The sequence below is a fragment of the Xenopus laevis genome, chromosome 1L (assembly GCF_017654675.1).
Source record: "Xenopus laevis strain J_2021 chromosome 1L, Xenopus_laevis_v10.1, whole genome shotgun sequence".
NCBI lineage: Eukaryota > Metazoa > Chordata > Amphibia > Anura > Pipidae > Xenopus > Xenopus laevis.
In genome coordinates this window covers 112,298,575-112,370,663 of record NC_054371.1, presented here as the reverse complement: position 1 = coordinate 112,370,663, position 72,089 = coordinate 112,298,575, and the positions used below count along the sequence as shown (strand labels likewise).

The 72,089-nt window shown below is 39.0% G+C and overlaps 3 protein-coding genes across 7 annotated transcripts; 2 read left to right on the top strand and 1 right to left on the bottom strand.

Annotated features, from left to right (window-relative positions):
- Positions 1-13,028: 13,028 nt before the first annotated feature.
- Positions 13,029-14,030, top strand: LOC108719971 (olfactory receptor 11A1). Its single transcript, XM_018269315.2, has one exon. It carries the CDS (start codon positions 13,029-13,031, stop codon positions 14,028-14,030), a length of 1,002 nt encoding a protein of 333 aa, XP_018124804.1.
- A 25,189-nt stretch (positions 14,031-39,219) lies between these two features.
- On the top strand, positions 39,220-55,454 carry csnk1g2.L (casein kinase 1 gamma 2 L homeolog). 2 transcript variants are annotated; one of them, XM_018245457.1, is made up of 13 exons: positions 39,220-39,465; positions 42,575-42,717; positions 44,145-44,626; positions 46,245-46,285; positions 47,306-47,375; positions 47,606-47,754; positions 47,865-48,099; positions 49,450-49,535; positions 50,374-50,458; positions 51,101-51,249; positions 52,626-52,703; positions 52,788-52,894; positions 53,921-55,454. In XM_018245457.1, the coding sequence occupies exons 3-13, from the start codon at positions 44,440-44,442 to the stop codon at positions 53,970-53,972; spliced, it is 1,239 nt and encodes a 412-aa protein (XP_018100946.1). In that variant the 5' UTR covers positions 39,220-39,465; positions 42,575-42,717; positions 44,145-44,439; the 3' UTR covers positions 53,973-55,454.
- Positions 55,455-57,963: 2,509 nt separating this feature from the next.
- On the bottom strand, positions 57,964-70,103 carry btbd2.L (BTB domain containing 2 L homeolog). Of its 4 annotated transcripts, XM_018248989.2 has the most exons (9): positions 69,415-70,093; positions 65,605-65,724; positions 65,141-65,297; positions 64,294-64,399; positions 63,625-63,822; positions 62,530-62,722; positions 61,217-61,304; positions 60,740-60,886; positions 57,964-59,291 (listed from the first exon to the last, which is right to left on the bottom strand). In XM_018248989.2, exons 1-9 carry the CDS (start codon positions 69,873-69,875, stop codon positions 59,130-59,132), a joined length of 1,632 nt encoding a protein of 543 aa, XP_018104478.1. In that variant the 5' UTR covers positions 69,876-70,093; the 3' UTR covers positions 57,964-59,129. The 4 variants fall into 4 exon arrangements, with proteins under 4 accessions (XP_018104478.1, XP_018104486.1, NP_001088788.1 ...); XM_018248997.2 differs by lacking the exon at positions 61,217-61,304 and having other exon boundaries at positions 62,526-62,722; positions 69,415-70,097; NM_001095319.1 differs by lacking the exon at positions 61,217-61,304 and having other exon boundaries at positions 58,844-59,291; positions 69,415-69,986.
- Between the last annotated feature and the right edge of the window lie 1,986 nt (positions 70,104-72,089).

The following is a 72,089-nucleotide window of genomic DNA, read 5'->3' as shown; positions in this document are numbered from 1 at the left end:
CAGAAAGCATAGTCTAAGATGTAGGATCTGCTGCTACTTCTGCAAGGATTAATACCTGTATATAAGTATGAGTATTCATAATACAGTGCATGAAGTTAATGGTTAACAACAGAAAAGGGGAGGTTATTTAATCATATTGTTTATCGTATACTTTCACTTTTGCAAGTCTGCTTGTCATTATTGTCTCTGTCTCTTCTTCCAAATAAATTGTGAGCTCTTAAGGCTATTCCACACGGGGAGATAGCGACGCGTTTGCGGTCGCGGCGACAAAGCGCCGCGACAGTCGCCGCGACCGGCGCAGGCGACAGTTTTGTATGGGCGCCTATGTAAAAACGCCTGTGCTAACCACATGAGGCGATGCGCTTTTCAACAGTCGCCTGAAAATGCCTCGCCAGGCTTTTTCAGGCGACTGTTGAAAAGCGCATCGCCTCGTGTGGTTAGCACAGGCGTTTTTACATAGGCGCCCATACAAAACTGTCGCCTGCGCCGGTCGCGGCGACTGTCGCGGCGCTTTGTCGCCGCGACCGCAAACGCGTCGCTATCTCCCCGTGTGGACTAGCCCTAAAGAAACACTTTTCAACTACTTCTTGGATTTCTCAGGAGATATGTATTTAATTCTATTCATTTGTACTTACCTGTTTAGACATGTTTATTTTAAAAGCAGGAGTCTGTATGGTAATAGGAAACCTCCGGTTTGACCAAAAAAATTAAACATGGCCCCATATTCTATCAAAAATAAATGAAGTAAGTGTAAAAACAACAAGTTTTTAAAATGAAGAAAAGATGGCAGGATTAAGAAGGAGAACTTCTAAGAAGAACTCACGATAAAGTGAGTCAATTATAAGGAGATGCACAAGGCAGAGCTTCCAAAATTATGAACACAAAATGATAAATAATATTTGAAACTGTTAATCATGTTCCAGTTTAACCAGCTTTGATACCTCATTTTGACAGAGAGAATGTAAATAACTAATGTAAAGTAGTGCTTTATAATTATACTATTCAGAATATTATTATTATTAATATTATAATAACATAACATTTTAGAGGTGTTTTACATTATCCTCTCTGTTTCAATAAAGGTACCCCTCTTATTGCCTGACCTTCTAATTACAATATTTTTATTATGCCTTTAATACCTAAAACCTAAAATTTTGAAGACTGATTGTATTTTGAGCCACAGTATGGAAAATCATTCTCTTGAGCTTTTAGCCTTGAGAAAGGCAAACACCCTTTTAATTAAATGCTTCCTAAACAGCATATTGCAGGGTAATGAATTTGAATCATGTAACTTATATAGTGTGTGTGTTTGACTAATCTGATACAAAATAACTCATGTATTAATGGTGCACTGTTCTGGATAAATAATAATATTATTATTAACTTAGTAGTAGACTGATCATATCTAGTTGCTAAGAAAAACATCACTTTTCCAGTTTATCACCTAATATACGGGGGAGTACAATATAATGGGGGAATTTAGACACCAGTCCCCAGTCACTATTTAAACAATTTTGAATGAATACCCTTAAAAGTTAAAAATCGAATAAGCAATAATTTGATATTTTTGTATCTGTATGCAACATTTATTGAAAAAACATAGTGCTAGTAACCAGACTGTTATGTTATTAACTATTTATGCTACACATGAACATTTTATGCGTGTTACGAGGTTTCATGGTTAACATTTACACACTTTGTGAATAATCCCAGATAATAAAAATGATTTAAAGCTTTTCTCAACTGTTAAAAGGCAAAAGGTCTTTAAAACAGGAGACCAGTAAATGCTACCTGCTGGTTTGTTGCTATAAGTGGTTAGATCTTTAGTAACTTTGTACACTTTATTAAGGTTTTATAGCTATGTATCTGACTGGCCAACATACAGATAAGTGGATGGCCATATCAGTGATATGCTCATTGGTCTCAAAGAAAGAGGTATAGAGGTGGGAAGCCTTTCACTTTCATCCCCTCCATGCACTTGTTGAAGGCAAAAGCAATTGGACATTGACTTGACCACCTCAGGGGCCCAAATCGACCTGGGGTGTATGGTTCTGTTCAGGCCCGGACTGGCAATCTGTGAGTTCTGGCAAATGCCAGAGGGGCTGCTGTAAAATCCCATAGACCCCCCCCTCTTGTGTGGCCCCCACCTACCTGCTGTGTTTGCTTACCATGTGTAAAATTTAAATGGTATCACTACAGAGATTAACTGGCCCCTGCATTGTTTAAACCTCAAATTCAAACTAATCCCCTGCAATGTTCACACTTGTGACACCCCTAAAGCCCTGTACTGTTCACACCTGAGACCCAGACTGAAACTGTCCACAGTATTCACCTGTTCACACTTTATACAAAATGCTAAGGAGCACCAGCACTGTGTCACTGTATGTAGTACATCTTGGAATGATCCTGATAGGTTTCCCTGTCTCTTGCTCTGTTCTGCCTTCCATATGCTCCCTGTGTGTGCCCTGCTCTGCCTGTGTGTGACATACTCTGCCTGTGTGTGCCCTGCTCTGCCTGCATGTGCCCTGCGGCCCTCGGTACCACAGAAGTTGGACAGCACTGCCATAGACAGTCACTGTGGAGTGGGTTGGTGGGAGACTGGTTGGGCCTCTGTGTACTTGAAATGTCAGGGCCTATTTTGAGTCCCAGTCCAGAACTGATTCTGTTGTTGTGAAGTGGGTAACCACAAAAAATGCTATGAATACTCATAATATTGTCACCTGTAACTGAAAAGTTAACTTGGGAAGTTTATTATTGTTATTAACATTTGTTTATCTTAGTTGTTAACAATATTGTAAGCTTTTTATATTAATATTTAGCTAATTATTTATTTTCCATTTATAAGTCACTAGGGGAGGATCTCCCTTTAGAATTCATTATCTTCTTGTTTATGATATTTATTTAACAACCTTAATAAACTAAGTTAATGACTTAAGCAATAATTAAACTAAAGAATGGCTAGGGAAGAGGTGCAATTAGGCTCACCGTGTCTGTTCTCCTGTGACAAAATGTTTATGATACTTTTTTTTTTTTAAAAGGTTTTTATTTTGCATTTTAAACATACAACAATAAACAATACAATACGATTGTCATGGTTACTTCCTTAATCATTTCAATTTCATGTGTATCTAGTCGGTCTCCCATCCATTGAAATATTGACCTCTTTTTGGTCATACTCTCGGGCCCTCACCTAGTTCTCCCTGCTAGGGAAAAATAAATAAACAATTAAATAAAAAGGGAGCACTCTCTCTATATTTAGGTATTATTGGCTTAGCATGTCCTGAGGTAATAACTGCTCTGTGGCATTCAACCAGCCCCGCCACACCACTTCATATTTTTGGGGGCACCCTCTTGCCGCATAGGTAAGTTGTATTAGCGGGAGCGTTATCTTTATTAGGTTAAGCCAGCCTTGGAGTGTCGGGGGCTGGGGGGACATCCAATTCAGGAGAACACATTTCCTTGCATAGAACAGTAGAGTGCGGTATGTAATTCTCATTGCTGCCCTTGGTGTGACCTCATCTATTACACCTAGAAGACATACCTTAGGAGTCAGTATTTTGGGGAGTGTTGTTTTCCCCTGAATATAAGTTAGGACTTGTGACCAGAATGCTTGAATTATAGGGCATGACCAAATGAGATGCAAATAATTTGCTTCTGCCATGCTGCACTTGGGGCATTGGGAAGAGTCACGTCTCTTCATACGGAACAGTAGGGTTGGGGTTAGGTGAAGTCTGTGTAGAATTTTGAATTGGATTAACTTGTCTTTGGTAGAGACCAGGTAAACATAGGCCCTATCCGTTGCCTCTTCCCAATCATCCTCCTCCAGATCTGGGATGTCCCTAGTCCAGGTGGCCCCTGCTGTATTGAACGGAGATTTGATAGTAGATTGGAGACATGCATAGAGCATGGTGACTAGTTTCTTAGTTGAGGGAGCCCTTAGGGTTGATTCTATTTTTGTAATTGTAAGGGGAATATCGTTTCCCTGTAGTTGTGTTTGCAGAGCTTGTCTCAGTTGAAAGTAGGAGAACCAGGGGAGGACCTGATGGGTTTGAGTATGTTTTATCTCGTTCCTGGGGAGAATTTTCCCACCCTCAAGCAAATTCCCCAGTGTTCGTATGCCCCAGTGCGGCCAGATTTTGTATTCCGCTATATTCTGCAGGTGCGGGAGAAAGGACTTTCCCCATAGTGGTAGGTTTGGTGAGAGAAGGGGAGACTTTAACTTAAAGATTTTGAGTACTGTCATCCATGCTTTGAAGGGTGTAAGTATGATTGGGTGGTCTGTGTGGATGTCGCAGAGCTTGCGGAATGGGATGCAGGCAAGTGACTCTATGGAGCTTGCCAGAGTGGCCTGGAGGGGGAAGTTCGGATTGTTTGGGTCTGGGTTAAACCACCAGTGTATATAATAGATCTGAGCAGCCAGGGAGTAAAAATACCAGTGTGGGAGACCCAGTCCCCCCCCCTGACCGAAGCTCGTAGTTTGGCTCTAGCAAATCTGGGGGGTTTGTTTGCCCAGAGAAAGGCTGTTTGCGTTTTATCTATAGATGTGCAGAACGTACGAGGGATAAGAACAGGGGAATTATGGAAGATATAGAGGAACTTAGGGAGAAAAACCATTTTTAGGAGGTTGATCCTACCCCAAAGTGATATGGGGAGGTTTGCCCACACCTTCAGTTTCTCTTTCATGTTAAGCAGAATTGGCTCTAGGTTTGAGGGTATGAAGGCATCAAGGCTTCTGTGTATATTGATACCCAGATATTTGAATGTGTCCACCCAGACTAGAGGGGTGAGGGGGAATGAGTCAGGGTCAGTGTCCTTGTCAATAGGGAAAATACTGGATTTCCCCCAGTTGATCCTGATGCCTGAGAAATGACCAAACCGGTCTACTATTTGCAGGACCGCCTGCAGGGAGTCACCCGGGTTGTCCAGGTATAGTAGTATGTCATCAGCGTATAGGGATATGCGTTCCTCCAGTCTCCCCAGAAGGAGCCCTGTGATATTTTTGGCCTGACGGATCAAAATTGCCAGGGGCTCTATCGCTATGGCAAAGAGAAGCGGTGATAGGGGGCACCCTTGGCGAGTGCCTCTGTACAGGTTGAAAGTTGATGATAAGTAGCCATTGGATCTTACTCTTGCTGTTGGTTGCTGATATAGTAGCCTTACCCATTGGATAAATTGGTCCCCCAGACCAAATTTTTTCAATATTCCCCAAAGGTATACCCATTCCACAGAATCAAAGGCCTTAGCTGCATCTAGGGATACTATGATATGTGATCCTTGATTAATATGTTTTGCATGTATGTTTGTGAATAGTCTGCGAATATTGAGATTGGTAGATCTACTTGGCATGAATCCAGTTTGGTCTGGTTCTATAATTTCTTCTATCACCTGTTTAAGCCTAGTGGCCAGTACTTTTGCAAACACCTTGGCATCCGTATTGAGAAGGGAGATAGGCCTATAGGATCCGCAATTAAAGGGATCCTTCCCTTCTTTCGGGATCACCACAATCAGTGCCTCGTTAAAGGAGGGGGGGAGCTGGTTCTCCTCTGTGGCATCCGTTAGGGTTTTATGTAACCAGGGGGAGAGGAGTTCTCTGGAAATTTTATACCAGTCTGAAGGGAGGCCATCTGGGCCGGGTGTCTTGTTGGGGTGAAGGGAGGGTGAAGGGAGGCAATTGCGTCTTGCACCTCCACTAGGGTAAGGAGGTGACCGAGTGGGGCGTCAGCTGGGGGAAGGGTATAGCATCAAGATAGGCCATTAATTGATCTGCTGTGTAATCGACTTTAGAGGCATATAAGTCTTGGTAGTACTCGGCAAAGGAGTTAGCTATTTGGGAGGGGTTCGTGACCGTGACACCTGAGGGGGAGACAATTTTGGGGATAGTATTGGTTGGGGACCTGGTAAGATAAGCTAGGATTTTCCCATTCTTTTCCCCCTTGTCGAAAGTTTTCTGGGTAGCATATAACAGCCTCTTTTGGGTCGTTTTGATTCTAGCTTCTTCTACGGCAGTTTGTGCCGCTCTGAGGGCACCGAGAGTGTCAGGCCCCACTTTTCCTATGTAGTTGTTTATGATACTTTTGACTGTAATTAATTTAACATATATAACATTTAAGTAAAGCTAAAATTTCAATTGGAGCATTAGGGCTTATTGCTGATTTCTAACCACACATATAATGGCGATCACATGTTAAATATACTAATTCCCCAGAAATGTGAATCCACATTTAACACTTCTGTTAACAATCTGTGGCAATTGGACAATAGCACGCCACTTTCTGTGGCACATACTTCTTGGCATTGCACAAACCGTATGCAGATTGTGAGTGTCCCTATACTTAAAGGACAAGGAAAGTTAAACAAAAAGTAGGCCACAAATGTTGTACATTATGTTTTAGGCTTCTGTACCAGCCCCAGGCAACCAAAGCTCTTTAGCAGTAAACATCTGTGCCTTCAAAGATGCCCCAGTAGCTCCCCATATTCTTTGAAGTTTGAAGTCCTGGATCATTGCTGCTATTGAGAAGCTGAAACTTTAGGCTGGTGCAATAAGTTCAGTATATAAAACATGGCATTTTTAGCCCTATTCATTTTTAAGGGGCTTCTCCAGGCAAAACCTTGTCATTCAGTTTGTTCTTTAATTCTGCCAAATAAATACAATATGGTTATATGTTAGGTAAACACTTGTGAGAAATGTCTTTTGATATACAGAGAGATTAATGATTTATATGAGGACTGCTATCTCACAAATATTATTGTTCATCGAAAAGATCTGTCAGACAGGCAATGCAAAGAAAACAGGGGTGTGCGATTTTGGTTTAGGATCCATCATCTGGAAAGACTGTACTGTTGTTTTTGCAAGATTAGCTTTAGACATACATATATACTGTCACATGAAATAAAAGAAACAACTGAAATGTTCATATGTGTCTAAATGCAATAAATATCTATGGCTCTATATTAGCTGACCAGTTGCTTGCCCAACACATGAACAGAGTATTGTATTTTAGGAACTTCATATCAGAAGACAATAGAGCTCATTTACAAGAACATCCTTTAGTGCTTATTTAACAGAACTTGCAATATAAGACAGATTGTGGCTATTTTTTGAACTTTGCACACTGTGTGGGGCATTGTATATTACCTCTAATATCTGTACATGGATGGCCAACTTTGGTATTTCGGCATGGAGGTGATACTAGCCACTTTGAGCATTTCTACATTTAACACACCATGCATACAATTGGGTCATTGTAAAAGCAGGTATCTCTGTGTAACTTCCAACCTTTTGTCATCTTTCCTGACATTTCTGCACAAGTCATTTTTGTACCATAGAACTCCAAAATCAATTCTCAAGCAGTACATTTTAGCTCTGGCCCACTTCAGGGTCTGTCGTCTATACTTAATATTGTAATGTCTTCCTAATATTCTCTGACAGTCTCACCCCTCCCTACTGTCCCATTTTTTTCAGGACAGTCCTGATTTTGACAGCTCAGCCCACAGTTCTGGTTTCTTACTGATATTCACCTTCATTAGCAAAACTGTAATAACACATTTAATATGGCCCAAAACTCCTAGAAATGTGTTCAAAATTTCCATAACCTGACAAATTTTGTAAAACGGACATGGTATTTAGGGGTCAAAAAAACTCGCCACATGCAGCGCTGCAGAACTTTTACTTTAAACTCTTTCTCAACTCTTCCAGGATGCCACCTAGGACACTTACTAGAGAATAATGTAGGATGATTACTGGGGATACGCTCAGCCACAGCACTGCGAAATATGCTGGCGCTATATAAATAAATGTATTAATAAAAAATAAATAATAAAATATGTCAGGGGTGCCCAAAAGGTAGATTGGGATCTACTAGTAGACCTTTAGCTGGTGATCAGTAGATCTCAAGACACTGTCAACAAACAGCTTGTCTAAATCACCCTCATATTTCATGATTTTCATTCAGATATTTATTAGGTTAAGGTTACATAAGAAATAGTTGTTTGTTAAATATAGCAATAACATTTTCTTATAAGTAAATTTTGAAGTAATATTCTCCATGGAACAGAATGCCAACAATGCTTTGCTGGATGTAGATCATAATGGGACAACATCACGTAAAGTTGACCTTGCATTAGTAAAGTATGGGCACTTCTGCAATATGTGCACTAAACGCTGGACCTACGGATAAATTCAGATGACTGTTTACAGAACCTGATTACTTTGTAGTACAACCAATCCCTCAAAACCCCTTGCATAAACGTAATAATAATTACAATAACGCATCAGCTACCTGAAAGTCAATTATCTTACGTCTAAAACATTAACTAATTGATTAGTGTACTTCCTGAGTCTAAACAAACACGATCTGCTATAATAATTTATTATCATATTGATTTATTGCCATGTAATTTAGAAGCACTGATGTGATCATTTGAATCCATCTTTGCTAGAAGTGGAACTCAAGTCTTAATGAAAAGCATCAGCATGGTGGCCCTAATGGCTGCATCACAACATCTATGTATTATGCTTTCTCTCAATACATGTAAAAAGAACATCATTACCTACAAACCATCCTTTAGGTTAATTCCTTGTCAAATAACAGTGGGAGATTACCAACACAAATTGGTCCTTCAACTGTATGGCTGAAAGAGAACTGACTTGCCCAGCTATTGAGGAATGCAGACTGATGGCAGCAGAACCATATATGGTTGTATCAGAAGCAGCTAATACTGATAAGCATAAACTGATCTCCTATTTTTCTCAGACTCTGTCCAAAAGTCAAAGCTGTATATATCCACCCTATGTATTCTTGTACATAATAATGATTTTTCTACAAAATGATTCACATTCCTTTTCATGTTTACTCTTCTCTTAAAATATATAGAAACTGTCTATATTCTACTAATGCCCTGTGGGTTTTCCTCCACACCACTGAAATAACAATATTTTAAAATGAGCATCAGTGGCATAACTACATCTCACCATACCCACCACAAAGAAAATCTTTTTAGGGGCCCCGGCAACCACATCAACCCTTATGTGTCCAGCCTCCCTTCTACGTGTCAAACATTTTTGGGTAGGTGAGCAGCTGTGGAAGGGGTTATTTCTATACAGCAGATCCCACAGTTCGGGCCCCCCCCCACTGTGTCGATGGGGTCTGCTGCCTCTATAGTTATGTCACTGCTGCTGAGCATGTATAGATGGAGAGGATGACTTCCTAGAATGGTCCAATTTGCCTGCACTTAGACCTTTATGGTTTATAGCAACCAACAAGCTTCAGAGAAGCACTGTTTTGTAACTAGAGATGTCGCGAACTGTTCGCCGGCGAACTTGTTCGCGCTCGCCGGAAGTTCGCGAACGTCGCGCGACGTTCGCCATTTTGGGTTCGCCATTGTTGGCGCTTTTTTTTGCCCTCTCACCCCAGACCAGCAGGTACATGGCAGCCAATCAGGAAGCTCTCCCCTGGACCACTCCCCTTCCCTATAAAAACCGAAGCCCTGCAGCGTTTTTTCACTCTGCCTGTGTGTGCTGAAGAGATAGTGTAGGGAGAGAGCTGCTGCCTGTTAGTGATTTCAGGGACAGTTGAAAGTTTGCTGGCTAGTAATCGTTTTGATACTGCTCTGTTATTGGAGGGACAGAAGTCTGCAGGGGTTTGAGGGACATTTAAGCTTAGGTAGCTTTGCTGGCTAGTAATCTACCTTCTACTGCAGTGCTCTGTATGTAGCTGCAGTGGGCAGCTGTCCTGCTTCTGATCTCATCTGCTGACTGCTGCAATAACAGTAGTCCTTGTAAGGACTGCTTTATTTATTTTTTTGTTGTTTTACTACTACTACTACTACTACTATAAGAGCCCAGTGCTATTAGTCTAGCAGTGTTGGGGAGTGGGACTGGTGTGCTAATCTGCTGCTCCTAGTAGTTCAGCAGCACCAACTTTAATTTTTTTTTTTTAATATTCATTTTTTTTTATTTTACTTTTTTTTATTTTACTACCGCTGTAGTAGTGTATAAGTTGACCTTTTAGGCATTATTTGCCCTGTAGGCATTATTTGCACACTGTTTTCTTCAACCCGCCATCTAGCTGTGTGACCTTGTTCACATTCTGTCTAAATATCCATAATATTACCGTCTCCAGAAAAAACACCGGAGTGACTTTTTTCAAGCAGCATTCATATATTTTACGTAATCTGTATCCACCGCTGTAGTAGTGTATACGTTGACCTTGTAGGCATTATTTGCACAGTGTTTTCTTCAACCCGCCATCTAGCTGTGTGAGCTTGTTCACATTTTGTCTAAATATTGATAATATTATCGTCTCTAGAAAAACCACTTGAGTTACTTTTTTTCAAGCAGCATTCATATATTTTACGTAATCCGTATCCACCGCTGTAGTAGTGTATACGTTGACCTTGTAGGCATTATTTGCACACTGTTTTCTTCAACCCGCCATCTAGCTGTGTGACCTTGTTCACATTCTGTCTAAATATCCATAATATTACCGTCTCCAGAAAAAACACCGGAGTGACTTTTTTCAAGCAGCCATAATATATTTTACGTAATCCGTATCCACCGCTGTAGTAGTGTATACGTTGACCTTGTAGGCATTGTTTGCCCAGTTTTTTTGGCCGCAGCCACTGAAGCACAGAGGCCAGAAAAAATATGCCATATAAATGCTGAAAATAGTCATTTTTGCCATACGTTGACTCAACGTATATGGCAAAAATTACTATTTTCAGCATTTATATGGCATATTTTTTCTGGCAACTGTGCTTCAGTGGCTGCGACCAAAAAAACTGGGCAAACAATGCCTACAAGGTCAACGTATGGCAAAAAATGACTATTTTCAGCATTTATATGGCATATTTTTTCTGGCAACTGTGCTTCAGTGGCTGCAACCAAAAAAACTGGGCAAACAATGTCTACAAGGTCAACGTATGGCGAAAAATTACTATTTTCAGCATTTATATGGCATATTTTTTATGGCAACTGTGCTTCAGTGGCTGCGTCCAAAAAAACTGGGCAAACAATGCCTACAAGGTCAACGTATGGCAGTTGTTTAAAGAGAACAGTAGATTACTAGCCAGCAAAGCTACCTAAGCTAAAATGTCCCTCAAATCCCTGCAGACTTCTGTCCCTCCAATACAGAGCAGTATCAAGCAGATTACTAGCCAGCAAACTTACTATCATCTGTCCCTGAAATCACTAACAGCTCTCCCCCTACACTATCTCTTCCAAGCACACACAGACAGATTTTTCAGATACATTTTTGCCCTTGATCCCCCTCTGGCATGCCACTGTCCAGGTCGTTGCACCCTTTAAACAACTTTAAAATCATTTTTCTGGCCAGAAATGTCTTTTCTAGATGTTAAAGTTCGCCTTCCCATTGAAGTCTATGGGGTTCGCGAACCGTTCGCGAACCGCTCGCATTTTTGCGCAAGTTCGCGAATATGTTCGCGAACTTTTTTTCCGACGTTCGCTACATCCCTATTTGTAACTAACGTCTTCAAACGAAGAAATATTGAGACATTCATGCTGAAATTCAATTTGGATAAAATCTTTTTTTTTTTTTTTTCCGTTTTTAATCTATTCTGCCATGAAAACACAGGCTGTGTTCATGTTTAGAGTATTTTCAATGCCAACAGAAACCTCTAGAGTGTTCTTCACAACTGGGAATTTGCTACTGACAGATAAAAATCCCACAGACCAAATTCATTTCAAATAAATAAGTTGAATTCATGTGCTGAGTTGATGAAAGTGTTTAATTATCCTTTAGTCATAGTAAAGACCCTGTCCGCTGTGAAAAAGAGATGTAAAAAGACAATCAACAGATGTAACAGATTGAACAATAAATGTAATTAACACGGAGGTAGGTGAGCATTTTTAAAAGAGAAAATTTTTTTTTCCAAGCCATGTAAAACACCAGCTAGCACTTTCTAACACATCTTGTATGTTCAGGCTAAATATTTTATGCATACAAGGTTTTGACAGTGGCGCTTCTGGCCCAGTTCCACTCCCTTGAACAACCAACCAAGTTAAGGAGAATGTATGCAGCACATTGTGACAAGGCGCGTGCGTGGGTGGTGGATGTCGGGAGGAGGACCTTGGTGCCCCAATGCCCCAGTCCTACGCTGAGCAGGACCAGCAGTGCCCTTCTATTCATTTTAAAAAGGTAAAAGTGTTACTTTTTGTCAGTCACTACACTCAATTTATTAGTCTCTCTTTTACTTCTACTTGTCTATGCAGCTGTCACTTAATAAGGCTCATTTACATCTGCAGATACAGTGTTCTAAATCAGGGGCTGCAGTTCTCCACTTTGCAATTTGAGCAATCTTGTTGCTAGGGTCCAAACTACCCTAGCAACCATGCATTGGCTTGAATAGAAGACTGGAATATGAATAGGAGAGGGTACCTGTTGGGCAAAAAAATTATCCCCACCCAAAGGTGCGGGCCAATAGAGCCTGCACTCTAGTTGGTATAAAATTGCCCCCTGCCAGCTATAGGACATCTCGCACTGGCAGGTTGTACATAGCGCATGTGCATAATGTGCTTCTGATGTCACGCAAGTCACTGTATTTGCTCATTATGGGCATGCGTGTGCCCCAACATTCACGCTCGTACTGGGAGCTCCCTCTCGGTGCAGGTTGTCTAGCTCTGGCGTGGGGCAAAAAAAAAAAACTACTCTTACCGCCAACCTGATCTATTCCCCCCCCTTTGGTTGGGGATAATATTTTGCCCACACAGGTGCCCTTTAAAGGTAAACCACCCCTCTCTGTTCCTCTCTGTTGTTGCAATTATGCTGGAATCATGGGGAAAATATTGAAATTGCATAAGAAAATGTATACTTTGCACACTGCGGTAAGGAGGTAAATAAACACTGTAGTAGACTTTTTCATTGGCACTGACAACTGTACTTGTGCACTATAGCATCTATGTTTATATACAGTATATCCCGAGAGATATTTGATATTGACATACCATGATCTTTATCATGCTTTATCTCAACCTCAATCTAAACTTACAACATAGGTAATAAAGTGGCATAATGTTACTACAGATACTGACATCTAGAAGGTTTACATCCATACACCAAATAATGCTAAAAGAAAACCACACTGAAGATAAAGATGTCTTTTTTCTGGGATTTCATCATATTCGCAAGCACAAGGTTCTGCTGTTTATAGTTTTCTTTCTTCTATATACTATGATTCTAGCTGGAAACCTCCTCATCATAGTGCTAGTATCAACAAGTCGTTGCTTGAAAATACCAATGTACTTCTTCCTCATCCATTTATCCCTCTCAGATATTTTTCTCACCACTGACACAGTGCCCAGCATGTTACATTTTCTACTGAAGGAAGGAGGAAACATTTCTATAGCAGGCTGTATCACCCAGTTTTATTTTCTTGGCTGCTCAGGAATCACAGAATGTCTTCTGCTTGCCGCAATGTCCTACGATCGATATCTGGCTGTATGTTTTCCATTACACTATATGTCAATTATGGACCTGCGCTGCTGCAGTCATTTAGTTATATGCTGTTGGACATTGGGCATTGGGCTGATGATGATCACAACATTGTTGGTAAGCAAGTTGCAATTTTGTGGTCCAATGACCACTGACTATTTCTTCTGCGACTTTGCTCCACTTATTGAACTTTCTTGCTCTGACACTTCCATTGTGAAGACTGTAAATTTCCTGTTAGCCATTCTTGTAACCATACTTCCTTTTGGGTTTATTGTAACAACATATATCTGTATCCTTTTAACCGTCCTCGAGATCTCATCAAACACAGAGAGAAAAAAAACCTTTAGCACATGTAGTTCTCACATCAGTACTGTGTGCATGTATTATGGAACCTTAGTAGCAATATATGCAAATCCTTTCCCGGGAAATTCACTTAATATGAAGAAAAATATATCTTTGCTTTATGCAGTGGTTACTCCATTTTTTAACCCAATAATATATAGCCTAAAGAACCAAGAAATCAGAACAATATTAAATGTGTACATAAGGAAATTATCAAAAAGAAATGATCTTTGTATATAAATCCTGACTGATAGGACTGTACTTACACATACATACAGGTAAAAGATCTATTATCTGGAATGCTGGGGACATGGGATTTTCCAGATAAAGGATATTTTTGTAAATTGGAAATTCATTTAAACATTAAATAAACTCAATATGATTGTTTTGCCACAAGTATGAATTTATGCATCTTAGTTACCATCAAGATACTGTTTTGTTATTACAGAAAAAAAGGATACCATTGCTCAAGTAATCATTATTTGCTTAAAATTGACCCTCTGTGAGATGTCATTCTGTAAGTTGGAGCTTTCTAAACAATGGGTTTAATTAATTAAACCCATTAATTTTAAAATACATCAAAAGGCTCCTCTTTATAACTGAGAAATGTCTGTACATTGTTTAAGTATAGGTATGTGACTTGTTGTGCAGAATACTCAAGACCTGGGGTATTCTGGATAAGGAGTCTTGTCGAAATTTGGATCTCTATACCTTAAGCCTGCTAAAAAATTATTTAAACATCAAATAAACCCAGTAGGATTGTTTTGCCCTCAACAAGGATTAATTATATCTTAGTTGGAATCAAGTAGAAGGTACTGTTTTATTATTACAGAGAAAAAGGAAATAACTTTTAAAAATTTGGTTTATTTGCTTATAATGGAGTCTAATGGAGTAATATTTCTGGATAATGGGTTTCCGGATAACGGATCCCATATCTGTACTGTAAAAAAAAAAAACTGTGTTGGTGTACCAGTTTCAAATGTTTTGTGTATTAGATACCCCATTTAACTGTTTCTCTTCCCCTTGTGAAAAAGCATGGGCTGATTTTTTACAGAATCCAATAGAATTAAGTTTAAAACAACTGGGTGGCACGGGAAAGAAGAAGGACAGAAAGGAATTCTGCTATTGGGAGCCAACGACTTCTAAATATGTAATTGATACTGAATATCATTTAAACCAAAATGGGAAATTAATGTACAGACACTGCCCAATACTAAGCTATAAATGATATAATTTAATTTGGTCAGTTGTAAAGATTGCCCTAAAAAGTAACTGAGAGTAACATTTCACTGCAACAAACTTCTTAGGTTATGGAAATCAAAATCAACATTTTAATGTTCAGAATTGTCTTATAGAAATGAAAAGAAGCAAAACCCCTCTCTATTCAATTGACCACCAATTAAAGAAAATTCAAATATTAGTGCAGCAGTGTCAGAGTTTATTAACAGTTTCGTTAACGGTTACTAACCCAGTGTTGCTTCAATTATTGGGCAGCCATTGCTGGGTTACCCAATAAAGTGCTACGTGCTAGGTGCTAATAATTCATTAGCAATTAAAAATCATGTAACAGGATTAATTAATATTGTGCTATAAAGTGCTAGTGCTTCAAATGAAATTAAGAAGTTAACTTAAATAACCAGGATTAAATTGACCCAGGTGAGATTAAAGTTAATTCATTATTATATATTACACATTAAAATCCATTCATTATAGAAGATTGTAGATAACTGATTAACTGTTAAAAAGTAAACTTTACTAAATTCATTAAAATTGCTGCAAATCAATTAAGGTAATCTTTGAAGACTGCATAAAAATTGGTGAGTAATAATTAATCCATACACCCCCGTTAAAGTTATAGGGTGTTAAAAAACGTTTGCATAAAATTATTCAAAGGAGACCAGCATTGAAAGAGAAAGGAGGAATAGGAAAATTGTTAGAGGTGGAGAAGTCCCAAGTTCTAGCTGCCTGTATTTTTCTAAGTCTGGGACCCCACACGGAGGAGAAAGTAGGTCACTGGGGACTGTAGTCTCAATTTTACCTTGCTATCTTATAATTCGGAGAGCTAATCTTCCCTATAAAACTACAAATCCCACAGTGCCATTGGATAACAGGTAAGATTATAAAAGAAGAATCAATGCGGTCGCAAAGGTTTAAAATCAATAGGAAATTATTTTGCAATAGTAAAAATAAGGAAAGCGCCCAGGAGACTTCACAAAAAGAGCTTCCCAGTGTGCCAACACGTGTTTCGCCTGCTGGCTTTGTCAAGACAAAATCTAAAAGTGACTCGTTTGGTGTGGTATCTTTATCACTTCCTGAATACAAAATCTCGCGATACTTGAAAATGAGATCTCGCGATGAGGTCTCGCGATACTTGGAAATGGGATCTCACGATGAGATCTCGCGATACTTGGAAATGGGATCTCACGATGAGATCTCGCAATACTTGGAAATGAGATCTCGCGATGAGATCTCGCGAGAGTTACATTGGGGAAGATATGTGTATATCGTTGCTAAGCGATGGTCACATTTCAGATGTATTTGGTTAAATCGATATATAACTCACTGGTATCTATAACAACCACCGGTATTTATTGAGGAAGAGATGTTAGTAAAACTTATTATTATTTATTACCAAGATTATTTAAATAAAATGTTAGTGGAATAGTGTCTACTATTAAAAGGAATTGATATGTTAAACCAAATACCTGAATCATGTTTATTAAAGAAAAGCATTAAATAGTATATTTTCATTGATCCCATTGGGTGAAACTGAATTTAATTTGAAAATCCAATGTGTTTCCCGTTTGAGTAATTCTTGTTCCAGATCACCCCCTCTGATTCCCAATTGGATCTGTTCTATAGCCCAAAATTTAACATTGGAGGGGTTCATATTGTGATATTGTTTGAAATGACTTGCAACTGTGGATAATATTTTATCTGATTTACCTATTTTATCTGCATTTCTGATTGAACTGCAGTGTTGTTGTATTCTGAGTTTGAGCATCTGTGTTGTCATCCCAACGTATTGTTTCTTACAAGGGCACTCCAGTACATAAATTACTCCCTTGGTTCTGCAATTAATGTAATCCTTGATTGTATGATTAATGTTAAATCTATCACTGAATTTTGTGCTTTTGATCATGTGATCACACATATTGCAATTTCCACAGGGGAAGCAGCCCTTAATGATATTGGGTCTGCTGGGTGTCTGGAAGTGACTTCTCGATAGTAGGTCTTTCAGATTAGGGCTACGTCTGTAGCATACAGAAACTGTATCTTGTAGAACAGTATCTAGAACCGTGTCTTCTTTCAAAACCGACCAGTGTTTATTAATAATTTGATTAATTTTCTTGCTGTTAGAGTTATATGTAGTTATAAACCTGACCGTGTTATCTTGCTGAGACCTAGTCTTTGGATGGAGCAATTGTTCTCTTTCAGTCCCTAAAGCTCTATGATAAGCTCTCTTTATGAGTTTACCGGAGTATCCCCTTTGTTTTAATCTGTTTTTAAGTAGTACCGCTTGTTCTTTAAAGAGAACATGAGAGGAACAGTTCCGTTTTAATCTTAAAAATTCCCCTATAGGGAGTGATTTTTTCACAGAATACGGATGATGACTAGAGAAACTGTTAGAAACTATTGTCTTATTAAATAATTTGTATAAGTTCTATGGTCAACAAACACCACTCACCAAGGTGATATTTAAATATATTTAATGTGTAGAAAATGTGTTACAGAAAATACATACAAATTAACAAATACCTAGCCAGTCAAATGCTCTATTGACAGCCTACCAAAATAATATGTATGTATCAATATGTTGTATAAAAGTTTTGTGTATGTCTGTATTATGTGAGAGTCAGTGTGTGTGTCTGTGTCCAGTGTCAGAGCGAACTTCTCTTTGTTCAGGAATTTATTCAAAATCTGTGAGATGCACCTCCCCCAGCCTACCCATAAGACATTCCATACGTTTCCTGTAACCTAATCCATTTGACTTAGGGAATAAATAGAGTATGGGAACCAGTGTGTGAAGGATGTGTGAATGACAAGTCATGAGTGCACAAATGAAACATATTCAAACTTAATCAATACTGGAATATAACCATTTTTCCAATACCCAATATTTAACAAATCCCCCTTTGCACATTTGACTTGCCAAGAACATATTATCCCATAGTCCTTCAAACTACATCCCAAAAGACATCCAGAAATGTTTTCATATTTCCAAAGTCTGATGCAAATAACATAATATAATTGATTTAATATCATGTAATGAGATGGTAAGTAGTGATAGTTCACCAGAATTAAAAATATCCTATCTATATTCTAAAGTTGGTCCCATCTTCTAGTTATTCAATCATGTCCTCCTGATGTGGATTTAAAAATCTTTCATTACAGCCTTTACTCATAGCACTGTGTTTAGTTGCAGTTGACATTGAATTCTTTATCACACCTTTCACGATCTTGCAATAAAATGTATCCATAAACATCAAAAATGGAAAATTAAGAGCCAAGTACTCTGTTCTGGGAGTCACTTTCACAAAGTTACAGTCATTTCATTTCTTTTGCAACACAATATATGGCAAACATTCCTCCTGTGATTGATGACAGATGTGTGTGTCCTTTGCCTATGCAGAGGCTTCCTACGACCCTTTGGTCCAGTTGGGTCTGGCAGATGTAAGCCTTGACTTCCATAGTTGATCAATCATGAATCATCTGTATAGAATCAGGGAATTGCACCAGTACATGTATTATCAATGCCATTTTTTAAGGCCCCTGGTCACTTTGCAGTTACCCGGATACAGAACAATCATATGTTAGTCCATACAGTGTGAAACGAAGGTGTGACTTGAATAAGCAATAAACACCACAGTCGTTGGCAGGCTCTTGGAAAACTGCAGACTTTCAGTAATGGAACCAAACAAAAGCAAATTTAAAAAGATTGAGACACTTTGTAAAAAGTTCTTATAGTTCAGAATGAAAATAATTTTTCATGAAATTATTGATATCCTTCAGTTAAGTCATCCTGAATCACAGTCCGTATTACAAACAACTTTACTTCTGGAACTTGCATTTCTCCTTGAATGATGGTGCTCCTCTTCCATTGTCGATTGTCTCTTCCATAGTCTCACAGAATTTCATCCATCTCGATCTATAGCTAGTGCAAAAGATGCACTTATTTATTTAATCTAAACTACTATCACTGTCTTACCATGCCATTCTCATGAATATGATATTATACTGTATATTAAATACATCTCACATTCAAACAATGTCCTCCACAGTGAAATCACTTAAACCTTTTGTGAATACCAAAAAAAACAAAATATTAACAAACATAAACTATGTATTCACATTCCCAATGGATAAAATAAAACATTCATATGAGTCCATATAAAAAGTAGTTGTCCATTTTAACCTTTCCTTAAAAATGTTGTAAACAATATCTAAATCCTGGTTTCAGTATAATTACATGTGAAGGGAAACTTTATTAATATGTGTATTTAATTAATTCCTAGCTTTAATTTTACTTTGCACAGCAGATATATTAGACATGGAAACAAACAGTTCTCCTATTTTTGCAAATAGTGGTGAGAATATACATTGTCCTATAAATATCATGTTTGTAAGAAGCAAAGTTAATTGTTTTCTCTGATGAAAGAAAGCACTTTACGGTTATCTTGAGTTCTTCTTGTTTTCCTTAATGTTTATAAGAATGGAGTCAAAACTAATTCGGAACACGTATCATAAAAAAAAAACATATGTCCCACAGTTCTCATGAGCTTTAATTACCAAAGGTCAACTATGTGACCTCATGTCATTTGATCCCAAAACCCATATGTTCAAGACATTCTTAAAACCAAAGGTATCCAACCAATAAATCAGATATCGGTTATTAAAGCAAATAACTGTACATAGTCAAAATAAGTGTATTCCATTTTGTAGACCACCTTAAACATTAGTCACAGTTAAATGTACCCTCAAGAACACTAAAATGAAATCCATGTATGATATAGGAGTTGTATGTTCAAATAAAATGCTATTCCCAGCATTTGCCCCATGCTTTAATAAATTCTGTCTGCATAAAAGTTGACCGTTGTTCAAATAACACATCTTAAAAATATACCTTAAGGATGACATTTCTATAAAACTATCTTTCTAGATACATTTCGTACTTAAATGATCTAATCCCTTGCTGAACTACTCATCTCTGTAGGAAACCAGTTCAAGGTTTTGACTACAAAGATATTGATACTATAGTAGTATGGTATTATAGGTTAGATTTCTGACAATTTCAGAACAAAGGCTCATGGACATTACTTTTTCCCTGTTATGAATAAAAAACAATTCTGAGCTTGAATTCATATTGTATATCACAACAATAGGATTAACCAAACCTAAACTTATATATTTACAGTTCATAATCTTTCAAAGAAAAAGTTATTATTAATAATATAATTATTAATAATATAATGGATCCATATTCATCACTTCTATGGTTATTAAACATATACATCTTATAATATATCTGACAGTTTCAAATATTTTATCACATGACTGGCCAGGTCATATAATAATCCAAACTATCAAAGGTTTATAAGATGTATATAGAGTACTCTTTAAATTCCTTTTCCTTAACCTGATCATATCAATACGTACGTTATTATGTATGTTCAAAAAGAAAAAAATTTCCAATTCATTGACCTGCGCAGGATTTCCATATGTGCACCTAAAAAAAAAAATAAAAGTTATGCATAGTGTAGTCAACTAAGACCAAATTAGTTAATGTGAAGGTTTATTACATTACTACCATGCAAACATGCTCATGTTAGTCTTTACATTTTCCAATGTAAAAATTATTTTCACAGAAATCTACATATCATGCATGCTTTCCCCCTTTATGTACTACAAGAAAGCTTCTCCTTTATATCCTCTTTATCCATGATGCTTTAATGTGGAAAAGGAAGCCATATCCTACAATAATCATAAACAAGTTAGAGCACATTTCATTTAACAAACAAAAAGTTACTGGTCTCAAAATTCTTTAGTCCTTCATGAAATGTATCTTTCCAACATTTAAATATCCTGTTACAAATCACTCAGGGTCTAAGCTTTAGCCTTTATTTTCTCGTGAATCCCACTAGCAAATGCTTTTGTTCCAATGCTTCCTGCCTCACACTTAAATTTGTTATATTTTTATGTGAAAACATGTGAAACATACAAATCCCATTATATACTAAGATGTATTTAATCTTTTAGCTCTGTACTTATTCAGCAAAGGTAAGGAAATAATTGCATCATTTGCAAATATACCAAAAAATCACTGTAATTAGTGTCCCTAAATTTATTAGCAATCTACATGGAAATATAATGCAGTATTTAGGAAATAAGATTTGTCTATCTGCCCCCCTTTCATACTGTAGACATATGTTCATTACATAAACACCATGTTCTGGTTGAACAGTTATGTAAATCACTCAGTGGTGTAACCTGAGTATTACTAGTATGCTCTTTAGAGCCAAATCTTACAATTTAGAATATGCAATGTATAAATTTATAATTTGGGAAAAACCAAGTCAACATCTAAACATTTGTCAATCTGATTTGATTATGAAACATCAATATCAGTCCCACTTGAAGTTCTATGGATATTACTATTTAAGATATTTAGATCAGTGGAAGCAAAATATCCTCTTTGTTCTGGTTAAAAAAAAAACATAACATGACACCCAAGGATGGGGGTGGGTAGATTGGAATCCAGACATGAAAACAGTGCTGGTGCCAAGATGCACCAAATTGTTTTGAAACTTACAAAAAATCATTCTCAACTTACTCACTGGATTTCCTTTAAATCTTCCCAGTCTTTCTTATAACCAATACAACATTTGGTTATAAATTATAAAAAGTTACCTTCTAATGTTTAGGCTATATACAAAATATAGCTCTACAGAACCCATACTGCATATAGATACAGTTTAAGCTAGACAATAAATCATGATACAATATTGATATTTATAATTCCACTGACAAAATAGCTATTTAATAATCTTAACCTGGCATTTGTCTAAAGAGGGAGTAGAAGATATTCTACAGTATAAAACAGTTAATACATATTAAACTTCACTTTTCCTGCTAAATAGTAAAAAACATTACGATCATTACTGCATATTTCCATGTAAATATTACTTTCTTAAAAATTGTATCCAATCATATTTATTTACTCATACTTTCTCAAACCTTTAAAGAATAAGTACTAACATTTCTCTAGCCCTATTCAGTAATTATTCCTTGTTTTCATTAACAAAGAGTAACTCCTTTTGTCTTCAGCCCTAGGTCTTTTGCAAGGACAAACTGGTCTGTCTATGGGACATTGGGAGTGGCCATTCTGTGCATCTAGTTGCTTCGCCTGAACTTTCTCATTTATCAGCCCGGAATTTTTATCAGTATGATATATTTTCCGTTTTAAACGTTTCATTCTATAACATCGTTTTTCATAATGCCCAAGACGATGACAGAAATTACAAGTAGAATATTTATAATTCTGTGTTTTGGCTTTACGTAACTGGCATATTTCTTTGATCACATGCTTGTTTGAGGGGTCTGAGCTCTGCAGTACAAGATGTCTCCTATACTTATCAATGTAAGTGGCTGCCTCTGTAAGAGTGTTAAACATTGAAGCACGGACAACAGCTCCTGTATCTAAGTATTGAAACTTCTTTACAAAAACTCTCACCATTTCTTCAGGAACTTGATCTTCTTTAATACCCATAACCAGCCTGTACGCTTGCTCAAATATACCCATAAACACAAATGGGTCATCGTCTATGGAGGTCTTCAGATCATTAAGCAGTGCAGTGTTAAAAAACTCTTCTCCATTAATTATATAATTAAGTTGCAAAAGCCTCTCCCTTCTAGAGCCATATATTAGATTCCCGTCTATATCAATCCCTGGCTCAGTCACTGGTATTGATAACCTATTGGAAATCTGTATTGGCACCCAAAGTTTAAACACTTTGTTTTTTTGTTCCTCACTTAAATCATATTTCTCTATATGAGACTCAAATAAATCAGAAATCATGAGGACATTTAACTTGGGGTTGAAATGTGGAATCTCTTTCACAATTTTAAATAACTGTTTATTAATTTTTAATTGCAGTTTTGCCCTGTCATAGTCTAATTCTGGATTATTGAGATCCGGAACAAACATGGATCTCTGTTCCTTTGTAATAACCGAAACCTGGTTATTCCTTTGCAAAACTGACTCTATTTCTGACAGTCTAAGTTCATGCTTAGAAATTTCCTTAGCCAGACAGTCATTGCTAACTCTGTCACATTCTACTTCTCTCTTATCTGGAGCAGTAATCTTTTCTTCATCATTTTCCTTCCTCTCTGAGCACATTAAAGTATTAAACGTTTTCACTAATAGCATTACATTCTGGATTTTATGTTTCAATCTGGAAAATGAAATATCTTTTCTCTCTACCAACACATTAGCATTCATACATTGAGTATACAGATCTGACCATATCTCTGCATCAGACATAACACTATGAGGGATATCAAACTTGAATTTGCTCTTATTAGCCAAATTATCAAGAAAATCCATACTCACCGGAAAACAGAATCTTTCTCACTGCGTCCGCAATTATGTCAATGCCTGTAATACTTACACAAAATACTTCTAGGTTCTTTTACTCATATAGACATCTGGAAGCTTTAGTTCAGCTACACCCTCCTGTCCCCCTTTGAAGCTGACAGAATGTGTATATGTCTAATGTCCAGGTCTATAATCTGACTAGGCTCGCCATCTGTTAGAAACTATTGTCTTATTAATAATTTGTATAAGTTCTATGGTCGATAAACACAACTCACCAAGGTGATATTTAAATATATTTAATGTGTAGAAAATGTGTTACAGAAAATACATACAAATTAACAAATACCTAGCCAGTCAAATGCTCTATTGACAGCCTACCAAAATAATATGTATGTATCAATATGTTGTATAAAAGTTTTGTGTATGTCTGTATTATGTGAGAGTCAGTGTGTGTGTCTGTGTCCAGTGTCAGAGCGAACTTCTCTTTGTTCAGGAATTTATTCAAAATCTGTGAGATGCACCTCCCCCAGCCTACCCATAAGACATTCCATACGTTTCCTGTAACCCAGGGGTGTCCAAACTGCGGCCCGAGGGCCACATGCGGCCCAGGATGCATATGAATGCGGCCCAGTTTGGTTCCCGAGGAGAAAGGAGGAGGGAGGACTCTGCCCATTCCCCAGTTAGTAATAATAATATAATAATATGTCTTATTTATTATCCAAGTTTCCCATATTCCAGTGTATAGCTCCATCTAGTTATCCAACTGGCATTGTAGTTCTTTTCTGTGTATTTCCTTTACTTTTACAAATCAAACCTGTTTGTGTATTTCATGTGTGGCCCCCTCATATTTTTTCTTTTTCCAATGTGGCCCGGCGAGCCAAAAGTTTGGACACCCCTGCTGTAACCTAATCCATTTGACTTAGGGAATAAATAGAGTATGGGAACCAGTGTGTGAAGGATGTGTGAATGACAAGTCATGAGTGCACAAATGAAACATATTCAAACTTAATCAATACTGGAATATAACCATTTTTCCAATACCCAATATTTAACAGAAACTTAGCAAGGAATTAGTGGCTGTCTCTTTTCTGTAGTTGTCAGTAGTCAATTTGCCCTCCTCTGTTATCATAATTGATAGGTCCAGGAAGGAAACCATTTGTTTAGAGATATTCACAGTCAGTTTGATATTAAGTTTATTAATATTAAGCTTGTCTATAAATTCCAGAGCTTCCTGTTCCGTGCCAGACCATAGTATCAGGATATCATCAATATAGCGTATCCATCTTAAAATCTTATTGTGGTAATTTTTGAACATTTGACTGTTCACAACGGTCTCCTCCCAATGCCCCAAAAAAAGGTTGGCATACGAGGGAGCGCAGGAAGTTACCATGGCAGTCCCCTGGGTTTGCAGATAGAATTTCCCTTGGAATGTAAAATAATTAAAATGTAAGATGAACCCCATCATTTTAATTAAAAAGCTGGTTTCATCAGATTCACCTAAATAGCTGTACAAAAAGTATTTTAGAGCTTCCAACCCCAGCTGATGGCTAATAGAGGTGTAAAGGGATTCTACATCCAGGGTGATTAGAAGGGTGTTGCTATCTGTTTGTATCTCACTAATCTGATTAAGCACGTCCATGGTGTCTCTGGCGTATGAGTCTAAATTTTCCACAATTGTTCTTATTCTTAAGTCAATATATTGACTGGCTTTTTCGGTTAGATTACCGTTACCAGAGATAATGGGTCTCCCTGGGGGTTTTTCTTTATTTTTGTGTATTTTTGGCAGGAGATAAAAGGTGGCAACTCTAGGGTGATCATTACTTAAAAAACTTCTTTCTTTCTTGGTTATGATGTTATCTTTAAAAGCATCATTAATCATTGTATAACTGTATATAATTCTCTGTAGGATCTCCAAGAATTTCTTTATAACTTGGTGAAGAAAGTTGTTTATGAGCCTCTTCCAAATACATATTATTTGGCCATAATACTACATTTCCCCCTTTATCTGATTGTTTAAATTGTATATGTTCAGAATTGTCATCATGAATACTTATATTTTTTATATAGATTTTGTCCACCTTCAAGTGTAGGGCTGGGCTTTTTCTTTCATTGTTTGAGCATTTCCTGGTAGTTTCTACTGTCCAGGGGTGTCAGGTGTCCCAAGTCTTTAAAAATAATGTGCCATAGGGTTCTTTGTCTTTAGGCCCCACTCGCTGGATGGTGGTGTAGAGTCCTCGGTACGAGGAGAAGTTCCAGTAGAGCAAGGTTTAGCTTGTTTGAGGTTAGAGTCTGTTATAGTGCACTCTGGGGATAAATTAAGTCTAGGGCAGCCAAAAGAGAGCATATGTGTTAGTACCCTGGATGTCACCTGAAAGCTTAGGGACTCAAATGTTCAAGGTCGAGAATTGAGAGATTTTTTGTGGCACACCACTGTGAGGGCTTTATACTCTGAGGACTGGACAGTGTGAGTACAACTGCTGGCAATAGCACAAGGAACGTATTGTCACCTGCTGTAAATCTGCACTACCATGGCTGACAGAACGTTTATAGTATGCAAGTTATCACTTCATTTATTTGGTATCAGCTATACCTTTAATTACACTGTACGCCAACACAGAGCCTGCAGGCTCATGTGCAGTTTGGGTTAGTCAAAAATCCGCTTCAACTGCACATGTGTTTGCAGGTTCCCTGACAGCAAACAGACCCGAAGAGGATACGAATGGACAGAAGATGGTGCAGAGGGACCTTACTGCGCTGCTCTGCTTCTTGCACTCCCATTAGGAGCACTAATATAGGTAATACACTGTGCGAGTGAGGAGAGGTAAAGGTGGCAGATTGAGGGCAATTGAGGGGGCTTTTATATCTCAGGGAGGTTTAGTTTTCCTTTAAAATCTACTGTATGGGAGATGACCTGTCCATAATTTGGATCTTTCTAAACAATGGGTTTAATTAATTAAATCCATTAATGTTAAAGGACATCTAAAGGCTCTGTACATTGTTTAGTCTAGATACAGTATGTCAAGAATGCTGAGGACCTGGGGTAGTCTTTCCATAATTTGAATCTACATACCCTAATTCTGCTAAAAACTAATTTAAACATTAATAAAACCAATAGGATTGTTTTTCCCTCAATAAGGATTCATTATGTATATTTTTAAAGTATTTATTTAAATCCAGTACAAGACCCAAACAAAATTATACAGAGTACAATCTCAGTGATTTCGGTGTGACAAGTAAGGAAACATACTGGAAGATTTTCTTATTATTGCCCTTGGGAAAACACAATACTAAAGGTAATAAGAAAATAGAAAAGAAAGCAGTGAGAGAGGTATAGAAAGAAGTGGAAGAATGTTACAGCAGGGGGAGACAGTGATGGAATATTGGAACCAGTGTCGCCCACAAATGTTTGGGAAGAGTTCAACACATTACATTAGAAGAGTTTTTAAATCAGTTATACAGCATTAAATATGAATCCTGTTAAGAGGAGCGCGCAGAACCTTTTTGGTCTGTTAGGTTGAGCCAACGTTTTTGTACAACATAAGATTTGTTTTGTTTAATCCAGATATTCAAAAATGTTGTGAATTTGGAGGGGCAGCCTCTTGCAGTGTAGATTTGTTCAATAACAGGGGGTATTTTCTCTATGAGACCTATCCAAAATTTTAGTGTAGCGGGTGCTCGTCTTTCCATTTGATGGCTATTGTTTTTTTTGCGTGAAATAAAAGCAAGTAGGTGAGCAATGTTCTCTCTGCCCTTAATGGTGCTGTATCCATTAAAAAGTTCAGGAGAAGGACTGTGGGATGGCATTCTTTTTTTTTTCCAGGTACTGTAAGTTTATTGAACAAATACAGAAGTTAACAGTACAAACAATGGACTTGTTTGATTGCCAGGTTGTAAAGAAGTTTTATAGATACAGCATATTCAACAAGATAATTGTCGCTCTCCTTGTTGCTACTGCTAGGAATGTCTAATGAGCATTTTCAATACTTAGGGGTTGTTGAACGGCATATTTCCTAAACCAGGGTCCCCATTGTTTGGAATTTCACCCGCAGCCCTTTACGCATTGTTGTCAGATACTCTGTATTGGACAGTTGGGACATGGCAGTAATCCAGTGGGCAGTGTTGGGTGGTTCTTCTGACTTTCAATTGAGTGTTAGAAGCCTAGGCATTTGGAATAGGGCTTTGCTAATGAATGGTGCAGCCTGGGGCTTACAGTGATGCTCATCTGGATGTTCAGTAAGCATAACTTGGGGTCGGGCTTTAGTATGGTCCCTACCATCTCAGATAGAATCACCAGTGCACTATTCCAGCATGACTGAATCGATGGGTACGTCCCTAGAGTAGGTATTAAAGTGTCCTTCTCTTGTTTACATTGATGGCACAGTGGCGAGAGTCTGGGAAACATTTTGTGGAGTCTACTCCTAGTATAATAGGCTCTATGAAGTAAGTAGAGCTGAAGTTTTCTGTGCCTGGGGTTGATGGAGACCTGTGTTGGGGCCTTTATGGTAAAGGTGGCATACACGGGGAGATTAAAGCTGTCAATATCAGTCCTTTAGAACAATTCGGCAGCTTATCTGCCCGTGTATGGGGGGCTTCCGACGGGTCTTCCTGATCGATATCTGGCCACGATATTGATCGAGAAGGTTTCATTTTTCAGGCGATAGACCCCTCAGAGCCCATTGCTCCTTGTTGTGATCCGATCGTTTGGCCCTAGGGCCGAACATTAGGATTAACCGAATATAGCCCTGCCATTGATGGGCATATCGGGGAAAGATCTGCTCGTTTGGCAACATTGCGGGTCTTATAGTGTATGGCCAGCTTTAGTCTCATACAGAATGGTCATTGGGATGTGGGAAGGGTGTATTTAGTTTGCAGTTCAGAAAAGGTAAGGAGTTTGTCAGACCCCCAGGCATCACAGCAGGGTGGATTGATCTTCAGATGGAGTTTCCATTAACTGGTGTACCCTTGAAAAGACCCATTTAAAGGAACAGTAACGTCAAAAAATAAATGTTTTTTAAATTAATGAAAATATAATGCAGTGTTGCCCTGCACTGGTAAAACTGCTGTGTTTGTTTAAGAAACACTACTATTGTTTATATAAACAAGCTGCTGTGTAGCAATGGGGGCAGCCATTCAAAGAAGAAAAGGCTCAGGTTACACATCAGTTAGCAAATAAGCTCTGTCTGTCTAATGGTGTTATCTGTTATCCATTAGTTATCCTGTGCCATATAGCCGTTTTTCAATTTCCGCCATTGCTCCCCAGCAGCTTGTTTATATGAACTATAGTAGTGTTTCTAAAGCAAACAGATCAGTTTTACCAGTGCAGGGCAACAGTACATCATATTTTCATTACTTTAAAACGCTTATATTTTTTGGTGTTACTGCTCCCAGGATAGGGTGCACCAGGAAAGCTTGCAAGGAATTTACTCAATTAGATAGTATTGTTAACAAAACCTTGTAGAGGGTTGCCTCAGATGAACTTCCAGAGTTTACTATCCAGTTTTTTAAAGATGCTTTTTGCGAGAGGCAGAGGAGCATGCCACAGTATTTACATTAGTTTTGGTTGAATAAACATTTTAACCAAGTGAATTTTGCCCACTGGGCCTTGAGGTAAGTAAGCACACACTGTAAGTTTTTGGTATACCCAGCTCATTAGAGGAGCAACATTGAGACCATAAAAAGTTTAAATAGGAAGAGCAATTTCAATCCCAAGGTATGTGAATTTAGTAGAAATCTGGAGGGGGCAGACAGTTACCGGTAAGTCCTCCCCGGCATCAGGAATAGGGTCGATTTGGAGGGGTTAACCCTGAGCCCGGATATTGATCCAAAATTCTCATCTCAGTGAGGCCAATTAACTCTCCTAACTGTCCCCTAATTAAATAAGTATATCATCTGCATAAAGTTAGATCTTGTCCTCACCCCCCCCCCCCCCCGTGATAGTCCCTTGTTCTATAAGCAGGAGTCATGTACCTGAACATTATCACAACCTAAACAATTGCAATTCAGCACCCAACTTTAGAACAATTCCTCCCTCCATTTCTGCACAGGACCCCAACTTCTGGAAGAATCTCTCCCAAAAAGCATAACTTGACAACGTCAATAGTAACCCAGTAGATGGGAAATGTGGGTAGATAAACCTGGTATTATAGTGTCCCTCACCCAGTCCGTTGAGTAGCTGACAGGCCTGGTGTAAAGTTTGTAGCAAGCGGCCCAGCGAACGAATGGTCATAATGTGCAGCACATTCTTGCATTTATTTGCTGTAGGGAATAGATACAGTATGCCCCTCATGCTAAGGGTGTTGTGCTGGTACCTCAGGTTGTATGTGCTGTGGAAGTCTGACAAGTGGGCAGTGTAGAGCGGGAGTGTAAGGAGCGCTGCCCTGCAGGTCCTTCCACAGCAGCGTTCCATCCAAGATGGCGGCGCCCAAAGGGGAACCACGTGGACGCCAGCGTGTCAATTCATGACGCCAGCATCAAAATATGCAGCGGCGACGTGCAACGTCAGCATGTGACGCATGATGTCATAACGCACATGTTGGTGAGAAAATTCAACTATAAAAGGACACCAGAAGCCTACATTGCCCAATTATAGGTTCAACTCTGTTGTGTTCCTGGGTGTGATTTATTGTTATTGAACTCCTGATCTTGACTTCAGCCTGTATTCTGACTAAGAACTTTTGTTGCCTGAATTGACCTTTTGCCTGGATTGACTACTCTTCTTCTTGACCCCTTTTGTACCACAAACTGTGTTTTGAAGCTACAAGCTTCCTCCTTGGTCCGCAACTGCAAACTGAGACAGTATTATCGGGCCATGGACCCTTCTGAGGAAGCTCAACCCAACTTCAGGAGAGCATTCCGTGGGCTGGCTTCACGGATGGAATCCTATGAGGCACAGCAGACCCATTTTGGCAAAACTTTGGAAGCCATTTTGGATAATCTGTCGGTTAACCCCCCCCTGGCAACCGCCGTAGCAGCTACTCCTCCTGCTTGCCATCTCCCGGTCTGGAGCCCAAAGTTCCAGCTCCTCCTCTCTACAGTAGAGATCCCCAGGCTTGTCGGGGCTTCGTAAATCAATGCCTGATTCAGTTCGAGCTACAACCCTCACAATACGTATCCGAGCAAGTGAGGTACTTACCTGCCTTCAAGGGAAAGCACTGGAGTGGGCATCCCCCCTTTTGGTAGAATAATTCTCCACTTATTCAGAATGCCATGGTGTTCCTAGAATCCTTCCGCACAGTCTTTGATGCACATGGCTATGTTACTACTGCCTCATCACGTCTGTTGCAAATTCGTCAAGGGAGTAGCAGTGCCAGTGAATACGCTATAAACTTCCGTACCCTGGTGGCTGAGACGAATTGGAATAATGAGGCCTACCATGCTGCCTTCTACCAAGGACTCTCCACTTGTCTCAAAGACAGTCTGACAAGGAGAGAAGCAAAAAATTCCAACCCTTGCTGGCTCCACGGTTTCAGATACCATTTCTTCCCGGTACACCCGCTCCTACTCCCTCTACATCTTCTGAGGAGCCCATGCAAATTGGGGGAGCCCGCTTGTCCAAAGAAGAAAAACCTCGGAGACACACAGCCCGGTTGTGTTTTTACTGTGGAGGCAAGGCTCATTTTGCCTACAACTGCCCAGTGAAACAGGGAAACCTCCGCGCCTAGGTAAGTTTGGGGAGACTCACCTCGGCGGAATAGATCCTGTTCCCCACCAATCTTCTCACCAATTTATGCTTCCTGTGCAGCTTCAAGTCACGACGAAGGGTGATTTTTGTCAATCACACCGTTCGAAACAAGTTAGTCATCCTGGAATCAAAAAAGCAACTGATTTGGTGTAACAGTCTTGTTTGGTGGTCTTCTTTATGAAAGGATGTCAAAGACTTTGTATCCTCTTGCTCCATTTGTGCCGCTTCCAAATCCTGTCATACCTCTCCCAAGGGATTACTGTTACTGCTACCCATTCCCTCTCGACCCTGGACACATTTAGCCATGGACTTAATAGTGGAGCTTCCATCTTCCCGTGGTTACACGATCATCTGAGTAGTAATTGATAGGTTCAGTAAGATGGCTCACTTCGTCCCCATCCTTAAGTTACCGTCTGCAATGTAACTTTCTAAATTATTTATTCAACATATTTTCCATCTACATGGTTTTCCCGTTGAAATCCTTTTATTCACAAAACATGTTTCGGGAAAAGCCTCTTTTCAAGTGCTACCCACAGTGCATCACTCTAAACATTTTATGGAGCAAGCCCCACACCAAGTGCATAGATTGGGATGAGCCACTGGCCCATAATGTACCACATAGTATAAAACAATATGTGAAGGTACAGTAGTAGTCAAAAATGAGAGTGTCAATTAATGTGACAGTTAGCCAAGCATCAGTAAAAGCATACAGAAATTAGCAGTAAACTCGTGGAAAATATAAGGCCATGATAATAATCAGTTCATGTCATGTATTCTAAAGCTAATTACTAGAAGTGTTGTATCATACATACTTTTCTTATGTATGAATATGTGCCCTCACATATTCAAATGAAAAAAAAATTAAATAAATTTGCATCCCGGCCTTTATTTTCACTTATGTTGTCCTAGATAAACTGTTTCTGATGAATGCAAAAAACATGGGGCCCCATGATTACTAATGGCAGACCTAAGTGAGTCCCTGGTGGTGTGGTTCAGAAGAAAGTACAGCTGCAATTCTTTAAATGGAGGCCCATGAGACATATTGTTCTTGGGGCTAGGTGTTGCTGACTGCCAGTGGAAGGGGGTGGGGTCTTTCTAGTTAGTTGTTTTCACTCCCCTTTGGCTTTAGAGTTGCCACCTGGCCGGTATTTTACCGGCCTAGCCGGTAAAACACCTGCCAGGGCCGGGGCCGGTATTACAAATTTAGCGGCAATGTAGCTGCCGGTAATTTGTAATACTATTTACAAAATCCCTTGCCCGCCGATTTACATTCAAAACTTACATTTTCTTCGGCTTCGGGTAATGGCCCCGCCCCTTTTGTGACGATATCTCCCGTGGCCCGCCCCTTTTATGGCACCCTTGTCTGCCCGCCCCTTTTTCCATCACGTCCCGCCCCTATATTTTCCGCCCCAACCACTGGCCGGTAATTTTTTTTTTAAAAGGTGGCAACCCTACTTAAGGCAGGTATGAGAGGGGAGGAGATTAAATCTTATAAGGTGGGGTGGAGCCAGATAACCATTTTGTTTTGTATCCCATAGAATATTTAGGGCTCAGGAGGAAGGCCTGTACAGGGGGCTGGGATTCTTCAAGCGGATTATTAGTTTGTCCAAAAAAAGCTGAAATGTTCTGCAATCTTGCTATGGATATTATCCTAGTTAGCCAAAAGTATTGCCCTGTAGCATTTTTACTTATACTTTTACTTTTTTAACAGCATTTTTTTTGCAGTCCTATCCTGTTATGACTAAAGCTGGCCATAGACGCAAAGATCCTATCATATGAATAGAGGATTCTTACGATTTTCGGACCGTGTGTGGAGAGTCCCGAAATTTTTTGTCCGGCGGAGATCGGTCGTTTGGACGATCGGACAGGTTTGATTTTTGTCCCAACCGTCGCACCGGAGCCCATTGCGCTCTCATTGTAATCCGATTGTTCGGCCATAGGGCCGAACGTTCAGATTACCCCCGATATAGCCATGCCCGTTAGTGGAATATTGGGGAAAGATTGGCTCGTTTGGCGATGTCGCCAAACGAGCAGATCTTTGCGTCTATGGCCACCTTTAGGATTCCTTTCCATTCTTGATGTAGCTACATATTCATTGGTCTTATTTCAAAATGTGCTCTTGTGGACCACAAGTAACCATGTCCTTTATGATATTTATAGTTCAATAGCTGTCTCACACCATCATATCTTGCTTTGCCTATATGAGAGTCCTGTGTTCTGTTATTAAATTGCTCATTCTTTGTGCACAGGAGCTCCTTTGGTGATCTTCTTAGGCAAGTTCACAGCCCTGAGGCTGCTATTGTATACTTGCTAAGGCAACATAGAGGTATTTTTTAGCATTATATAGCACCACCTATGTTCCCAAGATTTTCAGAATTAGTAGGGTTAACCACTGTTAATTCTCAAATGGTTCTTTTTAGACTGTCTGTAACCACACCATCTGCAATAGTACTAAAAGAGTTAGGGTAATTAATACTAACAGTATTTAGAGGTATTATATGGTGACAGTGAGGAATCTGTATCTATTTTGTACTTAAGAGAAGTATAGACAAACAAGACAAACACCCGCATCACTGGCTTAAATGGGCTAGTTGACTTCTCAGTTAACTTTTTGTCTGCCATAGAATGTCCAGTTCCTACCCATTCTGAAAATGACATCTGGACAGGCCCAGATTTGTGACAAGGCCACAAAGGCCTGGGTCTAGGGCAGCAAAATTTCAGGGGCTACATGGCACCCAGCCGCATCCTGAAGTGCATTGGAGTGCGATACGACGCACAAACAGCGGGCGCTAGGACCATGAGGCCTTAAGGTACCGCGGAGTTAAATGCATCTGGATTTGGTTGTTACTGAACCCAGCAGACAAAAAGCTATTGCTCTGTGAGGGTATCATTAAATTAGTTTTTATTACTTATCTTTCTTTCAGATCCTCTCCTGTTCTTGTTCCCGTCTCTCATTCAACCCCAACTTGATTGCTATGGTAACTGAACAACTAACTGAAAGACCAATTGCATGTTGTCTCAGAATAACACTGTCTATAACATACTGAAAGATAATTGAAAGGTTAAATATAGATTTTCGTATTATACATTGCTTAAAGTCTCATGCTTACATATAACGAATCAGAATAAGCACACAATGCAGGCAAGACAACTTACAGAAATAACATTACTCTGATATAGTAGCCACATTACCCTGGTACAGGGCCACGCAAGTAAATGGTTTACTGAGAAAGAGCAAATTAGCAGTGCTTGCTGCAAAAAGTGTTCACTCCAACGACATGTTTCGGGCTGAGCCCTTCATCAAGTATAATATACAAATCACATGCAAGTATACATAGTGAAACCAGGAAGTAATGTCACCTCCTCTTTGGGTGTAACAATTAGCAAATTAGCATATGAGTCCATACAATTCACCATAGTGTACCTTCCAAAGTAAGTCCATAGTGTACATCTTTTGATAAAGTCCATGAATCCGGAAATACAACGAATAAACTTATGGAGCTGCCCTATAATAGGCCTACCACAGAACTTGAAATTACAAGTTTACAAATAAACAAAGGAAACAAAATGCCTAATTTCTTACCATTATTTTGTCTGGTACTGTACGTATAGGGTTGTCACCTTTTCTGGAAAAAAATACCGGCCTTCCTATTTATTTATCTTTTTTCCCTATTAATAACATTGGGATCAACCATCATTTTTACCGGCCAGGCCGGTAAAATACCGTCCAGGTGGCAACCCTATGTACGTATAATTCAAAATAATTCTTGCTTGTTTATTTGGGCACAAAATATAACTTTATCTGTAAGGGAAAAGATAAATAATTAGTACCTTAGTACCAGAACTGCCTGGTTTCAAATAGAGGGGGATTGTTATGGGCCTATCCGTGCAGTTGTAGATATAAAGGGTAAGGAATGGCAAACATAGCAAGGTAAGATAGTGATAAGTATGCCTTACACCAGTGTAGCCCTTCAGTTTATGATGCCAAATGCACAACACCATTGACACCAGAGGTACTTGAGACAGTTTTCTATTCTTCCCTTACTGTGAAACAGTGCCATTTGTGAGGTTCCTTAAAACTGCAAAACACCCCTTTTTCCCACCTTTACATTTTACCTATCTCCTGGCACATTCAACTCTCCATTCTGTCAGCATTCAAAATACAGTTAGTGTAAACCCTACTGCCCATGGGGAGCTAGGTAGTAGTACACATGTATTATTTACTTCCTTAGCACTGGATGTTTTGTTCGCTTGTCAATAAACACAAAACAGATATAGTTTTGAATTTGTTCAGGCCGTGGGTGAGTCTGAGAAGTGTGAGATGATAGTGTGAATTGCTGCCAGTATATCCTGTATACAGGGCCGCCATCAGGGGGGGACAGGGGGGACAAGCGTACCGGGCCCGGGCATGAAGGGGGGCCCGGCAGCGCTGCATTTTTTTGAAGATCCGGGCCCCCCTTACGAGCGCCCGAGCCGTACGTCTTGCCTCTTCAGTGCCGAATGCGGAAGTGCCGAAAAGCCGAAGCCGATGCGACGAAAAGACCCGAAGTCACGGAAAAAGCCGAAGTCCCGAAGTCACGAAGCGCCGAAAAGACCCGAAGTCACGAAAACAGCCGAAGCCGAAGTCCTGAAGCAGCGCAAAGACCCGAAGTCACGAAAACAGCCGAAGCCGAAGTCCTGAAGCGGTGAAAAGACCCGAAGTCACGAAAGGAGGCGAAGTTGAAGTACTGAAGCCATGAGTTCAATTCTACTGAACACCAGTTTGTGTTTTTTTTTTTTAATCCCCTGGCCACCAATGTATTATTTTAATATTCTATAGGCCCCTGCCACCAATCTTTTTTTAAAACTTTTGTTTTTGGGGCCCCAATTTTTTTTTTAACTCGTAAGGGGCCCCTTGCCACCATTGTTTTTTTTGGGGTTTTTTTTTTAAAAAAAAATTAATTTTCTTTTGGTGGCCCCAAATTTTTTTAACAGGGGCCCCTGCCACCAGTTTTTTTTTTTTTTCAAAAAAAAATTATTTTTTTTTTAAATTTTTTTTGGGGCCCCAATTTGTTTTTAACTTGTAAGGGGGCCCCTGCCACCATTTTTTTTTTTCAAAAAAATTTTTTTTTCTCCAAATTTTTTTTTTGGGGCCCCAATTTGTTTTTAACTTGTAAGGGGGCCCCTGCCACCATTTTTTTTTTTTTTCAAAAAAATTTTTTTTTCTCCAAATTTTTTTTTGGGGCCCCAATTTGTTTTTAACTTATAAGGGGGCCCCTGCCGCCAATGTTTTTGTTTTTTTCAAAAAAAAATTAATTTTTTTTCAAATTTTTTTTTGGGGCCCCAATTTGTTTTTAACTTATAAGGGGGCCCCTGCCGCCAATGTTTTTTTTTTTTTTCAAAAAAAAATTAATTTTTTTTCAAATTTTTTTTTGGGGCCCCAATTTGTTTTTAACTTAGAAGGGGGCCCCTGCCACCAATGTTTGTTTATTTTTTAGTTTTTTTTACATTTTTTTTTGTTGGGGCCCCAAGTTTTTTTTAACAGGGGGCCCCTGCCACCAATGTTTTTTAAAAAAAAAAAAATGTTAATTTTTTTTTTTTGGGGCCCCAATTTTTTTTATAAGGGGGCCCTGACCATCAATAGCTTTTTACAACTTGTGTGGGGGGGGGGTTACTTTTTTAGCGCTGATGTCTGTGTGGTCTTTTAACTGCGATGTGGGCGGGATATGGGGCGGAGCTTGGTCGTCAGTGTGGGCGGGGCCCAGGGGGCCCCAAAAATTTTGTTGTACGGGGCCCCGTGATTTCTAATGGCGGCCCTGCCTGTATACTCTGTGCTGTGGGCATCTCCTAGCAGTGTGTTGGTTGGCCCCTTTAAGCACCTTACCCTCAGGTGGATCCTGTATGTATCAATCAGGTTGGAAGGAACAGCAGTCCAATGGGTTGCTTCCAGGGCCGCCATGAGGGGGGCACAGAGGGTAAAAGTGTATTTGGCCTGGGCCTAAAGGCGGGCCCAGTTGTGCTGCAGTTTTTGAAATAGCCGGGCCCCCCTTGGCAGCGCTGAAAATGTGCCGCCTGTTCGAAAGTCCTGAACCACCGAAAGGCTGAAGCCATGGAAAGACCCAAAGTGACGAAAGGAGCTGACCACCAATGATTTTTACAAAAACTTTTATGGAGGGACCTGGCACCACAGTTTTTTTTAATTTATAGGGTGCCCTGACCATCAATGGCTTTTTATAACTTGTGTGTACAGTAACGGAACTAGGTGGGGGCAGGCCCTGGTGCAGGCCATGCAGCCCCCCCTCGTCCGTGCGTGTTTTCTTTGCGGCTGCAGCCAACTCCAGCTGGCTGCAGCACGCGTGATCTGCCGGGGGGCCCTGCGGGGTGCGGACCCTGGCCCAGTTGCACCCCCTGCTCCCCCGGTAGTTACACCGCTGTGTGTGGGTTAGTTTAGCGTTTTTAGTGCTGATGTCTGTGTAGTATTTTAACTGTGGTGGGGGGTGGACGGCATCTGGGGTGGGGCTTCAGAGCTGGGGTGGGCGGGCACATGGGGCCCCTAAAAATGTTGTTGCTTTTGTTGCTGGTTGCTTCAACAAATAATTTGTTTATTAAACAAGTGGCACTGGATCTGTCTCACAGCAATCAGGCAATATAGATCTTCAGGTACATTCACAACACTGTGGAAAACTGCTGAAATATTGCAAGTAGGTCCATCTAAGGGGGTAATGCAGCCTGTCTAGGTGATTCCCACCCCCCACCCCCAGCACTAGGAATCCCAGAGCAATCTGTTTGCTAGGGTCCAAATTACCCTAACAGTCATGCACACGGTGAACTGCTTACCTTGTTTCCTTTTTGTGGATGCTATTGCTGGGAGGGGTACTGTTTACATGTTGAGTGCCTTTAGCAATGATCAAATATAGCCAGTCTAAGGAGAGTATGATATTTAATGGAGAAAACCCTTGCATTATTTAAATAACTGACCTTTGGAATTTTTCTTATCCAGTAAAGAATCCTTTTAGACTACACTACCACTGCATGCTCAGTACAGAAAGTGGTGGATTAATGAGATGTGAGGTCACTAGGTTACACTTTCCACAGACCTTCCTTCTAGGCAACTCCCTAATAATTAATCAGGGTCACAGGTGCACATGGAGACACAAAGGCCCCTTGATCTATTTTTAATTATTATTTTATTATACTTTTATATTTATCTGAATCTTTACATCTGTCTCTGCCCTAAAAGGTGCTTTGAAATGTTCCTTCTTTCAAAGAAAATGTTGGAAGGAAAAGCAGCTGGAGGCTGAAGGAAATTAGATTAGACAATGGTGCTGCTCCCAACACACCTAAACTTAGCCCACCAATTAGGGTTGCCACCTTTTCTGGAAAAAAAATAACGGCCTTCCTATGTATTTATGTTTTTTCCCTATTAATGACATTGGGATCCGCCATCATTTTTACCAGCCAGGCCAGTAAAATACCGGCCAGGTGGCAACCCTACCACCAATATTCATGACAGAAGGAGCCGCCATAAGAGCCAGGCATTGCAGCTGTCTCAGGGAATGTCCCGCAGTCTATAGTGCAGATGTAAGGGGCAGAGCAGCCAAATGCAGTGGATGTTGGCCCTTTTCTATAAGGAGAGGAGGCCTGGGAAATTTGAAGGCCTGTTACAGAGATCAAGCCTTCCTTTTTGTTAGTAAGCAGGGATTGGCTGGGGTCGGGGGCAGTCCTGGTGCCACTGAGACAAGTTTCAGGGAAGTTTGCTTCAAAAAAGTGTCAAATCCAGCATAAAAAAAAACTTTTGTATTATTAATCTCGCCTGCAGGGATGGAAAAGAGTCATTTTAAAGAAAAGAATTGAAAAAAGTGAGATGGTCCCGACCCCTAATCACTCTGGGCGGCTGGGCCCTTGGCTATAGTATATACTAGGGAATCCTTACATCCACCCTGAAAATGTATTGAAAGTATCAATCAACCTATTGTAATAATTTAACTAAGATGAAATCGTAGTAAATACTGTGCACAGTATCACCTTAAATAATGTAGTAGGTGCAGTTTCAACTATTCTTGTTATCATTGTTTTAATTTTGGTTCGATATCATTTAACTTATGCAATGTAACCATTTTAAGAATTATACCCAGTGCCGCTTTAAATCCGCAAAGCCTTGTGGGATTGTTCTCCATATAAGGAGTGTCAGAAGTTACAGGACACAGAACCAGGAAGTAGCTGTGTTGTGAATTGCGCCTTGGGTTGTGTTGGTGCAGCATGGCCAAGGAAGCAGTCTAGCGCTGATTATGGGTCACTGCAGCGTCTATTGAGAAGCATGTACTACAGGGGCTAAAAGAGTGTCGGGTCCGGGAATGAGAATAGCAACGTGTGAGAGAGTGGCAGGGGTACCGGCTTGAGAAGGGGTTGGGTTTCACTAGGTAAGCTATAATTGTATATGAATCAGTAACTGGGTGGCACATACATGTTGTATTGGGAGAGCTGCTCATTGATGTTCAAACACTCCCCAAGATATTTCTCCTGATCGGCACTTGTATTCAGCTTCTTCCTGATTGGGACGCTGCTCTCATGGCTTTGCTGGAATGCTACAGGTGGGACCATTTGGATGTAGCCAGGCTTGGAGCTAGCCTGAAGAGGTATCCAATTGGGATGTTGAACTTTACCTCTCCAGCAACTGTGTGGCTTATTGAAATTCAGTTCTGTGTGTGGACTACTGTATAGTGAATTAGCCATACTGGGTGATGATGTGTCAAGCCGAGGTGTTTAAAATATTTTGAATTTACATCTGCCGGCTGCAACCCTTTATGTAACATTAATTAGGAACAGTTGTAAAGGTTTTGAACCTGTCTGTATTAATGTGTTGGAATTATTGAGTGAATACATAATCCTTTTCTATTCTTTCTTAATTTGCTATGACATTTGCAACCCCAATTATGGCTATCCATTTATTTATCAGTGTCAGTCGGTAATTATGTGTAAATGTTGGCTCTCTTATCTCTGCACGTCTGGCCAACGATGTGCAGATTTTATCCTTGTGTCCAACAGACAATCATTCAATGCAATCTCCTGACCTACCACTAACCATTCAGATTAAATAATGTAGTAAAGGAAAAAAAAAAACCAAAATGTTGGCCATTAATTGGCAGACCACAATCGTATGAAAGTTTACATCCGACAAATAGTCACCCATTGATCTCGTCTGAGGCAATACATGCAGAGATATTATCGTTGGCCAACAGAAGTCTTCTAACCTGTCTGATCAACTAAACAACCGACTGCCATGGTACAAAAAATGTCGGGACAATCTACGCATGGTTCAAAAATTGTATTGTATGAACCTTTGTTTTCTACGACTTCATCTTTGCGTCTATGGCCAGATTTATTATTGTTGCTTATTAGCACAACATATAGATGGGGAACAGTATTTGTTTTCTATATGCTGTGCCAGGACAGCCTTCTTGAGTAGAAAAAAGTGAAAGTAAAGTGTAATCATGTCCTCTCGCCTTTTTTCCAGAGAAAACCCCAACCATGACCGTCTACCCTCATAATTTTAAATGTTCCGTCTCTCTAACCAGTTTAGGTGCATATCTCTGCACTCTCTCCAGCTCATTCATATCCTGCTGTTTTAAAGTAATAAAAATATAATGCAGTGTTGCCCTGCACTGGTAAAACTGCTGTGTTTGCTTCAGAACCACTACTATAGTTTATATAAATATGCTGCTGTTAAGCCATGGGGCAGCTATTTAAAGGAGAAAAGGCTCAGGTTGCACAGCAGATAGCAGATAAGTTCTGTAGAACATAATGGTGTTATCTGTTGTCCACTATTTAACCTGTGCCATATAGCATTTCTTCAATTTCCACCATTACTACACTGTAGCTTGTTTATATGAACTATAGTAGGGTTTCTAAAGCAAACACATCCAATTTACCAGTGCAGGGCAGCAGTACATGGTATCTTCATTACTGTAAAACACTTTAATTTACTGTTCCTTTTAAGGACTGGAGTCCAAAACTGCACTGTATACTCCAGCTGTGGCCTTACCAGGGACCTATAAAGAGGCATTGGGTTGGGACAACATATGGAAGTTTGCACATAAGGGAAATGGTCATCTTCATGGCAATGAGTACTTGATGCCACTGGGCTGGGCCACACCACAAAATCATTTGACTCCTCTTAGAACTTTGGGAACCTTTTTAATGAGCATTTATTGAAAAATAGTGTTCACTGAACCCCTTATACTTCTGGGCCGCTAATAGTCGCAGAGTAGGCTTCATCTATAGTTATGCAACATGTCTTGTTGAAATAATATGTAGGGGTCCATTCACAAAACTGTAGTCCTTAAACTCCACAGTTGCAAGCAGAGAGATGACTAATACTTAAGTTATAGCTGCTTAGTACTTCTGCTACAGTAAGAATTTACCCAGCAACAAGACAGGAGAGTTTGGTGATGTTTTCTGTAAGGCAATAGGAGTAATTATCTCCACAACTTTAAAATTATCAACTTCAACAGTTCAAAACATTTTGTGCATTTGTTAAAGGAGCTGAAAATATGCTTAAAGGTCAACTACAGCCTAGACATGTGCCTGATGACATTACAGTAATGGTATGGAAATAACATGACGGTTATAAAAAAAAAAAAAAAAAAAAAAAAAAAGTTATGCAGGTGTTGTCTGAAAACCCATTATCCACAATTCTCAGAAAGATGCAAAGGCCATCTCCCATAGACCCCATTTTATCCAAATTCTTAAAAATGATCTCCCTTTTTCTCTGTAGTAGTAGAACTGTACCTTGTACTTGATCCAAACTAAGATAAAATTAATCCTTATTAGAAGCAAAACCAGTCTATTGCATTTATTTAATGTTTACATGATTTTTAGTAGACTTGAGGTATGAAGATTCAAATTAAAGAAATATGCATTTTATGGAAAACCCCTGAGCATTCTAGATAACAGATCCCATACCTAATATAAAGCTGCATCCATAGATAATCTATTGTTACAGTGAGCAGTTTACTCCTGCCATGAGGCAAATTAAGAAACCCCACAGTTTGCCATCGGCATTTAAAACAGAAATTCATCTCTCAATTGCACTCAGGACTTGAATATGAGATGTACGCTTCTGCTCCCAACTAAGACCCCTATAAACAAATCTGGATTCCCAATCCTAACCCTTGTCCTGGCTACCATCACTAGCCATTTTTGCTCAGCCCTTCCACCTTCTCCTGTGCTTTTTAAATTGCAAGTAACACAAACAAGCCTAAAATCACAGCTGGAGAACTTCCTGTTTGGGTGAAATAAACACATTTTTGCATCAAAAAAACAAAATCACCAGAATCAAAATGATATGGCAAATTAAATCTGTCATTTTCACTTTATACACAATTACTGTTTTTTCAGGTACCTGTGGAGCAAATTAAAAATCTGAAGAAGAAAATAGAAGCCATTCTATGGACTTGTTTCAAACAAGTCAGTTTCTTGAATTACTGAAAATATAGCACACATTTCAACTAATTGTTTTTCTGTTTTTAGGGTTACAGGGCATAGGAGTTTTTGATTGCATCGCATTTCCTAAGGACAAGTGCACGGATCCAAATTGTTGTATCCCCCCCAACAGACGTTTAATAATCTTCTGAATGCGAAACGCTGTCAGTGGCACGCACTTTTGCCTGTGGGTGAGTATCCGTTGTAAAATAAGCATTTCTAAGCAATCCCTTTCTACCTATACAATTGTGTGCCACAAACATGTCTCCCATTCATCTGAAAAAGAAGCTGCTATATTTTTAGAAATGGGTGTTTTTCATTGTGGAGATCCTCCCTGCGAGGCTTGCAGCAGGAAATAATTGCCAGTATTTTAAAGCAGGGATTCACTCTTGGGTCTTTTTAGGAAGATGCCATATAGAATCCAAGTCCTTGTGGTGTAATACATTTCCTCTCATCTCTTCTAACCATTTTTGAAAAGGTTAAAGTGAAACAAAAGCCACAGGTGAACCCCTATTACATTTTATTAAACTGCAGGTTTCTTACTCTTAGGGGGTTATTTATCAAAGGTCGAATTTGTGTGTTTATTTTTAAAAAAATTCTCAATCCCCCTATATGATGGTTTAAGTTAAAAGCTGAATGAGTTTTAGTAAAGAGCACAGAGGCTTTCTTTTCTTCTTTCATATACCAGTACAAAATATATTTTCCAGAATGATTGGTACATGGGGCTTTCTGGATAAGGGATACACGATCTTTCAGTTTTTTAGATAAACATATCGTAAGTCTGCTAAGAATTATTTTAAATGTTAAATAAACCTGCTAGGGTTGTTTTGCCACCAATATGGACTTGTGCAGCTTGGTTACCATCAAGTACAAGATACTGTTTTATTATTACAGAAAAAAAGGGAATCGTTTATAGTACAGGTATGGGACCTGTTATCCAGAATGCTCGGGACCTGGGGTTTTCCGGATAACGGATCTTTCCGCAATTTGGGTCTTCATGCCTTAAGTCTACTAGAAATTTTATAGTCTGTGCCAGTGTGCAGTGTATGTAATAAAACTCCTTAATGAAAAAGTTGTTACGTTTGCTACAAAAGTTTACGCCACCTTCAAGCAGGTCTTAACAGTTTGCAATGCGCAATTAAGATTTGCAATGCAATAAAAGCCTAATGAAGAAATTACATTGCCCTGTCTGAGAGATGGCCATCATATGAAGCAGACAAATAATAGGTTTCCAGGTAAGGGATCCCATACCTATACTTTATTTGTTTTCTAGTGCATGCTTTGGCTTTATATGGCTGTTCATTAAGGTCATGGCATTGGGTCTCTGTGATTTTGGTCACTGTATGGGAATATGCCTAGTATAAAGATGCAATATGCACAATTTATTCCATCTGTGAATATCTGATTGGGTCATATTACATAGTGTAGGTGGAATTTGCGACCCTAGTATTGGTGTTATGGACGTTTAGATTTCAGTGTTTATGAAAAGTAATATTATCAACTTAATTAGCCATTTTATTCTGCTTGAAATGATAAAGTCTTTGTTTTGGATGGGTTGAACGGTGGGTTGGATATATGTGCAGTAGCATGTAATTACTGTTTGTTTGCTCTCTTTCAGATTTAAAGTCTCCTATGCATTGGACAAAACATCCCTTTACAATGGTATCCTTCAAGGGAGTAGACACGATTCTACACTGTCCAAGAGCCTTAACATTTCCTCAAGCTTGTCATCAAATTGACTGAAAGCGCCCAGTTGGGAGGGGAGTTCTTGCCCCTTCCCTTGGGACATTATGACCTTTTAGTGAGAGCCCAAAGTGGTGGGTTTGGGCGGAGGAAGAAAGACATACTTTAGCACTGGCCTAGAACCACCTGTAAAAGCTGTAACCGTGGAGAGACCCGGTTACCACAAACTTATGGATTTTGATCAGAGGGAGGAGAAGGGTGATCCTGAGGAAGTTGCCAGGAAGATGTCGAAATCTGGTGTTGGACCTGGAAGAAGCAGTAGGAGTACTGCTGCCAATTCAGGGGTCTTAATGGTGGGGCCCAACTTCCGAGTAGGAAAGAAGATCGGTTGTGGAAATTTTGGTGAATTGCGGCTTGGTGAGTACTAAACAGGGTGATTGCAATACATTAAAATTTTCTTTTTTTATCACATAATTCCTTCATTTTATATAGTAAATAATGTACTCCCAATTTTAAAGTACAAGGACATAAGTGTCAGAGGAGTTTCATGATCATATAAAAGCACAAGACTAAAGATTATCTTAAATTAACTGGAATATATTTAGATATTGCTATGGTCTTTGACTAGTGTCCATCAACTTTTCAGTGTACCAAGCGTCACTGACTTGCGTTAGGCCAATGGTAACAGACATCTTCAAACTTGCTGGGTTTAATACTTCTATTCTCTGCTGAATATTACAAAGAAATCCTTTCTTTTCTACTGTCCTTATAATTACATTAGCGGTATACTAGATATACCATGACCTGGATGAATGAAAATCTTCAAAGTCATATTTAGCAGTACATTGTTCTCTTAAGACCGCATAAAGCAGCATTTCATGGAACTCTGAAGGGACCTTTAATACTATGAAAGCTGTAAAAAAAAAAAAACCACTTATCATGACTAAGCACTGATTTGAAGTGACCATAGTTTTTTTTATGGTTATTGTATTATTTTTGGTCCCGGCTTTTGTGACTGAGCAATAAATTTTTTGGATCCTGGGTCAAGGACCTCCAACGTGAGAGCTGAAAAGATACAAAAGAGGAAGGCAACTTTAAATTTACCTTTAAATGGGGCAGATGTACGGCACTTCAGGTCAGTGTCGCACAGACCAATTCCTAGCATCTCTCAGTCCATATAATTACGAGCTCAGTGGGAGGACATGCCATTACCAATTGTTTCATTCAAGGGGTAGTTCTGAGCATTTTTCTTACCCTGAACTAGAAAATGTTCAGAATTGCCTCATGTGCTACTGTCCTAAATATCACATTGTTTGTCTACATAAAAACCTAGTTTTGACGTAGATTGACCAAAGCAGCCCTATGTGTCATTATGCTTAAGTGTTGGGTCCACTTTGCATATTAACAAACTGTTATCATACAGTGATTTCAATACCTTTTCAACTTTTTGGATGAAAAAATTTTTTGCAGCCAATGACTTAATTGAATGTGCAAATAACTTGAAATGTACACAAATTATTGTAAAGGTATGGGACCTGTTATCCGTAGACCTGGGGTTTTCGAGATAAGCAGCCTTTCCGTAATTTAAACCACTTTAAACTCTACATAAAAAAAAAAAAAAATGTAAACCTTTATTCAACCCAATAAGATTGTTTGACCTCTAATAAAGATTAATTTTATATTAGTTGGGATTTTTACTGTCTTATTACTTAATAAGAAGAAATAATTTCGAAATTTTAATTTATTTGATTCAAATTGAGTCTTTATGGGAGATGGCCTTCTTGTAATTTGGAGCTCTCTGAATATCTGCTTTCTGGATAACAGATCACATATCTGTATTTGTTTTGAAATCTATCTAAGCCTGTTTGATAATTTATTCTTTGCAGAGCTACAGAAAATAAATGTTTGTGAATTGAGTTCCCATCTTCATTGTCTTTGCAAGATAACAAAAAATGCCAAATGATTATTAGGGTGATACAAACAATGGTATGTAGTAATAGTGTCTTGCATTACACCATCTTTTCTTTTCTCATAGGGAAAAATTTGTACACCAATGAATATGTAGCTATCAAACTGGTGAGTTATTACATGTATTGTTTATTACATTAGAAATGATATTTGTGGGAAATAATAGCTGCATGAACCATGATTTCCCTGCACTGATGTTCCTTTTGAAGCTGTGCAGTAGTGCACTCACACAAGTTATGACACCATAACCCAAAACGAATACATAATACACGTACATGCATAAATAGGGGAAACTGACCCTTGCAACCATTTATGTGCCCATAAAATATTGGGTTGCACTTTTGCCTTGCAGTGCTGGGTTCCTGAGTTCAGTATCTGTAAGCAGTTTATATACTTGCCACACTCCAAAAATATACAAGACCAATGCATTTATATCCACATTTCTGTTAGTATGCTCTCATTTCACTCTCCTCAAGGTATCTTATTTAATCCTTTACCAGCCAACATGTAGTAGCTACTTTCTTGGACAGATAAGCGGTTTTTCTCTGCAGTTAGGACTAATGATGGTCCTTTGAGCAACAAATCTAGGGGGCTGTCATTCCGGTCCTGTGATAAAGTCGTCACAGGTCCAGCCTCCAAGCAGCATGATTAGTTTGTGTGTCCACAGCTTTGCCTGCTTCCTTCCCTCCCCTATGCCCACCAGTACTCCTCCAGCGATGCCAGCATCCCTCCATCTCCAAAAACTGTAAGTGGTCGTTACTTACACACACTTTAGTGAAGGTTTTTTTTTACACTTGAATACACACTGTCGCACAATGTAAACACAAGGGTTTTTTCTTATGTATTTTAGCCATTTGTCTTTTTTGTTTTTCCACTAAAAAAATGTTTATTTTGGCAGCATGATCATTGGATCAGGTATTTCAACCAATAATTACACTGTCAGATAAATTATTTCCACCTCCCGGAAATGCCCATAAACTGAAAGAGCACAACATTTTCAAAAACTGTCTGGCAATAAAAGTTGACTGGTAAAGTCAGTAGATTAAACCTTTCACTGCCAAACACTTTCTTAAATTAAGAAATGTATATTGGACTCATGTTAACTCTTCTCCTTTGACTCATACACAGGAGCCAATTAAATCCAGAGCTCCTCAGCTTCATCTGGAGTACAGATTTTACAAGCAGCTTGGCAATACAGGTATTCTTGAAGTATAAAATGTCTCTAGTTACAAATACCTTAAGCTACCTGTGTTATTCTGTATTCCATCTGCACTGCCTCTGTTTTTAATTTTCTTTTTCATTATTGCCAATAAATATATTGCCTTCACATAGCCATATTTTTTCTCTCATCTTGCATTATCACTTTTTTTTTCTGATTATTTTTTTTTTATTATTTTCTCCGGACTTCTTTATCACTTCATCTTTCAGAGGGCCTTCCTCAGGTGTATTATTTCGGACCCTGCGGAAAATATAATGCTATGGTGCTTGAGTTATTGGGGCCTAGTCTAGAGGACCTTTTTGATCTATGTGACCGTTCATTCACTCTCAAAACAGTGTTGATGATTGCAGTCCAGCTGGTAAGTTGTTAGTGCTAACTGGTCTGTACTTGTGACCCGGATTTGGAGTTTTTTTCGCTGTTGGAAAGTTGTTTTAACATGTTGATGATTTCATGTGTGCTTTTCCACAGATCTCGCGCATGGAATATGTACACACAAAGAGCTTGATATACCGTGATGTGAAGCCAGAGAACTTTCTGCTGGGTCGTCCAGGAAGCAAGCGCCAGAAAACGATTCACATGATAGATTTTGGCCTTGCAAAGGAATATTGGGACCCAGAGACCAAAAAACATATTCCTTATCGAGAACACAAGAGTCTGACAGGAACGGCACGATACATGAGCATTAATACACACCTTGGAAAGGGTATGTGGAGGAGGAATATGATTAAAGTGCCATTATATTTGATTTAAAGAATTTAGAAATACTTAATTTGTGTTATTTTGAATTATTCAGTCACTTGTGGAGGGACTTTAAACAGCGAACCAAAGCCTAACATAGAAGAAACTATAAATGCTAAACACATTTATGACTTAAGTCTGCAAATGTGCCAGATTTTTGCACTTTACACACTACCATATTGCCTTGAATATCTGCAGGTCTCTGCACACCATCTTGGAAGCAGAGACCTTTGGCTACCATGAAGAATATAGATCTGGCTGTGTTCAGCAGTGATTCAAGGGGAGTTTGAGGAGGTGTTGTGTAGGTATTCCCACCCCTACCTTGCACATCAGTGAGGGGCTGCAGAAGACATAGGACGCAACAGGTTTAAGCTGTGTCCTCTGACACTGTGCTGTATTTTTAATGTATTTACTCAATACATTTTTTTCCAGAACAAGGTGCACAGTGCAGCCAATCTTGCAGGCAGAAGTGCTGCTTGAAAGAGCTCTAAGGGCCATACTATTTTGTCCTTTCTTCCTGCTCAGGAGATATGTAAATCAACCCTTCTATTTTGGGCTTCTTTACTAGTTCAAGGCAACCACAACTCTTTAAAATTGAAGATCCGTGCCTCAATAGATGCCCCCAGTTGCTCCTAATCTTCTTTTCTGCTGATTAAAAACAAATGCTTTGGGCTGCTGTTGGCTGAGCTTAAAATCCAACCAGAAATACACAGAATATAAAACCTCACACTACATAATAAGTAATTAAAGTTAACTTTTAGTATGTTCTTAACATTTTCCCAATTATTTGCCTCCTATTTGTACCTCCTTCCTTGAAGGCGCAATGAACCTGGCAAAAAAAAAGATTGCTCTGTAAAGCTTCAATTTAATTGTTGCTGTTACTATTTTACTTATTCTATTCAGATCCATTCTGTTCATATTAAAAAGGTAAATTGGTTCAGCTACCTGGACCAAACAGCTGCTAAAATTCCAAAGTACACCGCTTCTGAACAAAAGCTAAAAAATACATTAAAAAAAAATGGCAAATGAAGACGGATATAATAAAAAATTTAAGATTAATTGAAAATTTTAGATTTTTATCACGTGGCAGATCAGAATCCTTCTGGTACAGTAAGCTCAGTATAAAAAATATACTTTTTTTTTTTTTATAAAAATGTTACCAATATTTATTTTAGGCTTAAATTTTCCTTAAAGGAATATGGATCTAGATATCTTTGCTTGAAGTACTGTTGAATGACTGGAGAGTGCGAGAAGCTTGTAATTGAAAAGTGCCTGACATTTGCTGAAAGCTCTGCCTTTTTTATATTTCCAAAAGAACAAAGCCGTAGAGATGATTTGGAAGCCTTGGGTCACATGTTCATGTATTTTCTACGTGGGAGCCTTCCCTGGCAGGGCCTTAAGGTAAGGGTGATGCATGAGAGTACACCTGGCAGACCCTAGTTTTTACCTTTTGTTTCTCTTCTTCATAGCTGCACAAAAACTGCTGTAAACAAAATGAGGTTTCTGTGACAAAATTGTCCAACAATTTTCCCTGCTATTGAAAGTGGTGTCTGTTTCTCTGTCTAATGATTAATTTGACATTACTTTGAGATAAAAAAGATACATTGGGCTTGCTCAGGATAGAAATACCTTGCACTTAAAGGGATACTGTAATGGGAAAAATGTTTTTTTCAAAATGAATCAGTTAATAGTGCTGCTCCAGCAGAATTATGCACTTAAATCCATTTCTCAAAAGAGCAAATAGATTTTTTTTATATTCAATTTTGAAATCTGACATGGGGCTAGACATATTGTCAATTTCCCAGCTGCCCCAAGTCATGTGTTATTTAGAAACTGCATTTATAGTAGGTGTCTTGGCTTAAGACATTTTGGAACACGGCACACTTCCATGCAGTTCAGACCTCTTGTAGTGGTCCTCTAACCACATAGAATGCCACAGACCTCAAAGTATTTATCGCATAAAATCTTAAGCACTTGACAAATAGAAAACTATATACAGTATCCCTGTCTCTCTCTACTATTTATCTTTAATTTCCTGCAAGCATAGATTTAGTACAGGATGAAGCCGTGTCCTTTTTTTTTTTTTTTTTTTTTTTTTTTTTTTTTTATTGCTGCTACTTATGGCTAAGTGCTGCAGGCTACTTTCAATTCATTTGAATGCACCATTTAGTAGACTTATGGAATATAGTATAACTAAAACTAGCATGTTATCAATCACTCTCATTTTTTGTTATTTCAGGCAGATACATTAAAAGAAAGGTATCAGAAGATTGGTGAAACCAAGAGAACCACTCCAGTGGAGGTTCTATGTGATAATTTTCCAGGTAAAAGATTTGTTCATTTTTATAATATATACACCAGGGGAAGCATCAGAAATGTGCACTAAAGCTCCAGATGTAGGTTCAGTAACTAGAGGGCATGTTAAAGGACACCTATCATGGCAAAATTTCCCCCACTGGATCACATTGGTCAAAAATGTCCCTATGGGAGCTCCCGATGCGGGCAGCCATGTTGGGACACAATGCATACGCATAAGGAGAAGTGTCCAAGATCGCTCATTGTGATGCTTGGGACCTGGGGCTTTCCATATAAGGGACCTTCCAAAATCTGGATCAGTAAAAATACTTAAAACATTAAGTAAACCCAATAGTATTGTTTCCCTTCCAATAAGGATTAATCGTATCTTAGTTGGGATAAAGTACAAAGTAAAGCAAATCATTTTTAAGACTAAATTATTTGCTTAAAATGGACTTTAAGGGAGATTGCCATCAGGTGATTTGGAGAATAATAGGTTTCCAGATAACCGGTCCCATACCTGTACGTTAACTTAAAGGTGAACTAACCCTTTAAGGACAGAAAATATGTGCCTGTTTTAGCCCATCTACTGCATATCCCTACTAGTCACAATGTTTGTTATGAATGCATGTGGGTCATGTAGATATAAGTCTATCTTTTCCAAATCACAGAGGAGTTGGCCACCTACATGCGTTATGTTCGCCAACTGGACTTTTTTGAAAAACCAGATTACGAGTATCTGCGCCGACTGTTTACAGATCTGCTGGATCGACGTGATCTCATCTTTGACTATGAATATGACTGGGTGGGAAAAACCTTGGTAAGTTCACTAGGATAGAGCATTGTATTATATTAAACAGGCCTAAAATGCTGTTTTGTATTTCATCATAGATCCAGTATGTCTTGATAGATAAATAGAATCACATATTTACAATGTGTAACCGCTTACTTTACCTTTATTTTTTTTCGTTTGTCCCAGATTAAACATATAGCAGAAACTATTTGTCCAGCTTCATGTGGTTATGATCTCATATTTTGACCTCTAAATCCACTTCTCTGTCTTGCTAATCTTATTTTTTTTTTTTTTTTAAAAGGTTCTTGCTAATCTTATTTTTAGTTAATTCTTTATATGTACTGGCACCTTTTTCTATGTCAAATAGGCCTTGACCAAACTTGTTATAGAAAACAGTCCCTTCTAGAGTGAAGCTGTGTAACGAATGACGCGTAACAAAGGAAACTCTATTTCTTCTGATGTTTTTGCGGCCTTTGACCCTGTTGACCACACACTATTAACATAAGATAGGGATGCACTGAATCCAGTATTCGGTTCGAGATTCGGCTTTTATTCAGTAGGTTTTGAATTTGGCCGAATCCCCGTGCCTGAATCCTAATTTGCATATGTAAAACAAGTAAGTAAACGTTTTTTTCCACTTTTTTTCCCTTCCTGTCCCAAATTAGGGTTCAGTATTCGGCCGAATCTTTCATGAAGGATTAAGCGGAATCCCAAATAGTGGATTCAGTGCAACCCTAACATAAACATAAATCTGCAGCTGCATGTTTAGTGCCAAGGGCACCAGAGTATGGGGCACAGCGTTACTACACTAGCACATATACGACTTGTACTTCCCATTGGTAAATGAGGGATGGAAAGCAATGTGAATGCAAGTAATTGCAAATGCGTGATGCCTAATTTAAGAATTTTCTATCCCAGGATTTTTCCGGTAATACAAACATTGTAGGAGGTACGTTAACAGGTACAGGTTATGTTGGCCTCTGTGGCTAAAGCATTGTTGTAAAACTGGGAATAGAATACTAACTTCACCCAAGTTGTTTGGTGTAGTGCATATTCCTTAACCATGATGCCAGTGAGTTTGATTTGCAAGAAAAAACAAAACAAAATGGGCAGCACCTAGACAGCTTAGTAGGTATCTCAGTCAAGGGTTTGTGCAATCCGTCTCTCATGCATAATGCCAGGGCAATTGTACGGTGTTTTTTTTTTTTTTTTTTTTTGCATTTTGCCCCACTGTCTGTAATGAGCCCTCTATTTTCTTAACACACTAGAGAGCTCATTTATTGATCGTGGGGCAGGGTGCAAAGCACAAAAAAAGACACAAACCACTGTGGCTGTAGGAACACAAGACCGTTTCAATATGATTTTTATTTCCTTCTTTTTCTAATCTCCACGTTTGTCATTAGCCAAGTCCCATTGGATCAGTTCCTTATGGAGGCCTCACACAAGTGCATAGCAAGAAACCGCTTTACCTTAAACACCAGGTAAGCAAATTGGTTAACAGATTGTAAGCAAATACAGAGAAGGGCAGAGCTACAAAAAATAATACGCTTTTAACATCCTTCTAGGTATTGAATTCCACTAATGGAGAACTAAATATGGATGATCCGACAGCTGGGCATTCCAATGCACCGATCACTGCACACACAGGAGTTGAGATGGCAGACGACACCAAGTGAGTATAAATGTTTCGCTGATCCCTATAAATATTCCCTAAAATTTAGAAGCTTAAATCTGGTGTCTACTGCTGCCGGACCCCCATTAAGCCCTTAAACTCTCTGGGCCCGGGACAACACTCCCCCCCCCCCCCCCCCCGATAGTGGCCCTGTAGACAGTGATAGGAGGATTATATTGTGATTAAAGCCGCAGAACTCAACACCAAAAAAAGTTGATGCGGTCAGAGAAATAAAAATGAATATCTAAAGGTCAGCCACATATCAATCGGACACCCTGCTCATCACCTACAGTCCCTCCTATTCTGGTAACAAGGCATCCAAGAGAACCTTAGCTAGATGGCTAGTGAATACCATCAACTACCTATTCCAAAAATCACATACAGGCTTCCTTTGGCATATCTGTTCACTCAACAACTGCTGGCTCTTTCTGAAAGCACATGACCAGGCACCGTGGCCTAAGATGGCTGCATACATACCAATATTACAACAAAAAAGGCATATATTTAGTGGTTCAAAAATAAAAAATTTAAATTGTAGAAGGAATTTTGTGCACTGTAAACTACAAGTAATTTAGTAATAAAAGCTATACCATTCAAATCATGACAGAATCCCTTTAACTCCTTGATGTCTGCACTGAAAACTACAACTTCTATAAGGCAACAAAAACCCATTAAAGAAGGTTGGAATTTCAATGTGCCCCCCCTTTTTTCCCCTTTAGGCCAGATATTCATAGATTGCTATAATTTAGGATGTAGTACCCCAGCATAACGCTTTTCCCCCGTTACTTGTGTTATTGCTCTGTAGGCACTCTCACTCTCTCATGTCAGGAACAGCCCCAGAGTTTGCAAACCTGTGAGTTTTAAGTCCACTATTCCCATCGTATTTAGAACTCCCGGGTTGTTTAGACCTTTGTTAATTTAAAAAATATGTGTATCAGTAGGGGCTAGCACATTTATTTGATCTATCATGTGAAGTACCACTTGCCGTTTATACCTATAGTTACATATGTTTTGTTTTTTTTCCAGATGTTGCTGCTTTTTCAAAAGACAGAAGAGGAAAAGTACTCTACAAAAATGACTTGTCAGCCACCTCATACAATGGAACTGTATTATATATTGGATTACAAGTTTTAACGGAAAGGAGACACCATACATCTCTCTTGATCTTCTGCAAACAGTGTTAATGACCTGGAGCAGCAGTAAATCACTAAAACAGGAGATTTTTTTGTTTGTTGCTACTTTTATTTAAATATTTGTAAAAAAAAATATATACATTTTTCAGGTAGGGTTGTCGCTTACACCTTTGGCATGAAAGAAATTTATGATGCTGATGTTTGGACTATAACAACTCATAGTGGCCTCAACCCAAAGATAAGAGAACATTAATTATAGTTCAGGGGCATTTTTAACCTTCCTATCGCTGTGGAAATAAGGGTTTTCTCTCTTCCAGTTACCTAAGATGTTTGTTTTCCTTAACAAAAGGGACAACCGACCTTATGCTGACACTGGATGGATAGAACGCCTTCTTAGCCGACATGTCCTAAATGTTTTCTACGTGGCCACCTTCCTCTAAATCAGAGGTGATACTGTATGTGAGTAGCAAATTAGGGAGGTTCCTACACTGTGGGACATTCTGCTCTAATGAATTTTACTGTTCTGTATTGTTACTTATTGTATGGGGAATTTGCTATATATTAAATCTGAAATGTTAATGCTTTGTGAAAAATGTTGCCATTATCTTACATGTAAGCATGATTTATATTCACGTAATATTGAGCAAAGATTGTCACACGTAATGATTCAATTCGGCCATTTCCACCTGAACGGTTTCGTTGACACTGTATATGTCCCCACTCCACACATGATCAGCCATATATGATGGCTATCCCCCACCCAGCAACGTGTGCATGAGGGGAACATGTTTCAAATCGAACTGCAGTTTTGGCAACTGGTTGAACATCCCCCAAAATCAAGCCTTGTAAGGTTAGCTTTAAGATTGTATGTATATTTAGCCATGTGACAAATCCTTTATTTATAATGGTTTTAAAGAACCAGCAAATGCTTACAATTCACTGCAAGCCATTTGCTTCAGTTCGATGTGCATATATCAGAATGCATTAACACATGCGCAGCTCCTTACCTCCGGATACTTCTCTTTAGCTCCTGAGACCTTTGTCTCAAATATTTATAAATGCAATTAGGGATTCTTTTTATATGAAGCAGATTGTGTTTTAGGTTTCGTGTTTTTAAGTAAAATGTGTTCAACTTTCAATAGCCTGATACAAATGAAGATACTGTGTATATATAATGTGCCCTTTTGAAGCATATAGGAGAAGCCTTTGACACCAACAGCTTGCCCCTCCACTGTTTATTGTGAGCATATTGGAATACGAGCCCCAAGGTGAAATTCCCACCTGCTAGAAACCAATGCACACTAATATTTCTTGATGATTTGAAATTTATTTTATAGAAAAAGATGCAGTTATGTCTCATTATTAAACTGAACTGTAGGAGAGGTGCGGCAATGCTTTCAAATAAAATTGTATGTTTTTTAACTAAACCACTGCAGTGCTGTTTTGTAGTTGTTTTCCCTATCTTGAAGTTAGAACTTGGGGCAAAGTTAGGCCAATATGCAAGGCCTGAAAAGTTATGTCCCATGTGACCCCCCTTCAAGTTGCTGACTAACTCAGGGTTAGAGAGAAAAGCAGGAAGTAGTGTTGTGGCTATTATTATTATTATTATATTATTATATTATTATTATATTACACATCCAGTCACTCCAGCCTTTATACATTACATTTATGGCTAACTAACTATATTAGAAACATTTTTTATTTTGCGCAGCCTATCTATTTACCCAGTTTTAATCATTTAAGGATGTACAAACAATGGAGTGACATGCTGGACTGAGTGATGCTTCCTAACCTGTAGGTAGGGAAAATTCTACCTATAAGGATGGAGTATCTCTCTGTATAAGTGCTGCTTAATGAGACCTGAGGAAACTGCAACATTTTTGCAATCAAATCCAGACCATAATCATCTCACTTTAGCGGGGGGGGGGGGGGGGGGGGGGGGGGGTGTTGGGCACCAGTTGTGCATTCTAATTCTTTGAGTTCCATTAACCATTATGAAAGCACTCAACCTTTGGCCACATGGTCAAGGGACTCCTCAGAGACTTATAATATCCTTCTATTATACACTATATGAGTTACTTTATTCCTTATATGATTATATTATAAGATCACTGCCTGGTTCTTACTCCTGCCAGTTTCACAGCACAGTACAGTTTCCCATCTTGTCACTGTAGTCCCTCCTGCCAACAGTGGCAGCAATATAATTTCAGCTTGCTTCTTAGGGATCAATGCTTGCAGATCCGAATAAGTCATTGCAACAGAGCCTGCCTACTGTGTGTTCCATCCAACACTATGTTGAATGATTATATGTTGGTCTACTGGTGTGGCCCGATTGGAAAGTGAGCACTTTCACTGGTGGAAGCGTTGGACTAAACCGATTGTATTATCCAGTTCTTAGGGAAGGGGACAGACAATGCTTGCTCAATGCCCACTGCCTTGCAAAAGTATTCACCCCCTTGGCTTTTTACCTATTTTGTGACCCATTTCTCTCACAGTATGGAGATGTCATGGTGCCTGTCCATACGAGCTACCAAAAATACTACAGTCAACAGTGTTGCCCCCATGGAGATGCTTTGTGCTAACATACCACTTCTTCTGAACTCCACCAGATACCACTGAACAAACGTGACAACTCTCTAACCCCAATTATATCAAGAACAAAGTTAGGCTAATGACTTTTTTTTTAGTATCAGGGCTGGGAATGCTGTTAATTGTATCGCGCAGGGCTGTCCAACTGGGAGCCCACAACCCCCCTTGTGTGCCCCCCCCACCTACCTTCTGTGTCTGTTTACCATGTGTAAAATTTAAATGGTATCACTACAGAGATTAATTTGAGAAAGGGCTTTATGGGCCCGAAACATGTCGTGTCTCACAGACAGGAATAAATAATTTTAAGAACGGTACATCTATGCAAGAGGATTGAGGCATTCACTTCATAACCGCTGCGGGGATGAGCGCAGATTCTCTCTTATTCTATTAGATTACCTGGCCCCTGCATTGTTTATACCTCAAATTTAGACTAATCCCCTGTATTGTTCAACACCTGTGACACCTCTATTGTTCAAACCCCTGTAATATTCACACCTGAGACCCAGACTGAAACTGCCCACATTGTTCACACCTTATTCAAAATGCTAATAAGGCATCAATCACTGTATGTAGTACATATTAGAGTGGTCCTAATAGGTTTGCCTGTCTCTTGCTCTGTGCTGCCTGTGTGCCCTACTCTGCCTGTGGAACGTAAGCCTGGTATTTGTTCTGGGGGTTTAACATTTGAAAATAAATTATTGTTAGGGGCCCCTAAGGTGTTTGATCATGTGCTGGGAGTATATGGATTTAAGGGTGTCTTACTATGACAACTCACATATGAGTGATAAGTGATATCCCTGCAGTGAGCACCAACCATTTGGTTTTTTGGTGTGCTACCACAATTAAAGTGGACATGATCTTGTGGCAACATGGGTGCGGTTTAAAATGGGTGTGGTTTAAAAACAGGGAGTGGTCAACACTGGCTTCCATTATCAGCCCTCCACGATGTAGACCGGAAAAATTGCGGCCCTCGGTACCACAGAAGTTGGACAGCATTGGTATAGAGTTTTCCCCAGGTCTGTGTAGAATAAGCAACCTTTCAGTATAATTTACCTCATATCAGGATGTGGATGTTAAGCCTTGCACCAAATATTGCTGGTTCCACTATCCACATGCTTTAAGCTGCGTGGAGTTTCAAAGATCAAGAGTGATCTGAACAAGCAGGCAATTTGTTTTTTGTATTGCGCCATCTCTTTTTCTGTGGCTTCTGGTGCAAAACATCTCCTGCTGCATGTGCTAAAGTGATATTGCACAAACATGAACTAAGAAGCACAACTACCACTGTGCTAAGCAAACCAATATCTGTGTGTCCCAGCATATCTAATATCATTTAATGAAGGGCAAACATGATTTCTTATACATCTTTATTGACTTCTATTTACAAAGTCAGAAGCAGGTAATGTAGGAGGAGTGCAGACAAAGGCAGATCTAGGAGACCTTAGTACATTCAAGGAGTAAAGCAGTTTTCTCATGGGGGAAAAAAATAAGGTAAATCCTTACTAAGGAACAAAGAAAAGTCAGCAGACATTATATTTACATCCAGAAAGGTTAGGAGCTTAAATCTGAAAATCTTAGGGTTTTCCTGTAAAGGCTGAAACTGCTAAATAGAGATTGTGCCCCTTTATGATCCGTACATTAGAATTTCTGACACCTTCATATAATTGCTAAACATTTTCATCTGCAGGTTTCATAACCAAGTTAAGTACTTTTAAACTTTATATACATTCCAAAAATAGCTTATAAATTTTATCTTTATTAACTTTAATAATGTGGCTTAAACCATATGGTTTTACTTCCCTCTGTGTGGCATATTAGATGCACTCCACTTTCACCTTAATGAAATGCTGATCGTAGCCCTTACTCTACATACAGAGTCAAGGGTAGCTTCGAAAAAAGTTGAAATGCCACAGACAAAATAAACATGTCTTAAAAAAACAATAACAGGGTTGTACCATTCAATGCCAGAGGTGGAGTATTAAAGTATTAGCAGTGGCTAAAGGGAACGGATCATTCCACCACATTGGACTAGAATATATCTATTCTATACACAAGCTTTATATATGTATATATATATATTTTATACCCTCCCACTGTTTATAAGTGTGTATACATTTATCTACACCACTGAAAAGAAAGGCAACCCCCGAATTATAGAGATAAAACTGAATCAATAGCTTAGTATCCTTACAAAAGGATTAAGGTGCCACCAGATTATCAGATACTGGTGTTACTGACAAGTTTTATTTATTTATATATATATACACACAGGAATTTGCCTGCCTGCCTGACTGAGAAAAGCAAGTGTACACGGTTGAGAAAGCATCTTAGCCATGCCAAAAGCCCATGACAAGCTAAGTTTCAGAGGTATGGAAGGAGGTAATATAGGTCACTTTGCCAAAACTGGAAGTCTCCACACAGCATTCTGCATCTGGATAAGGCCATCCACACCTTGCACCTACAGTGTCCAAAAAAACCAGTTGGCCTGGTCCGATACAGAATGTTCTCTCTCCCACCTATGTGTAGAAGATAATTTCAGGAATCTGTCCATCTTCAACAGAGGTTCCATTGTTGTTCCCTGCTGCATAGCAGAAGGTGAAGCACGTCTTGGTGCCCGTTGTTGCAGATTCGTGGATTACTTTGCGCAGTCCTTTTGTACCATAGTGGGAATCTGGACCCTGAAAAATCAACATATACATATGTAAATATATATGCACAGTTGGCAAAGCACTGAACATTGCAAGGAATGTTTGAATTGGAGTAGTAACTTGTTCAGGCTATAGATTTTTAGCCCTGAAGTCGTTTGTGCAATATTACAGGCTTGCTATAGAATAGAGATACTCAAATCCACTATTTTGACTTTGCACGAACCCTCGAATCCTTTGTGAAAGATTCAGACAAATACCAAACCGAATCCTAATTTGCATATGCATAACATTTTTTTACTTCCTTGTTTTGTGACCAAAAAGTCACATGATTGCTCTCCTCGTCCCTAATTTCGATATGCGGATTTGGATCTGCCCGGCCGAATCCAAATCCTGCTGAAAAAGCCAGAATCTCTACTATAGAAGGAGAGTAAAGTAAAATGTAGAATATAGGTCACAATAGTTGCCACTCCCAAGTCTCCCAAAGCCTTTTCTGAAAAACAGCTTAAGCTGCCCAGCAGCTAATGTGAGAACTAATGTGAAAATGAATAGTTCATATGAACTTTGGAAATGGAAATACACTTTCTAAATAAAGAAAAGTTCTGTTCTGTTTCTGTAATAATCAAGTTACTCTTCGCTATCCCCTTCTCAGTAACAGGTCTGTCTACACACAGCTTAACATGGGAGTTGATCCATGAAATTCTGACTCTGATGTGTGTTGCTTACAACACAAACTTTTGCACATATCATACATATGTGCAACATGCAAGAATTAGCTGTGCAAGTTCAAGTTATTAATAAGACTTCTTCAAAGCTTAATAGTCTTATTTGGGATTTCCATGTCCTTTCATTATAAGCAAACTACAATAGAAATATTTGTCCATTCTGCTATATTCCTATGAATGCAGCATACACTGGACCAAAAACACATTTTAGCCACACAAGGAAGATACAGTTGAACCCCGATATTACGTATTTTTCCATTTTTTGCATTCCCCTCCTGTTCTAAGTATTTACAGTGAGTGGATCTGACCACATTTTGGCCTATTTCCTTAAAGGACATGTAAACCCCCTCCACAAAGATTAAGTCAGTGAACAGCCTCTTTGAAATATTTAGATAACTGGCACTCTGGTTGTTAAAAGGTTAACAGTAAGAATGCAGCATCCCCTTAATCACTTAGAATTCCTTCTCCTCCTCTAATCCACTCTGCCCCCTCCCTCAGGAATTCACTTTGTTGACTTATGAGCATGGTCAGTTCTTCTCAGAACACCCTCCAGTCTAATAGCCAATGAAAATATACCATTGCTGGTTCCCATAGAAACTCTGCTGTAGCTGTCTGATCCTATTTTTTTTCTCCTATTCTTTAAACATGGGCTTGGAAAACATGTTGTTTGGTTTTTTTTTTCAAAATGCATCAGTTAATAGTGCTGCTCCATCAGACTTCTTCTGTACTGTATATGTGAATGCTAAAGGGAATTACCTTTAAAGTGGCGCATGCGGTATAGTTGACATTAGGAAGAATTTCTACCGGTTCTTTAAACATGACTCTAAAGGTGCTGGAGGATCCATCACAACTGAAACCAGTGTCATTCTGACCAAGAACTGTATTGCTGTCTGTGTGGATAATCTATGAAACAGACGAAACACAAAGTTTGGAGAGAGAGGCATATGAAAGGAGGAACAGAAAAACAACTTGCTTATTTTACACTTAGGTACAAAGAATAATTCAAGGTCCTGCAGTGTTTGTGCACTGTATGCTGCCATGGAACAAAAATGGCTAGATAATTTCTCTATTGCAAATATGAATTTGTAATTTGTAAATAATAACAATAATCAATGTATACTAATTAAATGCAGCAATCTTTACAAATAAAACTCCCAGCAGAGAGCAAAACAGTTTATAATGGGAGTGAAATTTACAAAATAAGAACATACTGCTTGGACATGCATTCCCTACCTGTATGTTAACTTGATAATCTGTGGGGCCATGTATTGAGCCATACAACGCAAACCCCACCACAAATATTCTGCGATTGACTGAAAACCTGGAATATTTTAACACAGACATTTTAGTGCCAGCCTTGATCAGTAAAATGTGTGCCCTAAAATTAGATGTTAAAAGGTCGGCAAGTAAAATCACTTGCATGCATTACCAAATCCCCTGATCCCCAACTGGAAACTGTTAAAAGGATACAATTTTACCAAATTTAGAAAAGAAAATAATTGTGCCATTTTGAATATACTTCTGAATAGTGATATACAGTTTTCTTTGACTAAATAGATTTTCAAAATCCTACAGCAATGTATCCAGTGTTAAGAGGAGGAGAAACAATGGTCAGCAAATAAGCATTTGTCAGAATCCTTTGTTAGGCATTCACCAAATCCACTCTCTCTGCCTAATACCAAATCCAGAAAGTGTCGATTGGGTGCATTCCTTTTCAGTAGGATGTATTTGGAACTGACCATGTTGTTTTAAAATGTTTTAAACTCCTGTGGGGGTTTCATATATGCAATTCAGGAATCCCCATTTGGTACTGACATGCTAAGGCGATAGGGATTGCAAAAATTATTTGTATTCACGGATATAAAAATATGTTCCTCTATTTTATGAAAAAGACAATTTTCACAGTAATGGAATTTCACTCTGATTGGGACATATTTCCATAACAACCTTTCCATTCAAAAGGTTATATCCAAAGATATATGTCCCAAGGCTTTTCATTAGTAAAAACAAAATTTATTCAAGATTACATTAAAAAATTATACATACTGACCCTTTTGGTCCACCTTAGGCGTTTCATACCCTCCGGCACTTAGTCATAGGTGACTCTGTTAACAGCATGTTCCATTCAGAATTTAAACCCTGTTACTTCCCTTCCTCCCATTTTACTTTAAAACCAACCTTTCCATTCAACCAGACAATTTTCAGATTGACCATCACACGTGTTTTTTGAATGCAAGCACTTAAACAGATCCATAATATACCAAAAATTTACTTTAGAGTCCCTATTTTCTGGGCCAATAATGCTGAGAAAACTAAAAGAAATCCAACCCACTGGATTTTTGAAAAAATTTAATTTTCTGAAAATTAGATCTCTAAAGTAACAGAAAACTGAACATATAGAAAACACAGAAAGAAAATGGAGTTGTTTGAAATCAATATTAATATAAAATAACGTATACTAAAACTATAGTATGGAATCAAAGGAATAATTAGGAAAGTCAAAAATCCCACTTAATCGTGTAAAATGTTCCAAAAGAAATACCTGCCTTATTCTGTCACTAGTCCCACTGTAACCCCAGCGACTCTCCACCTGCTGGAAACGGTTGATATTGCATTCTTTCCCTCGCAAGCAACACCGTGGACGGTCTATAAACTCTACTCGAGGTTTTGGGTTTACAGTGAAATGTAGAAAAAGACTGACAACCTCCCGGTCAGTCAGAATTGCAGACTGAGCAGGGCCTAAAAAAAAAAAACCACACATTTTATTTATGGATAATGTCAACAACAGTTACATTTTTATGGTGTGTGTGTGTATCTCAGAAAAAAAGAAGGCAATACTCTGGATTAAAAGGATGCTGGTTTATTGCAACAGATCACAGACCGTCACCTGATGCGTTTCGGGAGCAACTCCCTTAATCATAGGCTTAAAGGTTTAACAATGTCACTACCTTAAATAGGCCGTGAGACAGCGACCTCTTCAGGAATTACATAAAATTGCAAAATGTTGTACCTGTAAGCCTATGATGTTTCTCCCGAAACGCGTCAGGCGACAGGACTGTGATCTGTTGTGATAAACCACCACCATCACCACCACCACCAACCACCACATGGGGTGAGTTTGGAGAGGCCCAATCCTTTTTTGACTTTGTGTATATCTTGCCTGGCCATGCCTTTATTGACCGCAGCATGTGATTGACGTGCTGGAATATCGATCACAGCCAAGCCCTAGAAGCTACTACTGCTGTCGTTAAAAGGTGGGGCGAAATATCAAATCTTCCCCTACCTCGTTTGGTAAATTCATCCACAGATCCAATTGTTCAGTGATTAGACTAACAAGCAAATCTCATTGTGTATGACCACACTACATCTCCAAATACATGGTAAAAGCTAAGAGCCAAATAATTTGAGCAATAAAAATGATCTTGTATGTAAAGATTACAATATCTCCAGCCCTTACTTATGAATATTTACATTCTAAATAGCTCCCAAAAACTTCTGTATTGACCAAGAAAAATAGTACCTGCATTTGACATGTCCATTGCACTTTAATTTTGAAGTGACCTACTGAAATACAGCTGCTGCTGGACACACACACAAAAATTAAAATGTAAAATGTATATTTTCAAAATGTGGTGCTCTACCTGCAGCAAACTCCTCAATGGTCATGAGAGGAAAGCGGATAAGAGACAAGGCTTTGCCAAGAGCCTTTCTCTTATTCTCAGAGGTAACAGGATGTTGTTGCCGCTGGCATTCTGCTTCTGACCAACGCACAACTGCATTAAAAAGTCGAATTTCTCGAATTCCCAAGGTGTCCCGCTCTAGCACGGCAACTAGTGTATCTGCAGGGGCAGTCACAAAAATTAGCGAGCAAACCATAAATAAAAGCAAAGTTTAGTTTAGTGAGAAACTGCTACAGACCCAAAGTCAGCATCAGGCACAGAAACAGAAATGTCATGCTGTACTTTTAGAACATTAGAGCTACTTGGGAACTTGAATAGAAAGGTCACTTACATTACAATAACATATAAAAAGTAAAAATAAGTATAAAAAAAATAATCTTGAATAACAATAAGCATGGGAAATTTGAAAGAAGGCATTTCCCCACAATTTGCCAGTTCCCCATATTTAAAGTGTTGCAATCCCCATGCTAACACATGTAAAGTTATTTTCTGGATATTTGATCACTGTGCTGTTGTCCTGAACTGTACCATGTACACATGCAGACAGTGAAACATGACATTTGTAGCTTGCAGAAACCAAACTTTAGTATTCAGGACACAAGGAGGAAGACACATTTTGAACACACATACCTATATCAATGTCAGTGAAACCCTCTGCATTTAGGGCATCTGAGGTATTCTTATCAATGTTCTCCAGACAAAGGCTTGCAAGCTGAGGTTCATCAAATAGCCTAGCCTAAAGTTGTTATAAGCACAAAAGGTGAGAAGTCAAATTTTTTTAATTGTACCATAATTTTGTCATTAGGGTTTGTAGTTACACAACTTAAACTCAAAGCTGCAAGAGGACAGCATAAGAACCAGGAAATTAGCAGTTTTTAATGAAATAGCTGATTTAATTAGCCATTTTAATTATCAGTTATGGGTTTACAAAGCAATGTAATCACAACTACCTATCTACGTTAAGCTTGGCATTACACCATTTGTATACAAGTGCTGGTTTTACCTTTTACATGGATATGCCAATAAGGGCAGGGGCACTTTTGGGGAGATTTAGTCGCCTGCCGACTAATCGCCTCTTCTTCGGGGCGACAATCTCCCCGAACTGCCTTCCCCCTGTTATAATGAGAAAACGCCAGTGCAATGGCACTCGCGCCACTTCGATTTCCGAAGTCGCCTCACGAGGAAACTTTGTGCATTGCCGCATGCGTTTTTTCATGATAGCAGGTGGAAGGCAGTCAGGCGACTTAATCTCCCCAATCTGCCCGTGTGCCCCAAGAAAGCCTCTATGTGTCTGTGTATTTCATATAACATTTATAGAAAAATAAAAAAAATGCAGTTTTATTATAAACGTAATTTGACAGCTCAAAGTAGGACGGACCCTCTTTACTATTTGTATGTAATCTGTATGTTTAATGTATATACCATTTTACACTGATGCAGAATATGTTGGTACTTTATAAATATTTGTTAATAATACCTGTGTAAGCAACATGAAAGCATTATCAGCTCGAAGGTTCTTCTTCAGAAATTCCACACAGTGAGCCTCCAGGGCGGGTACAGCATATTTCTTGGCCGTGTATAGAGTTGTCATTACAGTCTCTGGACCGATCTGTACTTCATCAGAGTACAGGAACCTCAAACAACATTAGTGCTAGTTACACAACAGCCCAGGTGAAAGCTTATATAACATTAAAATGACTAAAACAGTTTTTGTTGAGCTCTATATAGGAATATGAATAAGAATAATAGTTGTATTCTATGTTCGTACTCACATTAATCCCAATAGTGCTCTTTGATAATGTACACTCAACCACGCAACCAAAATTAGTTACTTCTCCAGTGTTCAGTGTTAAATATTAAAGGAGAAATCCTTACCCTATACTGAAATAATGTCACGGATACCCTCAGAAAAGGTTGGCAACACCTGTATGACATACTTACTTTAACAAAGCAAGGAATGCAGCAGGTTCAACATCTGGCAATTCTATTTCTGTGGAGGTTGTAGCCATCCCACCATTAAACATGGCATCAAAGACTGCACTTCCCACAGCCAACACAAACCTATCAAGTAGAAACACTGAGTGAATCTATATTACTTCTAAAGACATCACTTTCCTTGAATCATTTGTTATGTAATGTTTATTAGAAATGAGAAAGACAAGGTGTCTATGAAGGTTTTCATTCATCAAGGTCATGGTATATAACCTGGATATATATACATTTACATTATCCCTGCTCAAGTAAAAAATACAAATTAAAGGGGTTCAAACATTTTTCCAGTTCAGTTGGTTTCATCATAAATACTTTTTTCCAACTACTTTCTATTTTCTTTTTGTGACTGTTTTTCTAATATTGAAGTGTAAAGTTTTCTTTTTCACCTTCTAAGGGCAGAGACACACGGCCAGATTTGGGGAGATTAGTCGCCCGGCGACAAATCTCCTCTTCTTCAGGGTGACTAATCTTCCCTAACTGCCTTCCCACCGGCTACAATGAAAATAGCCGGCAGAATGGCACTCGGAGCGATTTGTTTTCTGAAGTCGCCCAAAGTTGCCTCACGAGGGCAGGGGTTCACCGACTCTTTAACTGCTGTAAATTGACACATTTAGTTGATACATTTCTTATTTTTGTCCCTGCTGAGCATAATCTCTGGGTTTCATTAAAGACAGCTGTTAGGATTGATACAATTGTTGCTAATACTCCGCAGATGCTGCTGAAAAATGTATCAACTAATGTAGCAAATTGTAACAGTTCAGATGCTCCTGGATCACTGAGCTGCCAGACTGAGAAGCTAGAGACAGGAACATTAAACTTAAATTTTGGGAAAACGGTGAAAATAAAAGATGGAAAGTAATTTTTAAAAAAAAGCCTTTGTTTATGGTGAAAAATCTGAAAACAACTGCACGAAAAAAAGTGTTTGGAAGGTGACCAACCCCTTTAAGGTCAATTCCATATGGAGCCTATATGTGTTTTTGGAGGTGAATAGCGACGCTCAGGTTTCCAGACAGCACTGGAGATATATGTGTGTTTTTGAATCAGAGAAACTGTGATGTTATTTTTTTTTTTTGTCGATATAACTTTTAGTATGATGTAGATATTCTGAGACAATTTGCTAATTTTTTAGCTTTTTATTCAGCAGCTCTTCAATTTGCATTATAAGCAATCTGGTAACTAAGGTCCAAATTACCCTAGCAACCATGCTTTGATTTGAATAAGAGACTGGAATATGAATAGGAGAGGGCCTGAATAAAAGGATCAGTAATAAAAAGTAACAATAACAATACATTTGTAGCCTTACAGAGCATTTGTTTTTTAGAAGGCAGTGACACCCATTTGAAAGCTGCAAAGAGACAGAAGAAAAAGGCTATAAAACTATAAAAAGTAAATAATGAAAACCAATTTAAAAGTTGCTTAGATTTGGCCATTCTAAACCATAATAAAAGTTACCTAAAGGTGAACCACCCCTATATTTGTGTTATGTGTAAATGTTGCCTCTGTTTTATTATGGGTACCAGATGAATCAGCACATTCCTCTACTTTTAGCAGAATAATTTGTTCTAACCAGAGGAAGCCATATTTTGCTACATCTTTGCTAGCGTATACACTGCACCTCCAAGTATAAATATTTGTATACCGGTACATTTCAAAAATGTTCACACAGTCACATGGCAGAGCCTAGTGATTTTGAGGCAAATAGCATCTAATTTAACTGGAAAAGCAAATTATTTGTGACAATGTAAGAAAATATCAGTAAGAAGTATGAGAAAAACAAAACCTAGCCACAAATAAACAGTTTGGCAGTTAAATACAGTGATAATCTGGCATGGCAAACTAAGGCTTACACAAATGTACTGTGCATGTTTGTTACAGTTAAGTTTTATCAACTACTGAGCATCATCTGTACAAGCTGATATTTTCCTACCTACTCGACTGTTACCAACGCACATGCTGAGAAGTGTATCAGCAAAAAAGACCCCTAGTGTGGTAAGGTTTTTGTTAAAATAAATGTAAAAATACTGATGGCAGGGATGCTTCAATGTGTTGGTGGCACATTAGCAAAGGCCTTCAGTTAGACAACTCTGTATCATAGTAGTGACCTGCACCTGAATGGAATCTACTCGCAACTTGCTTAGGTTTCTCTTGTAGGCATTTCTGACATTTAAGTTTGGGGAGGGCTGTAACTTAGATTGTGAGCTCTACAGGGCACAGGACTACTTTCTACTGGGTCTTACCACATGGCACTTAATCTCTGTATATTTATACTTATTTATGCTTACAACTAAAACTTGCCTTCAAGCCAGGAATTCAAAAATAAGCACCTGCTTTGAGGCCACTGAAAGCAACATCTAAGGGGTTGGTGACCAACTGGATGGGGATCACTGCTGTAGAGTATTTACCTGCACAAAGGGTTCAGCACTTACAGCTTTGGAATAGGCTTCCAGGGATCTGTCAGCATTAAAGAAATTGTTCGGTGTAAAAATAAAAACTGGGTAGATAGATAGGCTGTGCAAATTAAAAAATGTTTTCAATATAGTTACTCAGCCAAAAATGTAATGTATAAAGGCTGGAGTGACTGGATGTGTAACATAATAGCCAGGACGCTACTTCCTGCTTTGCAGCTCTCTTGGTTTCCACTGATTGGTTACCAGGCAGTAACCAATCAGTGACTTGAGGGGGTGCCACATGGGTCATATGTGTTGCTTTTGAATCTGAGCTGAATGCTGAGGATCAATTGCAAACTCACTTAACAACTATGTCCCATGTGGCCCCCCCTTAAAGTCGCTGACTGACTCGAGTTAGAGAGCTGAAAAGCAGGAAGTAGTGTTCTATTCTGTTAGACATCCAATCACTCCAGCCTTTATACATTACATTTTTGGCTAACTATATTAGAAACGTTTTTTATTTTGCACATCCTATCTATTTACCCAGTTTTTATTTTTACACTCAATGCAAACACAAAATTGAAGAGGAGAGCACTCACCCACTTCCACGCCAAGGGACGAACAGATCGTGCTGACACGTGATCACGCCTCTGGGTTCCCGACGAACCTTGTATAACAACACTGCAAATTTCACAGAGCACCAGGCAGCTTAATTGATACAATCCTCATTTTATTGGGTATATTTAAAAACAATGGAGTGTATCATACTCCACGCTTGATGCGTTTCGTGGCGTCTCGCCACTTCCTCAGGCGCTTCTGAGGAAGTGGCGAGACGCCAGGAATCCAGTCAATCGTGGGGTATGATACACTACTGTGGGTGATCCATTGTTTTTAAATATACCCAATAAAATGAGGCTTTTATAAAACAAGCTGCCTGGTGCTCCGTAAAATACGTAGTGTTATTTTTACACTAAACTGTTCCTTTAAGTGCCTTGTTGCCCCCATGTCAAAAGAGAATTCTATATGTCCCTCAACTGCCCCCACTGTGATCCTCATTTACAGGCTGTGCAGGATGTTATGTGAATAAGTACTATTTAGATTACTCTCATGACAATGCTCTGTACAGCTGCTTAGTCAATGGGGCCCAACATGAATGGCATGAGCTCTGCTTGAGTGTGTTAGGTGACTTGACAGCACAGGATGAAGATGAGACCTATGTCAGGTGGCACAAGCACTCAAGAACATTTTCCCCAATGCAAGTGTTAGCAGCAGCAGTGGAGGAGGAATATACACATGGCCGGCCGAGTACTGCGCTCATTATCTTTCTCGTCTGTATTGTGCCGCCTGTCACTGGGCCACCTGTAGCACATACCTGTGCGCCGGGATCCGCTGGCTTCCCAAACCCTTTCCCACAAGGAAGTGGACGTCGCTGAGCACTTCGTTATTGAAGAGGAAGGTGAACCTCTCACGCACCGTGGTTTTGGTGGCCTGCCAGTTGTACACGGGCTCCCGGTGCAGGCCGGCGGCAGCACCAGGAGGAGGCGGAGGTGGTGCAGCAGGAGGTGAAACTCCAGACGCTGAAACTGCAGCAGCTGCCTGATTCCCGGGAGACGAGGCCCCAGCCCCGCCGCTATAGTTGTAAGAGGAAGCCGAGGAGCCACTACGGTTGCTGGGGGCGCTGTTCCCCACCACCCCGGGAAACGACAGGCCGCCGCTCCCACCCGCCGCCATCTTGGATGGGGGAGGCTCCGGTGGGCGGGGGCAGGAGGAGGAAGGTGAGGGAGGGGGGTCCCCGGGGCTGTTTACAAACAGTACCGGGCAGCAGCGGCGCATGAGGCGGCGAGGCCGCTATTACTATGGCAAACCGATGAGGTGAAAAAGAAGAGGACATTAAAGCGAGGCAGCGTTGCTAACTAGAGGCGGGGCATTGGACATTGATGAGCGCGAGCGTCTATTGGACGAAAGAGTAGAAGCATAGTCTCACATAGCGGCTACTTCCTATCCTAGGAAAGGACTTGGCGTCACGGTCATGTGATCTACCATGTGACTGCTCCACTGCGGCTTACCTAGTCGTAAGCTGCAAATTCAAACATGGGAAAGTGGTAATGGGTTCTAGTGGCGGGCTGCGGACTCTTTTTCTTTTCAAATTCTTTTTATCGAGTTTGCAATAAAATCATACCTCCCAACATTTTGGAAGTAAAAAGAGGGACAAAGAATTTTTTTCCGCACGTAGCGCAGCAATATTTTTGACCACACCCCTTTCTGTGGCCACACCCCCTAATTACCATGTTTTACAAAATTTGGCAGGTTATGAAAGTTTGAAAATATTTCTCCTTATCTAAACTCAAAGTTACAAAGTATCTTATTTGCACCTGTTAGCTAAAAGGGCCCTCTGCTAAAAGCCAATTAAGTGAGAAACTTTGTTTCTTTTTCTGGCTGTTCAGTGCAGAGAAAAGAGGGACTTTCCAGTACAAATGAGGGACTGCGGGTTGAGCTGTCAAAAGAGGGACTGTCCCTCCGAAAAAGGGACAGTTGGGAGGTATGATAAAATATGAATAATTTACATATCTTTTTGATAATCACAAGCATATGGCTATGCAGAAACATGTATATGTAATTCAAAAAGAATTTGTACAATATCAACCATACGCATTGGAACAAAAAAATGTTAAAACAAATACAAATATAAATATATAAATATAAATAGACCTGTACTTTCCATATAGCTCAAGCTTTACAAAATAAAATTGAAGACTCAATCAAGAAGATTTAAATAAGATAAACAATGCATTTTGTGAAAGGGCTTAGTCTTTAAATAAAATAACTAGTTTTCATCATCTTTCCCCATAAGTTTGTGAATGAATTTTCTTTTAGCATCATCAAGAGTTGCAATATAAAAAGACCATCTACCTGTACGTTCAATCCTATTCCTCTGAGATAATTCATCAACTCTATATCTAATGACTTCTTGGATACATAAATTGTATAAATATGAAAATACATCTTTCAACTGTGGAGAATCATCTCTAATCCAAAATAAGAAAATAGATTTCCGGGAAGCTGCCAGGATTAACCAGCAATAGTCAAATATTTTGGTTGAAAAATTTGTTAATGACATTTTATTTGCCTCCAAAAAGGAGTCCTTCAGACCCAATAAAGCAAAATGTGGATTTAATACAATATCTGACTTAATAGACTTTTTAATAAAGCAGGTAACATACTCCCAAAACTGTTTAATAAATGGGCACGACCATATATAATGAAAAAAAATCAACATTTTGCTCTCTACACTTAGGACAATAGGAAACCTTCTGAGAGTCCATAGAGTTCTGGAATAGTATTCCATATCCAAGATGAGTAAATTGATAATGTTGATCTCTCCAACCCTCAGAATTTACATATTTCCTGAAATTTTGGAAGGACCTCAAAAGGTCTTTAGATGTTACACTAGTTTCCAAAAAGGAAGTCCATTTAGCTGATGAATTGACAAATGGATCTTTAACCCTGGAAAGTTTACTAAGTAAATGCGATGATATCAAAGGAATACTATTAAGACTAGGGTCATCCGATAATTGCAATACTGAATCGTAGAACTGATTATTTCTCAATTGCGACCTAGTTCTGCTTCCAATTAATGAAAACCCTTTGTTAATTTGTGAATAGATTAGTCTGTCTCTTTCTGAAAGGTTATATAACCTTTTAACTATTTCCCAAGAAAAAGGATTACCTGTATCTGGATCTACAATATGTCTAATTTGGGATATACCAAATTTTCTCCATTTATAAGAAAACTGATTCCTTTGTTTTTTAGGAAAGCCTTTTAAAAAAAAAAGGGGGGGAAAGAAAAGGCGAGATGTTATAGTTTAAGTTATTCTGTTTACACAAAATCTTCCATGTAATAACCGTATCTCTATCGATAGGATTTTTTTTAATATCAATATGTTGGTCAGACCAGATTTTATGAAGAGAGGAGGTAATATGTTCTTTGGAATCTAGGAATAATTCAAGATCAAGATTAGTGAATTTCTCCTTACCAGATAACCACTC

What these genes read in the sequence shown, in the direction of transcription:
- LOC108719971 (XM_018269315.2), top strand. Translation starts at nt 13,029, where the DNA reads ATGTTACTACAGATACTGACATCTAGAAGGTTTACATCCATACACCAA.
- csnk1g2.L (XM_018245457.1), top strand. Translation starts at nt 44,440, where the DNA reads ATGGATTTTGATCAGAGGGAGGAGAAGGGTGATCCTGAGGAAGTTGCC. An exon ending in TTTTGGTGAATTGCGGCTTG is followed by an intron (nt 44,627 to 46,244) that starts GTGAGTACTAAA and finishes CTTTTCTCATAG; the next exon opens with GGAAAAATTTGTACACCAAT. An exon ending in ACTGGGTGGGAAAAACCTTG is followed by an intron (nt 51,250 to 52,625) that starts GTAAGTTCACTA and finishes GTTTGTCATTAG; the next exon opens with CCAAGTCCCATTGGATCAGT.
- btbd2.L (XM_018248989.2), bottom strand. Translation starts at nt 69,875, where the DNA reads ATGCGCCGCTGCTGCCCGGTACTGTTTGTAAACAGCCCCGGGGACCCC. An exon ending in CTTTCATGTTGCTTACACAG is followed by an intron (nt 64,400 to 65,140) that starts GTATTATTAACA and finishes TAACAACTTTAG; the next exon opens with GCTAGGCTATTTGATGAACC. An exon ending in CATTGAGGAGTTTGCTGCAG is followed by an intron (nt 62,723 to 63,624) that starts GTAGAGCACCAC and finishes TTTTTTTTTTAG; the next exon opens with GCCCTGCTCAGTCTGCAATT.